Here is a 72,089-nt window from a genome sequence, read left to right on the forward strand (position 1 = left end):
CTTGAGCTATTCGTATTTGTGTGGTCCTCTATCATGTAAATCATCAAGAATCGCGTAATAGCCTTATTTCTCTGGCTACATTTTAAAGTGTTTGCATGGTTCTTTGAAATATTAATTTCAAAATATAAAATGAGTAACATTATTTAAACGCAACATTCAGTGTCCCTGAGGTGGGCTCAATAACCTTTCAAAAAAATAAATAAATAACACTTGACTTACATGTATTTTAAGTACAGCTGCTGGCTTTGTCCCAACACTTCCATTTATTTCTCTTGACTTGCTTCTCAATTCAGGCTCACGGCCAAAGAGAAAAATCGAACCTGCAGGCTAAGTTTTGTTGACGCTGAGGCAAAACAGCCACCAAGTCTAAAAGAGCCAATCTCTCCCAGTTTGGGGATGCTCTGATCGTAACAGTAAACAAAGTATCACGTATAAACTGTGCCCACAAAATGGGAGATCTCTGTAGCCTTAGCTCATGAAAATGCGTTTTAAAAGATTATGCTAAAGTGTTGAGATTATTTTAGTTGTGAAATGTTAACTATATCAGGAGAATAAGGAGCCAGAAAAAAAGAAATCTTGAGCATAGTTTCTTTTTCTGTATATACTTTCCTGACAATCTAAGAGCCATCAGAATATCCCTCATGAAGCCTTATCCGATCTGTTAGCAGATGATGGTGAAGGTGATCAGACTCGTGATTACTTATAGATGTTTTCCTTTGGAGAGGCTGTTGCCCTTGGACTGAATGGCACTAGAAGCATTTCTGCTACCTGGATACAGATTATCTGCTGCAAATCTGTGCCTCCAGGCTGGCTTCCCATTCTTCCCCAACTGCACACTTAGGGAAGGAAACACTCATTTCATGTTAGTTCTAAGTAAACCATACAGAAAGCAAAATCAGACTACAAATTATTTGATACTTATTTGTATCACCCCCTACCTCCCTAATACTGACCTCACTCCATTCCCTGCTTTTTTTTTTTTTTGAGAAAAATATTTGCCTTGCATTATTCTCTTCTAACGTCTGTGGGCTTTTTCCCTCCACTTTCTTTGAAAGACATTGAGCTAAGCTCCTGGAAATTTCAGGAAAAAAAATCAGTGTTGAAACTATAGCCATATCTATAGTAAAAGCAAACATCATTTTCACGTACATCACCCAAAGGGTTAAATGAGAGGCTGCAGTTTATGGGATTAGCACTCTCTCCCCTTTCTTCTTGCCTTTGGTTCTGAGAACCTTAGAAATCAAGGTCACTGGCAGATTGTAAGGGACAAGGTGAAGAGAGACTACTTTTGGGAGTGACCCTTCCCCCTAAGGTGGAAATGTAGGAGCAGGGACAGAAGCTGCTGCAGTTTCATGAGCCAAAGGCTATAAACTTCTAGCCCAAACTTCAAAGGAAAAGAAATCCTGAATGTATGACTATCTTTTAATCGTTGACAAGTCAGTTATTTCACCGCCTCTTTCATGGAAACACCAACATACTAACACATAACTCCATTTTTCAAGCCCTCATTTTCCAATTAAATTGAATCTTCAGGTAACTTCAAAAAACAGTGCTAAAGCAAAGACGCAGTTAGAAAATCTGGATTCGAATGAATTTTGCCAACAATTGTTATGTAACCTGGAATGTCACTTTTAGAAATAAAAGGACATAGTATTTCCAAATGTCAATAGCCACACTTGCATTATGAACACTGTTTCTCCTTGCTTTATGAAATACGTTAATTCTGAAAAATCCTCTGAACATAAAATTTTTACATACCAGGTGGATTTCCTACTGATGACAAACTACCTTCAAAGATGCCTTAACAATCTTTATTTGATTGCTCTCCACTAGTTTTTGTCTTGTTTTGAAGTAAATTCTTCAATGGACTAATGGTTCTACCAGATACTTCGCGTGAATTTCCCAATTTGACTTCGCTAAATTAGATTACTATAAATGAGATGTAGAACATGGTGTATTTTTTACATAGTCTTGTTCTAAATTTTTTCTAGATTGCCATCAGCCTTGTTCCTAAAAGATTTGATTATCTAGACAAAGTAGGAAAAGAGAGAATACATACTACGCATATGTGGAAACTCATTTTCTCTCTGACTCTGCAGAAGAACCTAGTCCTTTCCAGTCATTCACTATAAAGTTCTACAAATAAATGGAGTTTAAGCAAACTTCAGGTAACTCCAAGTAAAAAAAACACTGCAGGTATCTAATTTTCAAAGAACATCTGACAGAAAAATTAGTGTGTTAAAATTTTTGGTGTCACTAAATTAACTTTAAAATTTTAAAATGTGTGGTGTATCTTGGTATTAAAACAAAGGATGCTTTAAACAACTTTATGAAGCCACTTCCAAGGTTTTTTGGTCTTCTACAACTTCTAGTCCTAGAAAAGAACTTACAAGGATATGCAGGACTCACCTTGGCATAGCTGGCTCAGAAATGTGAGACACAATATGGGATTTATAATCCAATGAGGGTTCTGGGGATGTAAGAAAGCATTTGGGACAAAGCAGCAGTAAGGCCTGACTCCAATAAATCTAAAATGTGTTTTAATGTTTGCTATTCATTTTGTAAGTAATTGAAGTCCTGCATAAAATTTCACACAAAGGGGAAATACTTCCAAGTGGTAACTATTTCCTAATGTTAACACGAGACCACCTTTCTTGACCTTAAGGATTAAGAAAATTGATGTTATGTTTATAAAAATGAATCAAAATACCCATAATCATTTTGGCAAAATCTATACCACTTAAATTGTTTTGTAAATAATTTTCATATTGAATATGGCAGGTATGCAACTAAAGGAGATTTCATAACCCTAATTTGTAGAAAATGTTCCATATTATATTTTTTACCTATGTCCTTCTTCAAGTCTGAGTGCTCCAATACATGCTAGTGAAAAAAAAAGATCAAAATTAGCATTAGCACAAGGATTTTCAGTTAACACTACAAATAGAATCACCAGGGGAAAAAAGGCCAAAATAATGGAAACTCAAGTATGTGACTAAATGAGAAACCCTTGAGACATACAAAATCAAACTGTATTACTTACCAAACCTCTACACCATCTCCTGATAAATATCCAGGAAAAAATGTGGGAGATCTAAAATGTATCATACACGGGCAAAGAGAACACTTTAATAGCCCTCCCCCCTAAATAACATAATTCAAAATGAAAAATTTTAAGACAAGACACAAGTCAATTAAGCATAATTACTTTGAAGTCTTTTATAAAATCTCTAAACTTATGAATAAATTCCCAGTTTTCTGAGGATGCTAAAATCCTTTGAAAAAGAATAAAAGCAAAACAAAACAAACAAAAATCACTTAAATAAAGGGGAGGGGGAATCCAACACAGAACATGGGGTAGAGGGAAGTTGAGGTGAAGAGAGAGAAAACACCAAATTAAAACAGAAACAAAACAGGAGCTCTCTACAATACTCTGGCATTCCAGTTTTGAACAAACCAGTTACTGGGTATCTGAATCATAGCTCTACTACAAAATGTTCCTGCATCACGGTATCCTCATCTGTGAGGTTGTGAAGATTAAAGCAGACCACCCAAAAACACTTGGCACAAGTACTTGACATGCAGTAGACACTTAACAAATGCTATTAGCACTAAGCACATATTCACCTAAGTATTTTTTATTGGCTATTATTTTTAATTTTGCAAGAGCAAAAGCAGGGAGGGATCTCCCTGACTGGCTGGAATTTGAGTCCAGATTTTAAGAATGTATCTAATGATAACTAACTTTCAGAACTGCTTTAGGTAAATGCTTTAAAATCTCACAGACCTACACAGAAGGTATCACTCCTCTTCTTGCCTGGCACCAATTACTGCTATTGGTATCAGAAGGAGATGGTAGACAGCGTGCCCTTAACATTTTCAGTGTGTCCGCACGCTAAATGAAGGGTGAACTGAATGTTCAAGATTGCTCCAGGGATAATCAAAGCGACCAGGCTGTACTTGCAAGTACAGAATCACCTTCTTTCCTCTGAAGCTTCTGTATATATACAGAAGCATACATGAATCAATCACAAAATGTGGAAAAGGAAATATTCTATGATGCTGAGGGCAGGGTAAGGGAAGCACACAACAGCAAATTAATTTCTACAAATTCAAACCTTATATTCTAGAATAAACCTTTTGCTCTTTTAAGCCTGTCATTCAACCTCCCCCCCCACAATAAATCTAACATAAGAAAAGGTTTTGTCTCTAGCTCTAAAAAGCTAAGTAAGTATGTAGAGAAAGATAAAAATGAAAGGAAGTGTAATTCTCCTACTTGCTTTATCACAAACTAGCTGCACAACCCTGGCGAAGCCTGTTTTCCCATTGGTAAAATAGGGATACTACTGATACTAACTTAACTTAGGAGTTACTGCGAATAGTAAATAGAAAGCACCTAGGTTCGTGTGTCTGGTACACAGGAACTCAATGAATGGGAGCTATTCCTTGACTAATGTGAGGGGTGTTGGGTTAGGTTTCAAGTCAAAGTCGGAATATCAAGAAGCCTTTCTTTTGCACTTTCCCCAGGAAGAGACAGCTGGAGCACAGATGTCATAAGGAGGCAAGTCTAATGGATTTTATCTAAAGTAGTTTATCACCATGGCTAGAGAAAAACACTCTTATAAAAGCAATCTCACCTGTAGTCCGGATGACTACTGCAATAACATCGTAGTACGTTTACTTTCAGAAAACACAAAAGCATGTGAAAATCTATGTACTCACTTGTGCAATTTTTAGGCCAGGACTGGCCAACTAGGCTGTTTTTCTACTGTTTGGTCTATGTACTCTACCAGAGCAGGCAATCCCTTTGAGTCACTAGGTTCACCTCAAAACCTGACCGCAAACTCTCATAGCCCAATGATTAATTCTGACCCTTCTGCATTTTCTTGCATATTGTTACCCACAGCACCCAGATAACAAGGTTCAATACGTTGTCAAACTGCCATTTAATTAATTCTAAATGCTCCTTGGAGTTCTGGCTGGAGTCTAGAAATCATTTAGCATTATGACAATTTTGATAGTTCTACCATGTATTCCTATTCTTTCATGAATGATAACCCATTTCAATCCAAGTCTCTTAAAGTGGAATAATCTCCAAAATGATTGCTAGGAATAAATTTAAGTGAGGTGGACAAAGGCAGTATAACTTTCCTTAGGCTAACAGTAAAGGTTTAAGTAGAATCACAGTCAGATTAGGAAAGGAATAAAAGGTCTGAAAGGGAAAACAAGAAGTATATGAAAGGCCTCAAATTTCAAGAATTTAGATTTGTTACTATGATGTAATGGGAATGCTGGCATTTGTGAGAATTATGGCAATTGTATAGGACAAAGAGAGTAGTAGGCAAGATTGAGTAGGACAGTTAGGAAGAGGTGAAACAATATAGGACCTGACTTTTAAATCAGAGCAATGCTTCCTCACCTTTCAGTCTTGGACTTGGGGGTCTGTCAAGCAGACTCAACATGATTTTTTTTTCCCTTAATAGAACTAGGTCCAAAAGGGGAGAAGACTATCTTACACCCACTGCTATATTTTTAGTACCTAGAATATTATCTAACATAAAGGTGGCTCTCCCAAATTACCATCTAGATCTGAATGTAAATGCTGTTGTAATTAGTAAAATATAATTCATTTGAGGTACTGCTGAATTCCTAGAATGTTTTAACGCAAGTTTTCCAATTAACTGAAGTATTACAGTATAACTGTTAGTTATGATTGGTCTGATACCTTTTCCTACATCGGTTCCAAGTCATTCTCATAGAAGATTAAGAACTGCCACCCTAGGATAGTAGATTAATGACTAGAGAAATTAAGGAAAAAACATCACAGAAGAATAAGCATGACTTGATTAACAGAAAATCTAATATAAGGAACCATTATGACTGCAACCTGTAAGATCAAGAGGTGCTGCCCGGGCGCCTGGGTGGCTCAGATGGTTAAGCGTCTGCCTTCGGCTCAGGTCATGAACCCAGGGTCCTGGGATCGAGTCCCGCATCAGGCTCCCGGCTCTGCGGGGAGCCTGCTTCTCCCTCTGACCCTCTCCCCTCTCGTGCTGTTTCTCTCTCACTCGCTCTCTAAAAAATAAATCTTTAAAAAAAAAAAAAAAAGAGGTGCTGCCCAAACACATTAATTCTTCTATGGCTAGGTCTGTAAAGCTTTGCTCCCTATGCCGATGCTCCGCCTTTACCCCCGGTGCCAGTACAGGGCAGGAACGTATGTGCTCATTAAGCATCTACTGAATGAACACAAACTGGTAATTATTTTTCAACATTACCAAGTTTCATGTGACTTGGAGGTACGTATGAGAGTGAAAGACTGGGGTGAGAGATATAAAATCCAGCAGTCCTAACAGTGGTTCAAGTTCCTAAAGATGGACAAAAGACACAGGAAGGGGACATTACAGAGGACAAGGAAATTCAGGGAAGTGTGGATCAAACCAAGCCAGCAAAAGCCAGAGAAGTTTTGAGGTCTGTCACAAAAATAACAAGATCAAGGACAGTGATGGCGAGAAAAAAGGCAACTCAAATCACATGAAGGTCACTACTGCCATCCTGGTTTGGACTGAAAAGCAAAAATGATCTGTGATTACAAATCTTCTAGGCAGAACATAGCTGGATGGAGCCCCAAAGCAACCAAGGGCACTTTAGTTCATTAGATGTCTATTTGGAAAGAAGTTGGCCTTAGTGCTAAGTTTAACTAGAGCCAGCCCGACTTTGATGACTACCTTCTATGTCATTAAATAAATCCCAGTTCTGAGATATTGCTGAATTGTTTATTCACCAGCCATGTGCATGTATATATATATACTACACATACATACATAAGCTGTTACTATTAGAGAACAGATTTTTCCAAAGTTAACAGGCAATCAATCAGGATGCCACTGAACTTTGTTTAGGTATACTCACAGGCTTCTTTCTCCAGGAATCAAAGTGAGAGGAAAACTATCAGGACATAAGTTCTGGTTCTGCTCTAGCTTTATTCTACAACCCTAGCGTAGGCAAATCCTGTGAGTTATGAAGTGAAATGGAAACAGTAATGCCCCGGTTCTAGAACGCACACACACAAATGGAAAGAGAACTGCAAGTAATCAGAAAGGTGTTAAAAAAAAAAGGATAATCAACACTACACAAAGCCATGGTTATGTATGCACCCAGCATACTTCATGACCTTCTGGTAGCCACTTCAAAGACATAAAAGAAAGCCAGGGAAGGTACAAAACAGGGCAACTAAGAAGTGTTTACAAAAATAAAGTGGCTTTTACCTTCAAAGAGTAAGAACTCCAATCTGGAAAGAAAGTTAAGACAATAAAATTGAATTCCATGTAAAATCATAATGATTGCAGATAAAATACCAACAAGCTTGGCTCCATTTTATTAAAAGTAATTTAAAACAAATCCTGAACACTCTAACTAGGAGATGTTTAAAACTGGTAAAAGGAAATTTCAAATCACAAGATGTTTGTGGCTTTTGTCACAAGTACAAAAAAAGAGCAGTTTGAAAAATCACACACAGGTTTAAGAAGCATTGTTCGATTAATGGAGGCTACACAGTTAGCATTTATTTCCAAAGGGAAGTTTCACAGCTATTCAGTGGCAATCAGTAGTTTTACTATCACAATACAAAGTAGTTCTTATGCTCTTATTCCTAAAACTAGTTTTTGGCCCCATCTTTAGTTCTGAGCTGGGGAAACCACCAGTCTAACAAACTAGTTAGCAGTATCCCATTTATTCTATATTCCAAAGAAGCCTAATGACATTTACCTGTAAGACAGCAAAGAGCAAGTAAAATCCAGAAGGTACTACAGAGTGGTGGTTAGAATGTAAAGCTCTGCTATCAGCCCCACCTGGGTCCAATACCAGATTGGCTACTTCTGCTTAGGAGGTCTTAGACCAAACTATCTCTGGACCTCCGTTTCCACACTTATACTTTAAGTTCAAATAACTTAAAACAATGACGGCCCTGGAAATATTCAGTATTAGCTCTTCTGCCAAGTTTCTTTTTGACTGAAATTACGAAACATGTTAACTTCAGTTCTCTCTTGCTGAAGTTCCAGCTGGCAGCTACAGGTCTTGGAGAACTTTGTAAAAAGGAATAGGTTCAGGAGTGAAAAATAAGAGGCTGCAAGCTATAAAGGCTGGTAAGCCGGTGGGTTAAACCATATAGTCTTATGAGACATGTAGTCTGGAGTCTTTGTTGAAAAGGAGCCATCATATCTTTTCTTTCTCAAGCACCTCAGCAATCGCTCCTGTCAAGTGTATTAAAGTGTTGTAATACTGTGACAAAAAATGTATTATCAGACACTAGATTAATCAGTTTCAAAAAACAATAATGAAGTATGAAAACAGCTTGACCTCATAAGGAACTTTATGAGTTACAGGAAATGGAGAAAAGTTATTTTTAGTAAATCTACTCCATTTGCACGAAGCAGTATCTGTATGTCTGTTTATCTTCAGGAGGGAAGAAATGTTTCAAAGAACTGTTTATTAGTTCAACCATGAGCAGAGATTTCTCATTTAAAGGTTTAAAGTTTTCAGTAATGGAAAAATAAAAATATAAGGAAACCTACCTTCACATTTGTTCTTTCAAATTCAGAAAGTCACCTCATCTTTATATATTTAATGTTCTTTAATTAAAAATTGAACTGTATAGGTTAAAATTCTTAAAATCAAGTTACTTTGACCATATCCAGTGGGCACTATATTTTTAGTTAGCTAAACAAACAAACGAAAAATGACACAATTTACAAACTTTTCTGCTTTCCAGGAATAACTGAAATCATACACACTATTCATGTATTCCAGTTATGAGCTGAAATAGGAGCACAAAATAGCTTTTAAGTTTCCAGTGGTGTTTCTGGAAGATTTATTTTGATGACTGTCAATACTATTTATAAATCTATTATTGCCTCCTGTAATCTAATCTGAATTCTTTGAAGATAATGATCACGGATTACTAATATTATATTCCTCTTAACACACAGAACACTCAATGGTTGTGAAATGAATGGATCATGAATCAACTATCAATGTATAAACTAAACTTAACATTTTTAATAAATGGCTGACTTTTAGCCAATTATCTAGATCTGGTGAATGATGTACAAGACTGATCCATTTAATATCCCTTCTTAAGCATTAATGGCTTGATGGAGATGTTACTGTACTTTCTGAAAAGAAAAACAAGTTAATTACTTTTATAATACCTTTCAAGGGCAAAATCCAGAATGGAAAATTCTGGTAGTTCCTACTATTATTGAGAGCTCACACTACGGAGAAATAAACTAGCAGCTAGTGTACATATTTTTGCAATCTTCCTTTTAAGGTGAAAAACATGTTACATTAATAAGATTAAAGTTAAGAATTTTCAACACCAGAAGACATGATGATGCCTTAATTTGGGTTTGCTATCTCATTAGAATTATTTAAACTTTTTTTCAAATGTTTACTGAATGAACAAGATCACATAAATTATATATTGAGAATTTACGTTCTGTGTTCAGCTGGTAGACTACAGTTACTCAAACTTCTTTCTTCAAGGCTACTACATCCATCTACAGACACTTAAATATACTCTGCCCTAGACAAAATCTCTGGGTAAATTTTAAGAAGCACATAATTATCGTTGCTTTGACCTATTGTCCAGATTAAAATAAAAACACTAAAATTAATACATAAATGTTGTTTTGAAAAAGCAATTAACACTGACTTTTCAGACACTGGCCAGATCATTATTAATGTAATATTTCACATTATTAATAACCCCCTCCGGCAGACATTTAGTCTACACCAAACAAAACTAACGTTGTGAAAATTTTGTTAAGAACTAGTTTTCTGGGGCGCCTGAGTGGCTCAGTCGTTAAGCATCTGCCTTCAGCTCAGGTCATGATCCCAGTGTCCTGGGATCGAGCCCCGCATTGGGCTCCCTGCTCCATAGGAGGCCTCCTTCTCCCTCTACCAGTCCCTCTGCTTGTGTTCCCTCTCTCGCTATGTCTCTCTCTGTCAAATAAAATAAAAATCTTTAAAAAAAAGAACTAGTTTTCTTAGAACCAAGCCAACTGATCAGTTATAAACTCAAAGAAGTGACTTGAGAACTTAGGCATAGTAAATGAGCTTTTAGGCTCCCCCCCAATATAGTGGAGCCTATGAAAGAAAGGAAAAGGGAAAAGGAAAGGAAAGGAAGGAAAAAGAAAGGAAGAAAGAAGGAAAGAAATAGTACAGACAGAACTCAAGAATAAAAATAAATTTGGATTCTGTGAATAAAATATGTTGAAGTGAAATTTAAAATTTTTAAAGATTAAAATTTTTAAATTTTAAGTCATTTGGAAAGTGGCACCCCTTTCTAAATCAAGTATAATCTTGCCTAGGTGAAAACTGGCTTTCTCAGAGAGCAAAATTCAATGATATTTTGGCCTAAAATTTTATAGATGAATGAAGGATGAAAAAACAAATGACGACTGAAATAGCAACATAACACATACATAAAAAGACACCTCAACAATCCACTTTAATCTAGGACAAAATCATTTTAAATGCAAACCAGGTTGGCTTTATTTTAGGCTTAAAGGGCTTTAAACATCAACTTTCTCGTAAAAGTAAAAATTTTAAAGTAAACATAAAATTTAACATTTAATTCTGAACTCACATTATCAGGCCTATTTCTAAGCCAGTAGTTAAGAGTGTACACTTGTCAGGAAGAAAAGGGGTGGAATCCTAGCTCTGCCACTTCACAGACAGGTGACCCACCAGCTATAGATAACAAATCATATAATCTCGATCTCTGAATTCCTCATATGTAAAGCAGGGACAATACCACCTACCTTAAAGGTTGTATTATTACATAATAATACACAATTGTAAGGCAATTCTTTAGCACGGTGCCTGGTACGTAATACTCACACCATAGTATTACTAACCTACCATTAAAAAAAGCTTGGCTAAGGAAAGGAAACAGCAGAGTATTTGTCTTCCATACTTCATCTGTTTTTATTTTTCAAAATAAAGTTTTAGAGTTGAAAATCAGATATTCTGCTACATTTATCAGGGACTACCTATCTTCTAGCCCCTCTATATAAAAATTTATACATACACCTGCCATTTCTATTCTCCATGGAGCATTTCCCATCTGTTGATCTTAATCCATAGAAGTTGTTTTTTAAGTCACCTTTAGTGATTTTCTTCTTTAATCTGCTTTAGCTTTTCACCACCCACTCAAGGTTTACTTTGATCTAATTAGTGAATGTTAACCATGGTTTTTCTTTCAGAGTTCAAGATTTCAAGAAAAATAAAACCACACAGGTATTTTTTAGTAACCTATCAACTTTCCTTTTCTGAGCTTTCAGAAGTTATTTTATCTTCCATGACTCTTGTAACCTGCTTTCTGATCTAATTCCTAAATAAACATGCCATGACATTTCCTCAGCGACCTGATCTTTTTTGCTTCTTCCTTCCTGTTGCTATTTTCCACCAATTTCCTAAAACTTTAATATTAAAGCCTGTTTTTCTAAACTCATTTCATTTTCTTGAAGATGATACTCCTAACCTTTCTTTTGGATCCTGAACACTATTAATATTTGTGGTGGCCTTTGCCTAAATTTTTAATCTCCAACTAGATCCAACTAGACCAACCAGATCCCGCAAACCACTGCACACATCTATTGCTGATACCTTTTCTACTAAGGTCTACTCTGAATCCCCCAGGGAGTGTGAGATAATCTATCACTCAAAGTATAGTCAGGGACACTGGCATCACCTAGAAGCATGTTAGAAATGCAAATTTTTGCCCCACCTCAAATCCACTGAATTATAATCTGCATTTTTTAAAAATCCCCAGGGATTTCTACCGACATTGAAGTTTGAAAAATATTGTCAAATGATGAATTGTGACCTAAACAGGTTTTAACTAGAAAATTAAAATAATCATCAGAAGTTCTTTCAAAATTATTTTGACAAATGTAACAAATGGTCTCATTTACCTTTTTTTTCACATTTTGGAAAGTCAAACAGAAATGACATTACAACTAACAAACTTGCATTACTCTTCATTATTTAAAAAGAATTTTTAATAACAATATTAATTATTGGTTGTATTTAGACAGATCAAATTTCTCCACACCAACTCTACATAAATACAATTGCTCTGGTGAGGTTCTGCTTCTTAACAGGAAGCATGGGAAGTTTCAATATGACCAGCCAATGCTAAACATGAACCACCTAACCAAAAAAATTTAGTTATATCATAACTTGCCAGAAGTATACCAAAGTTGCTCTGACCACACCAATTCAGCAAAAAACATAAACCTCTTTATAATCAACAGGTTCAAATGAAAACAATATTTTGATCATTATATAAAACACAAAAATTTCAATAGTGATTTAGCTGATAAAAACAGTAATGGCTTTTTAAAACATATGAACTGCTGTCTGATCTACTTAAAAACCTAGACAACTGATATTTGAGTTTTAAAGGATTCTTGGCTGAAGTACTGAAAAGCATAGGCATGCCTTTTGTCTCCAAATTCTATTAAAAAAGGTGCTTGATACAGTATATAAGTTCTTCAATAATGTAGTACTTTCATATTTAAGGAAATACTTTCCCTTTTACATTATCTGAAAACGGAGGTTGAGCTCCTGCCCCCACTCCCAATGTTACTATCCTTGCCAATACTGATCCTCACCCTTTACCCTTGCGGAAAATAATTTTAAAGTGATCAAACCTCATGTTATTTTAAAGGCATGACTTGAGATGTACAATTTTATGACTAATTTAACCTCCTGCTCTCTTAATAAATGGATAGCTGGGCCTAAAAATCACCCTTTGGGAATTTTAAGTAAATAGTTGAATAAAACACTACTCTTGCTTATTAATTTTTTTTGCATATTAGTTTTTGAGGAAATGCCTATAATGGTCTTGAGTTCAGCCACAAATTTCAGGTCTCAGTAAACAGAAATGTGATTTTTTTTTTTCATAGCTACAGGCAGAAAATATTCCCCTATGTGAATATAATACACTCCACTGAAAATATCTAATAAAATCTCATTGTTTCTAAAAACAAACTAAATTAATTCAGGGCTTCAGGTAGAGCCAAAGATACCAACAGAGCCTAAGCTTAAAATGATCATCAAAAGCATCCTGCTCTTATTTTTGGAAAAAACACACCACAAATCAGTAAGCTGCCCCACCCATCCCCAGCTCTGTCAACACCTAAAGGGGCCCAAATTTAGATATTTTTTCCGTTAGAACATTCCTTCTTGTCTCTGTGAATGATCTGTTGATTTTGGACAAAAGGAAAACAACAAATAAAAATCTTTCTGGAAAATACTAACCTAGAGGAATTATTTTGTCTACTCCTTCTTACCTTAAAACAGTAAGGAAAAACAAAAAAACAAAAACAGTAGGGTAATCACTTTTTCTTCCCTATAAGCTCACATTTATTTAAGTCTTCATTCAAAAGAAACAAGGCAGACTATATTGCTATTCCTTCTGAAGAGTTTCTTACTCAATTTGTTTACAGATTAGGTCCCTATCACGTTCCTCCTAGATCTTTTTTGCTATTAATGGTACAGTTTACAGAAAAATGAGCAAATTTCTTCAGGTAAATTTCCATTCTGAGTTGCAGAACTTCTACCTCTTTGACTGATAAAGAACTAAGTACTCAAGGGAAAGAACTCACAAGAAAAAGTATTGTATTAGGGCTCTCCTCAAGAGAATGGGATCAATAATGAAAACAAACGCTTAGGAAGTTTTAAGAAATCACTCTCAATATGGTACTTCTTGTATACTGGAGACATTTCCCAATGATGAATCTAAACCCTCCAACACAGCCTTCCTCAAATATTCCCTCACCACTTCTTCACTTGCTGGCATTTATGTCAAGGAGTCAAGAACACGGGGAATAAAATGCCTACTGAAAGCACTGTACAAGTGTTTCCCTTTGCCCACCTCTGCATGTTTTCTAGGATCATTTCCAAATGGATATGCCACAATTTCATCAGAAAAACTTTACTGGCAACCTTTTATGCCAAAAGCCAACATTCCCATCTTAAACCTGAAGACCCAGCTCTAACCCCCAGTAAAGCTACTTCCTGACACTTTAATAAACCCCCTCAAGTTCAGCTCTTTTATTTTTACTCCTTCCCACTCCTTCACTGTCTTCCTTCAAATCGGTACCCGATACCTAGTACTGAATTTGAAGACAGGAACTCCATTTGACCACAAAAGTCTCAATTACAGAACTACTGAACCTGTTTTGCACAATCGAAACCATCACACCCCACCCAAAATCACCAACACAACATTTTGAACATGTTAGATTTTATTAAAAATATTTAACATTGTACAAATATTCCAATACAGTTATGGTACCTGGACACTGTACCAAAAGCACGATTTTTATTAAACTGCCGATTAAGTGGTCTTGCAAATGTACCTACTTTAATATTCTCATATTACTGTATGCATATAGCAATGTTAATGTTCACAGGAGCTTTCAGCTCAATCATAGAAATGGCCTTACAACATAGTACTAAAGATCTTAGTAGGATTTGTTAAAGTACAATTCTACCTATGTTACTGAACAGGCTACAGAAGTTCCTTTTGCCCAACCATTATAAATGAGAAATCAAGAAAAGCAATGTTCATGGGATCCTGACAAAGTTACTACATAAAATGAAAGCCCCTGTTTGTATTTGAGGAATTTAAGCTGTCCCCCCACCCCACAATGTCTCCTCTCCTGATCCCATGAAATGCATTTTGTTGTCAGTATATCAAAGCCAGTAACCAGACTTTGTGCTGCAAAGATGAACCCGTCAGAATTACTTGAGTGTTCCTACTGCTTACTATCAAGCTTTCCAAAAAGCACATTATTAGTGCAATCTTTATCATCTTTTCTATCACTGGTACAGCATAGAATGTGTCAGAAGAGAAACAAGTACCTCAACAAAATGATGCAATCACTGCAATTCTTAAAGTATAATTTCATTGTAACGACTTACAAGTAGTCTACAACAAAGCTTACAGACAAGATTTCAGGATATTGACTAGCACGGTTAACACCTAAAGAGATTCGGTTAACACCTAAGAGATTCTTCCTAGACTGATACATTCAACCAACAAAGGAGGTATAAGAATATTTAGGAGGTTCGTAACTACCTTTAATCAGTGATTATGTCATATTACAACTATTTTTTTTATATGTTATGGTCAGAAATGCTTAGTTATTAAATTTCCTTGATTTATACTTTACTATCATGGAATCCTCTACTGTGAGAGATTTTAATCTTTTAAATATCATCTAAAAATTGACTAATTCAACCAATACCCACTAATCCCAACAGCTCTCCTGGGTTTCAGACAAAACACAAGTTGTTTATAGATTTATGGTTTTGCTATGTTCAAGGTCTAATATTTAGCTACGTAATGTCCTCTTGACCCAAAGTCGTCGTATCAAATGTATTTTTAAAACAAGCCCTCTCCTGTTTGTGAAATTACTCTAACTTTTAAGTTCCATGTTACAATGTTAAAAATTTTTGGAAGATTTAAAAAATAATTTCTCCTAGTGTTTAAATCCTCCATCCTATCAACACCTTCTACTTTTACTATCAGCGTGCAATAAACGTCTCTTAAGATGCATTATGTGCTAATCTACCCAATAAAAATGCAAACATAAAGAAGTTAGAGGGATTGAAACCACAGTAAAATAAAGCAAATTTACTGTCTAAAAGACTTCAGAATCTATCTTGTAAAGTGTCTATTTCGATCACCTAAAATATACCCTGAGTATTTTATTACTTCATACTTGCAGACTTTTCCTGCTAACTATAATTTGAGAATAAAAAGTATGAAGTAGCTATTATATGTTCCTATTAAGAACTAAATTATTTAATATTAAAGTCTTACCTGTCTACAAGGCCAACGTAAATGCCCACTTATAAAATATGGGCATTCTCCCACACTTAATGTCCCACTACTGATAAAAAAAAAATAGGAAAAAAAAATTTCTTACCAACAATTCCACTGGTTATCGTCCCCAGCGAACCCCACCTAGCAAGTCGACATCATGACATGTCAGGTCAGGGCAGCCTCAACCTCGCTTCCCTGATAGTCAGGTGATAAAAGGAAGGAGTTAAAACAGGAAAAGTACACTTGCAGATTTCTGGATAACATCTGAAAATGGTTAAAAAACAAAAACAAAACAAAACAAAAAACCCAGAGCTTCTGGTAACCTCTAAATAAAAAATACGTAAGTATATATATTTAAAAAGAAAAAAACTATTCTAGAAAGATTAACAGTAACTATTTCAAATTAAGTATTTATATTAATTACCGACCAATACATTAAATATGCAGTATTTTTAAGGCTTGGTGTTTGCATTTCAAAATTCAGAACTAATTCACAAACTTCTAGTGCAAAAGTAAACATGCTTGGTTAGTGGATTTGTCATTCTGAATTCTCTAATCAGTCACCCAATCCACGGGCTTACTGAGAACTAAGTTAACAGAAGCTCCCATTCTTAGAGAAACATAAACACACTTATAAATCCAGTGCACTCTTTCTATAAGGCTTTTTCTTAGCTGCTTACTTAAAAGAGATGCCACACAATAAGGGACAACACTAACATTATCATTTCTTCCACATACTTCAGTTGGTTTTAAGAATACCAGATAATTCAGTGTAACAAAATTCTCTTTGGAAAAATCAAAACTGCAAATTTTAACATATGTAGAAGTCTTTATGATTGACAAATAATAGCCTTATAGCAAGTATTTACTGGAAGGGTTTTGGATTTTACAAATAATACACAATTAATAAAACGTAGGTATGATTATCCAAATGGGCAGGAGGCAAATGATGTAATGAGTTTCCAGAATATTATGTGGCTTTATGCTAGGAATGGAATTTTATGTCCCTTCTTTTGGAATTTAAAATAGAATTTATTTTGACGCATGCTGATCTTTTTAAAAAGAGGGTTCACCTCCTAAGTCAGATTTCAAATGAGAGAAAAATTGCCTACTAACAGAAAGCATTGGGCTTTCTTATGCAGAATAACCCTAGTAACTAAGAAAACTGAAAAACAATTATGCTGAACTCTTTGCTTAAAAAAACTAACTACAGAACCATATTAACTCAATTTCCGTATCAATTGATCAAATAAACTTGGATTTATTAGAAATCTGGCAACTTATTAGAACTTTTTTGCTTTTAAAAAATTAAAACACCGTCATTTAAATACATACATTTAAGCAACTGCTATAAATGAGTGATCAAATAAAAATTAGCATTCCATTATGGGAAAGGGGTGTATTTAGGTCAGTCTTAGGAGGGTACCTACAAAGAAGAGGTTGGCCTCAATATGAAGTAAATATATTTCCCAACACACATTACTGTAGCAGGCTCATAAGTAAAAGCAAATGAATTATTCAGGTTGGGGAACAAAAAAGATGGCATAAGAGCAGGAAATGAAATTTCCCAGAACTCATTAAAAAAAATTCATTAAAATAAAACAGCTAATGAAAATCTAAAATAAAGACATCCTAAATGGACATTTTTCAGGCTTATGTATTAGACTTTTAGATTTATTTCTGTGAAAGTTAAGCTCTGAATCTCTTTTCTCTGAATGCTGCTACAGAGTTTACAAGATACGAACAAGGGAGAAAGCTCTAAAGTGAGACTTAATGTTCAAAAAGTTGTGTTTTTCTGTGAAATAAAATAGCTATAAAAAACTTATAAAGCAATATTAGAGGGCCATCTCTTAGACATATTTTAATAGGTGAGAGTAAAATATTATTTGCAATTAAAGGAAAGGATTTTGACATGGAACCCAAGTTTTAGTCTTATGTTTTTGCTAGGGTTTATATTTTAGGATGGGTAGGGGAAGCACAATCAGTTACTTTTTCAGAATCACTTCTTTACCCATTCCTAATTTTCTCCATTAACTCTGTATCTGGTAACATCTAATTTTAAAGAAATACAAACAAATCAAATTTTACTTGTAGATGCTTTCTTCTTTCCAAGAAAAATCAGGATTTAAGTCTAATTAAGGCTTATAGTTATAGTAACTACAAATTGTATTTTCAAAGTTTAAAAGCAGCATTTAAAGAATGTTTGGTGTCTTTACTTACATACATGGGCATAAGAAAAACAACTGGATCTAAGCTTTACCAAATAGATACCCATGTTAATTTGGAACTACTATACAACAGACTACATATAATTCCTTTATGAGTTTCCAAAAACACAAGAAGAATATTAATAAGGCCTGTTAACTTACTAAACTATATAATAAAGTGTATTTTTAAAGAGAAATGAAATAGAGACTTTCATCAGTAAATATTAATTTTCTTACTTGAAATCAAAAGACAAGCCATGAAACCCAAAATATGATCTAAGCACGCTCATAAGGAATTAACTGGCTTATGATCCTGAGATCTACTACTGCTGTCATAAAAGACACCAAACAGGAATAAAACACAAAATAATGGTGTGCCCATTTTAATTATTCCCTAAATGCCTTATTTTTATAATTTAAAAACATTTTAGACCCACCTAGGAGTAAAACGGAAGGGAAAATTTTATGGTAATTTGAATGTGATCCAGACTTTTCTGCACTGTAAAGTTTGGATTCTTTTGTTCCTCTTATTCTCAAACAAAACTGTCATTACAGTAATTCAGAATTTCTAAAGGAAACAGGGAAATAGATGTTATAACTCCGGCCAACAAAAACTTTAGCCAGGAGGGTAGTAAAAAAATAAAAGGTATTAACAGAAAGTCAGAAGTATGACTAGTGGACATTTTTAAGCCTCTCTTATAAGGCATGAGTGCTTCTTACGTAGCAATAGGAAATTATATTCCTAAACCAGTAACTGAAGTGGTAGTCACGATCACGTATACTACAACTGAAGTTTAGTCCGCAGTGCAATTGACGCCACAGTACTAACATTTTTTCCTGTTATACATTCACTTATCCAGCAAATAAGGTCTCCAGTCAACAAATTATCCTTTATAGAAAGAATGTGGGTCAAAAATAAATTGCAGTCTGCTTCCCCAACCCCATTTTATTTAACGCAAATTATCCAATGCCTGCAAGAATGTTCAAAAGCCTTTGAACCTGTTTTTATAAAAATAAAGGATAAATTTTCAAAATCAGAAGAGACTATGAGAGAACACCAATCAATAAAGTGCTATTTGGAATAAATACTAGAATTTAGACTAATCCTCAGTCTGATAGCCACGATACATATTGGAATAGACAAGAAATTTTGCATGAATTTGATCACTCACATAGGCAGTTATAATTTGAAAACAATATTCCTTGCAAAGGATTACGAATAAAATAATGTTTTAGGACACAATTGAATTTGAAATAGGTAATGTTTTGAATAGATTTTTTAGTTTTATTGAAATCTTACATGAACAAGAAATTGGAAATACAATCACATCAAAGAACAAATTGTCACGGCTTTTGACGTTTAAGCCAAACAAATTTTGTAGGGCAGATTTCAAAAAGGTGTGAAGTTATAACAATTTAAAAACACAGTTAACCTACTTCTAGGAATGCAAAACATACAATCATAGGTTATTTTCAATACAAGAAAACTTAAATTTGTTTGCTTTAATTTCTTAAAACTACTAAGACAAAGCACTAGCTTGTATTTTTATTTACAGCATACTCCATACTCCTGTGTAATCTATCCCAAATCCAAAAAAATGAAACTGTCCAAAACCAAAGGTTCTGCAAAATCATGATTTAACAGTGTGCTCAGCTTGTTTTTGAAGCTAAAATGAAGCCTGAAACGATATAAGCATTGTAACCCCCAGAATAAGGGAACTCTGCAAGCCCAATAATGTCCAAGAGCATTTATGAAAAGAGGAAAAAAAAAATAAAAAGACTTGAGTATATATACAATAGTGATTTCTTCAGCCCAATACAAATGGCAGCAAATTGCTACTTAAAAGATGAAACAGTTAAGCCAATTTTTTTTGAAGAATGTAGATCTAGAGCCAATCGGATCTTGCCAATATCATTTTCAAGCCCTCACTTGTCTATTTCCACTGTTGCCCATAAGTATCCTGATAAAATTCCTGGTTGTCATTATTGTAACCATAGTTACCAGAATAGTCACCACCTTGCTGAAGCGGCTGCTGAGCGATGGGTTGGGAACCCCAGTTCTGTTGGTTGTTGGTCTGACGGCGCTTGGAATCAGGTTGGTTGTACCCATCTGCCTTTCTCTTGCCTCCTACATTGCCCCCACGATTGCCCCGAGATCCACGGGAACCACGGCCTCTCTGCTGTTGTGCAGGACCCCCTCTGCCACCCCTAGAGCCTCTTGGTGGTCCCAAAGGTGCCCCCCTCTGTGAATAGCCAGCTCTACCTCTTGGAGGTGGTGCTCCCCGCCCCCTTGGTGGTGGTGGAGCACCTCGCCCTCCCCTTCCTCCTCCTCTTCCTCTTACTGCATAGCCATCATCATAGCCGTAGTAGGGATCTTCATAGCCTCCACGATAGTCGTGATAATCATAACCATAGTAATCATCATAGTAATCTTCATAGCCATAGTAATCTGGAGGGTAGCCATATCCACCTCTCCCCCCACCACGACCCCGACCTCTAATTGGAGGTGGCATACGAGGAGGAGGGTGATAGTAATAATCTTCATACCTAGCAATGGAAGGAAGGGAGAAAAGAAAAAACAAATTAGCTTACTTCAAGACTATTCCTGAATTTTTATTAAGTTGATCTCTATTACCAACTTATTTTGTTCAGAGATGTATTTACTAAAATGTAGACTCACGCAGTGCTTCTGGAAGCCTGTCTAGCAGCTTGGCGCTCTTTCCTTTTCTTGTCTGGTGGCTTGGCTAAGACTATTTCAATTTCTTCCCCTTCTATTTCCTTGCCATTCATTTCATCCATGGCCTATACAAAATTACAAAAATAAATTTATTTTGCAAGTAAAAATTAATACTTTAAAACATAATTACATAGACATACCTGTGCCAATTAATAAAAAATTTACTTCACAACTATTTTAATTGGCAAAAGATTCTAGCCACAAAGAAAAAAATACAAAGTACTTATTTCCCTCAATCTTACCTTCTTACATGTAAATTATATTGAAAACAAAACTGATGTCCTACTCTTATATTTAAAAAAATAAAAGGGCTTCCAGAGCTGCCCATCACTGCTCCTTAATCCTGAATAACTAACCTCTCTAGGTTGAGCCATACCAAACAAGCAAATCCCCATCTGGGAAAAGTGCCGTAATTAACACAAACTTTTCAGGACTCAAATTTTAAAATAAAAACATGACGTTCAACATGTAAATCTGAAAGTGCTCTTCCATAAAAATCTTAAAAGATCTGAAAGACAAATGAGGTTACTGAATGAGGTTATCAGTGAAACTGAACAAGAACCAAAAAATGCCTAGGTTTCCTCCACAACACTTCACCTAAACATACTTCACCTGAACAGTTAAGAGCAGAGCCCAGAACAGGCGTGGACTAATGAAGACTTGAGTATTCACCTGGAAAGCAGTAATCAAAAGCATCCTATGCTCTAGTTCCTTATCTATGTTGTTCCACCTAACAGCCTCTGCCATACATCCAAGTTCAAGTAACCCAGCAACAAAATATCACACCTCCTTGCCACAGCATTTCTGCTTCCCTACACAAACCTTTTTCTCTCCGGACAAACAGAATAAAATGCTCTATCCATGAAGAACATTCAGAGATTTACAAGCATCTAGACAAAGATTAAATCAGTCCCCTTCTACATGCTAACTGCTCCCCTTTACCACATTAGCTTTTGGCTACTTCACCTAAAGCAACTAAGTAAGTCCACAGAAGCTTCCCAGTTGCTGACTTATTTTGTAATTTCAGAGACTTCTTTGGCAAACCACCCTACCAGTTTTTATACTTTTCAGTTAGAGACAACCAGTTATTTAATAACAACTGAATGAAAAGTATTTAGAAGGTATCAATTAGTTATCTGTGTTTCATACCACTGGCAATTTCAGAAACCAAGCATTAAATTCTGCACTAAGCTGTGAATTTTATAAGCAATGCTGTCTCACTAATTGGCTTTCATCAAAAAGCAAACCAAGAAATTCTAACTAGTCCAAAGATTCTATGAGGCACAGTTTAAAGCAAATATCCTGGGCAGGAAACAGAAAACTGCTTGAATTAGAGGGGGCACCACTTCAACAGACGATGCAGAAAAAGGACCAGGCCTGAGTCACTGAGGATTTTGAACCTACCTCCCCAAATAAAAAACTTTTGTTAGTATTTTGTCTTCTCTCCCCCACTGGGAAAGGTAAGAGGAAAAAGAAACTACAAATTTTACCCATGAAAGATGCTGCTGATCCATTATCAGCAGAAAAGAGCACAGGTATTCAGGTTTTACCCTCTAGCCACCACATGAAAATACTTTTTTCACACTTTTTGTTACTATCATCAAATCGACTATTATATGCAAGAAATATATATCTCTAACAACTACTGAAACCAGCGACACAGTTAATACTATTAGAATTCTGCAATGACTGAAGAAAGGCAAATCTATGAAGGACTAACCACTCTCTCAGAACCCATCTGCTGAATTCAATATGCTGTGCTGTGTGTAAAGTCACGTACACTACTCTGGGTCTTTCACAGGTCCACAAACTAAGGTAAACAAAGTAGTTACAATACGATTCATTACCTCTTTACCATTTACAGCAGCTAATTACTATACCTTGTAATATTTCCAGGGCATCATGCTATCAAATCTTAGGCTTACAAAAACAATACAGAGATTAAAAATAACTTGCCTGAAATCACAAACCCAGTTAGTAATAATCAGGCTTTGAAATATGAAATCTTACCTGTTACACTACTACCACTTCACAGATTATTAAAAGAAAGTTCCAGAGTTCGGGAAAAGCTGAAAACCAATTTTATTTCAGTTTTTAAGGTCATTTTATGTGTTTAGCGAGTTTCAACAAAATTCAAATATCAAGAAGCAAAATTTCAAAATCTCTACCTTAACAGCTGCTCCTCTGTCTTCAAAATGAACAAATGCATAATCTTTCAACTTCTTCACTCGTTCAAGTTTTCCAAATTCAGAAAATGACTTTTCCAGTATTTCTTCTGTCACTGTAGTAGCCAAGTTTCTCACAAATAAAACTTTCACCTAATACAACAAATACACAAAATTGGCAATGGCTACTTAATTTTAGCTGAAGTCTTATGTTAATGTATTTCTTCCTATCCTGACAGCAGGCTTTCCTTCTCAAAAACATTAAATAATAAAGCTGCATCATAGAAAGTATAAAAAATGACAAGAAAATTATTCTGTCAGTTACCAATTTATATAGATTATCGGTTACTTCTCCTGCCCTGTTATTAAAGTAACTAACACTGAGGCGCCTGGGTGGCTCAGTCGGTTAAGTGTCTGCTTTCGGCTCAGGTCATGATCCCAAGGTGCTGGGATTCAGCCCCACATCGGGGTCTCTGCGCAGTGGGGAGCCTGCTTCTCCCTCTCCCTCTGCTGCTTCCCCTGCCTGTGCTCTCTCTCTCTCTCAAATAAATAAATAAAATCTTTAAAAATAAATTCTAAAAAAAATAAATAAGAATAAAGTACCTAACACTGAATAGAACCTTCAAGGAACCAACAGGAAATTACTAAGTTTATTCACAAATTTAACAGGTCCCTAAGTACCAACTGAAACAACATGTTTTGGGGTTTTGCTCCCCGCCGAACTAAGTTAATTCTAAAGTTCATATGAAAAAAATAAACAAGAATAGTCAGGAAAAAAATCAACAAAACTCAGAGGCTAGCCCTACCAGATATAACAAACTATAATGCTTAAATCACTGAAACAGTATAATGTTCACTTGGATAAGAATAAAAGTTGGGGGGTGCCTGGCTGGCTCAGAGGGGCATGTGACTTTTGATCTCAGGGTTGTGAGTTCGAGCCCCACACTGGGTGTAAAGATTACTTAAAAATAAAATCTTAAAAAAAAAAAGTTGGATTCATACCTCAGACTATATACCAGGATAAACTCCAAACAGATCAAAAATTTTAAAAGGGGTGGACAGGGGCAGAGATGGGGAGACTGAAAAATATTAGACGAAAATAAAGGTGGGGCGCCTAGGTGGCTCAGCTGGTTAAGCATCTGCCTTTGGCACAGGCCCTGATCCCAGGATCCTGGGATCGAGTCCGCGTCAGGCTCTCTGCTCAGCGGGGAGTCTGCTTCTCCCTCTCCCTCTGCCTGCCGCTCTCCCTGCTTGTGCTCTCTCTCTGTCAAATAAATAAATAAATAAATAAATAAATAAATAAATAAAATCTTTAAAAAAAAGAAGAAAGAAAATAAAGGTAATTCCTTTACATAACACTGCTCCAAGGAAGGCTTTGTGATTTAAAAAGAGTGATAAAATTTAACTACTAGAAATAAATGGCTTTCACAAGGCAAAAAGTGCCGGAAGTGGAGCCAAAAGACAAATGACTTCTATCACAAAGAGTTTATCTATATTTTTTTAATATCAGAGCTCCAGAAAATAAGAAAAAGCTTAATGGAAAACTGAATAGAAAGATATGCAAAATTCATGAATACCGGGCTCATACAAAGAAACACAAATGGTCCTTCAACATATTAAAAACTTAAACCCAAATCATTATGGCTTTGAGATATATCATTTACCAAACGGGCAAAATCCAAAAATATGATCATACACTATTTTGACAAGGATGAGGAAAGTGGGCCTCTTGCACTTTGCTGGTGGGAGGGTAAATCGGTACAGGGGGAATATGGCAATATCTTAATAATTACAGATGCATGTACTCTGTGGCCCACAATTCTATCTCTGAGAATCTATCCTACAGATATATCTGTACTTTTATCAACTGACAAGATACAAGCTAATTCACCACAGTATTGTAGTAATAAAAGATCAGAAACAACCCAGTGCCCAGCCAGTTGAATATAGTATAGTATATCTACACAAGGGAACATTATATAGCCATAAAAATGAGGAAATGCTCTAAGAGCGGATATGAAGAGACTGCCAAGATAAACTGTTGGTAAGACATTTCCCCCTTTTCTACATCTCTGAAATAGGGATCCAATTTACAGTCAATGTGACATGCAAGCGCTATGTCATTTAATTGGCAACATTAAATAATTTCTTAGTGGTACACATAACAACAGTATACTACCTTAGAGCTAATGAACTAGGACAGTGAATAAAGCAAATATAGATTAGTGAATGCAGTAGGTTACCTGTAACCATCACGTAAAAAGTCAGGAAAGTAAGAATAAATACTCGTATTTGCCCGTATCTGGTCTACTAAAACTGGGAGTGTACTGGGGACGAGGGAATGCAGGAGATGGAGCTAGGTCCAAGTGGGACTTCTTTGTCTATACCTTTCTACGTAATTTTGATTTTTGAACTAAGAAACTATATTACCTATTCAAAGAAAAAAATTAACACACCCACTGAATAAATTATTACCTCAGATAAAGGGGTATGTGAATAAAAATTATTTGGGGGCAGGTATTAATTCAAGACCGGGAAAATCTAACACTGTCCACCTCCACCTTCTTTATCTTTGCAGTCTTGTCACAGAGGTCAAACTCTACGTTATGCAGCCCTCAGTTGGTTTACTGTTTTTTTAAACTCAACACAGATCTATTTTTTTTTGAGATGAAACCAAACACACTACATAAAAATTACTTGTTGAAGTTTGTTTAAAATATTCAATAGGAAAAAGTCCCTTTAAGAAAGATACATGTAGGGACGCCTGGGTGGCTCAGATGGTTAAGCATCCACGTTCGGCTCAGGTCATGATCCCAGGGTCCTGGATCGGGCCCCACATCAGGCTCCTGGCTCAGCGAGGAGCCTGCTTCTCCTTCTCCCTCTGCCTCTCTCCCTGCTCATGCTTTCTCTCTCTCTCTCTGTATGTGTGTCTCAAATGAATAAATAAAATCTTAAAAAAAAAAAAAAAAAAGATACATGTATGCTCTTAGGTTTTGGTTGATTATAAAACTGACCCAACTTGGCAAAAAATCTTCAATGGATTACAACACTGATAATGTTAACAGCAGAAGGGTAGAACTCTAACCCACCCTCCAATTCAGAAAATAATAAAGGAATTAGTATTAGTCAATCAAATTTATTCAATCAGTATTACTCAAGTTTACAGAGGCCTCCTTTCCATTCTGAAAGTTGTTTATGATCTAGGAAGAATAGTTCTTAGAATAAAATGTTGAGGTTTTCTAATCCTATAAAAGTTTAGGATGCATTTCAATCTGAAAGGTTACAAGAGGTATGTGAAAAGTGTCGAAACAAATCACCAGTATACTACACTTTAGATTTTCCGGGGATTTTATTTGCCATTTATAATGTGTAATATATTTATACTGCTATTTTAAACATGTTTTTACAGAAAAAGCAATACAAACTCTATTGTTTCTACAAGGCAGTTCGAAATTTTAAGGGTTCTTAACAGATTTACCCAACTCCAAGAGGACATCCAAGTTCAATAGGTTTGCCCAAAGTCAAAATTGTATTAGAAAAAACAAATGGAATTAAAATCAAGTTAGTAAAAAATAAAAATAAAAAAAATCAGAGCTATTTAAATTCCCAGTCCCTTTCCTTAACACAAATCTATTCAAGGAACATGAGAAAAAGACACTGAGCAGCACATCTGAGAGCCTCTCTGGTTCATTCTCAGTGATCTTCTCTAAACTGAAGATGTCTCTGCCTACAAAACTCGATCACACTCCAAACTAATTAGAGTGAAGAGCACCTGCTCAGAACCTGGAATAAAAAGCTTCAGAGAAAGACTTCTCAGTCTAGGAGAATTCAACCACCAATTTATAGTCATCACAGAGTTGCTGCCTCACCAAGAAGGGAAGGGACACACCAAAATACTCAAAAATTCACTAAAAACAGCAGAGATGCAACTCTGATGAGTCCCTTCAATTCCAGGAATCACCCAAAGGAAAGCCTAACAATGAGGACTCATGGCACCATCATTTACCAGGCAGAGATCAAGGCAATGCAAACATAAGGCTTAGGAGGAAAGTGAGGGCCTGCCACAGGACATGCCATACATATTTTGCCAATATCACATAATAGCAAACATGATAACCCTTTGCCTTTCTTCATGGAGACGACAGTCTAAGGGAACTTAATCATGAATTTAAAAAAGAAACAAAAAAGAAAAAGAAAAATCAGTTATAAATCTAAATAAATTATCAATGGCCATGTAATAAAAGTCATAGTATGGTCAATGAAGATTACAATTCATAATCTCCAAAAAACATTACTTCTGTCTTTATTCAACAAGACCCTTTTTTTAAACTTCTGTATCCCTCCTAGTGCCTAGCACTAAACAAATTCTCAGTGTATATGGAAATACTTAAGGAATTTCACTTCAGTTCCTTTTGCACATTTAATCTCCAGGAAAAGGGATGATTAATAGAAATTTCTAGATACCGGGGCGCCTGGGTGGCTCAGTTGGTTGGGCGACTGCCTTCGGCTCGGGTCGTGATCCTGGAGTCCCGGGATCGAGTCCCGCATCGGGCTCCCTGCTCAGCGGGGAGTCTGCTTCTCCCTCTGACCCTCCCCCCTCTCATGCTCTCTCTCTCTCATTCTCTCTCTCACATAAATAAATAAAATCTTTAAAAAAAAAAAAAAAGAAAGAAATTTCTAGATACCAAGACAGACTACTAAGTTTGGTATTAAAGCAGATCCTAGAATTAAGATCAAGAGCTATAATCTGTATTTATCATAAAACTTTTAAAAGTTGAGCTTTACTCTGAGTACAAAATTTAAATAATAATCTCACCCCCATCCCAAGCAACTGCATTTACCTTAGCCATGACTTCTGGATCTGGTTCTTCCACAGGGTCAGCCCATTCAACTGTAACTACATTTCCCCATACTTTTACTTTTCCACTCATCAGCCGGCGTCTGGCTTGTGCTGCTGACTTGTGATCCTCATATTCAAGGAAGCAGAACCCCCGATTCTTCTTTTTGTCATCGGGTTGATGATAGAGAATAACGTCCACCAAACCCTCTGTTAAACCAACAGCCAGATATATAAGCCAAAAGCATCCACCACACATCTAGCGATTAGGCAGACCTAAATCCATTTGCCGAAGAGCAAAAAATATTGAAGAAGCCTCAAAATGATTCCCTAATTACCTAGTAGACAATTAAATCAGCATTGTTAGATATGGATTGTGAAACAATATTTTACGTTTCTTTTTAATTTTGGGGGGGTCCTGAGGGTACAGCCATAAACAACAGGTCCAGTTACTGTATTCTGATGTATAACATTCTACCATGTTTTAGAGTGTTTGATACAACATGACCTTGTAATTTATAAAAACATTACCAAGGAATTTAAAAATCAAATTATTAATATTAATTGAAAAGAACTTACATTCAACCAAGTAATCATGACCAAAAATCATCCTTGGATCTAAATTAAAAGTTACTGTTTTTACCAAGAATGAAAATGATTGCTGGGGCACCTGGGTGGCTCAGTTGGTTAAGCGTCTGCCTTCAGCTCAGGCCATGGTCCCGAGGTCCTGGGATCGAGCCCCACGTCGAGCTCCCCGCTCAGCAGGGAGTCTGCTTCTCTCTCTCCCTCTTCCTCTGCCCCCCACCCCCAGCTCATGCTGACTCTCTCGTGCTCTCTCTCTCAAATAAATAAATAAAATCTTTAAAAAAAAAAGAAAATGATTGCTAAATATTGGTGTCCCCCTGGTCTTAGTCCTGTGTTCTCATCTTTCCACACATGTTCTTTCTAGGCAGTATCAGCTAGTTTGTATTTTTAAAAGCTATCTATATCCTTAAGAATGCTTACATTTTATTTCTAGTCCAGACTTAAAGACATTTCAAATTTAGCCATGTCCAAAATTGCAGTTACCGCTCCCCAAATCTGTCTTCGCTACTTCCCTAATAAACAGTACCATCTCCTGGTTCTCAAGCCAGAAACTGAAGACTCATTCTTGATTTCTTCCTTTACTTTCTTTCCTTTATTCCCCTACCCAATTCAGAGCCCATCTACTTCTTTCCACCTTCACAGCTATTACCCTAGTCCAATCTTCTATCCAAATTACTGTGATAGCCTCAACTAATTGATTAGCTTCTATTCTGAAGCCCCTCTAAACCATTATCCATATGGCAGTAGAGATAATATTCTGTAAACATGAAAGACATTACTCCCTGCTTGAGATCTTTAAACACCTTCTCATTCTACAAAAATTAAATCTAAACTCCTTACAAGGTCCACAAAAGCCTTGCCTACTTCATCTAATTCTACAGTAATTTTAACAACACTGGCCTTTTCTCAGTTCCTGTAATACACCAAGTTCTTTCTTGCCTCAGAGACTTAGCATGTGTTGCTCTCTTGGAATGCACATCCCTCTGCTCTTTGTTATGCTACATCCTCCTCATTCTTCAGGTCTTGCTTGAAATGTCATCTTATCAGAAAAGGCTTCCATAACCATCAAAAGAGGGATAATAGCTATTCTCTAGCTAGTATCCTTTATTTCCCTCTTCTTAGGGCTCACCACAATGTGTAAATATTTCTTTAACTTTTTTTTGTCTTATCTCCTTTCCCAGAATGTAAGCTCTACAAGGGCAGAAAATAGATCTTATTCACCATTGTATCCCAGCACATAACACAATGCCACCACTTTAACAGGCACTGGATAAACACCTGCTGAAGGAATGAATAAACGGGTAAGAAGTCAGAAAGGAGCGGATAGGTAATAAAGTGATGAGGTCAAAGAACTGCACCATCTGGAGCCTGTGACCAACACAACTGTGATGGATAGTGGCAGTGGTTACAAAGCAGAACGCTAGAAATCAAGATTTTGGAGTGGGCAGAATTTCTGGCAGCAAGATCCAGAATGTGATCTGGATGTGGGGGAGCTGAAGTAAAGAACTGGAGATGAGGTGGTCATAAAAGTAGGAGGCTAGGGGACTGGACAGTCATCCATGTACATACATGTTAAAGGTACTACAAGTAAGTCAATTTAGGACAGAAGAGAAAGACTATGAGCCAAAAGCAATCTTCAATTAATGAAAGACTGAATCCAGAAAGGCAATAGATGACAGCATCAAGGAAGGAGAAAGGGCAGTTTATCTGGAGGACAAAAACATGGCTTTTATGAGGGGAAGTAATGGGTCTAAATCAGTGTTTTTTAGACCATAACTAGAATGAGTATATCTCTACCCACATTAAAAAAAAATGAAATGGGGCGCCTGGGTGGCTCAGTTCGTTAAGCGACTGCCTTTGGCTCAGGTCATGATCCTGGAGTCCCTGGATCGAGTCCCGCGTCGGGCTCCCTGCTCGGCAGGGAGTCTGCTTCTCCCTCTGACCCTAACCCCTCTCATGTGCTCTCTCTCAAATAAATAAATTCTTTTTTAAAAAAATAAATAAATAAAATGAAATGGAACAGGAAAGATCACACTAAATCATGTAAAATAAGTGAAAGTACAGTTCTGTTAAATTTTGTTTCAGTTATAAATGTATACAGACCTGTGATGTAAAATGTACTTCTCAATCAACTCCATGGATTTAGAATTGGAAATTTTGAAAAATCTGATCTAGACAAGGCAACAGGAAGGAGGAGGAGAAGAACTCTCACCCTCTTGGCCCTAAAACATGCTGAATGTTGGCAAGCCTTCACTGGAGGGCTACAAGGCAAAGACTCTGGGAAAAGCTAAGGATCAATTAAGGCACAGAAGTAAGGGGACATTCCAAGAAATTAAAGATATAAGGGAACATGCTTAAACCAAACCGCTGTAAAGCAGAAAGGAGGCAATGCAGACACTGAAGATTTAAATTTTTAGATTAATATACACTTCCTTTTTTTGTACTTATAAACTAGTACCACATATTTCCCAAAACTAACTTCTACTAAATACATTTTTGTTTTACCTGTGACTTTACTGAATTCTTCCAGAATGTTTTCCTTGGTCTTATTCTTCGGAATTGATCCAACAAAAAGCCTGTTGTTTGCCACAGAAATGCACACTCCAAGGTGTTTACCAGGGCGAATTTCATAGCTGTCACACTGCAAGGAAGAAAAGAACCAGATACCCCACAACCATCCCAAACTCAGGACAACTGATCTCAACCTAAAAAATTCAACAATATAAGGTCAAACACTTCCTGCTTCACAAACTCACCGAGTTCCCTCATGTTTACCATTATAAAAATGTGTATTTTAAAACTTGTTACGGTCTCTCACCTTAGTTTGGTTTTGTTAACTTTCACTGCTCTTCTGGATATAAATGACTCAGTTATTCACTTTATTTTTAAAAACACCTTATGCCATATTTCAATGTTATCTATCTGAAAAATTTTCCAGAGAATTTCAGAAAAAGTACCCAAGACTGATCATTCAGGATTCTTGGAGATAAAATTAGAGGCACATAAGCCAAAAGCAAAATAACAATAGTCAACAACTATGTGTAATCAATAAAAAGAAATTCAGAAGAATTTCACATTCTACACAAAACACAGTACTCTGAACGTATACATGAAAAGTTTCAAACTGCACATCAAACACAATACCTTCAAAATTATATGAAATGACAGGAAATTAAAAAGGCTTTATTTAAATCACTATGGTGATAGTTTCCTTGATAAACTTGAGCTTGTTAGACTTTCACATTACTTACCCATTAGCTTACTAAAAGATATGTGATTATTAAAAAATAAAAATCTCCATACATTGCCAAAAATGAGGAAATAAGGATTTGAAAATTTCTCAGGAGGGCGCCTGGGTGGCTCAGTCGGTTAAGCAACTGCCCTCGGCTCAGGTCATGATCCCAGGGTCCTGGGATCGAGTCCCGCATCGGGCTCCCTGCTCTGCGGGGAGCCTGCTTCTCCCTCTCCCACTCCCCCCGCTTGTGTTCCCTCTCTCGCTGTGTCTCTCTCTGTCAAATAAATAAATAAAATCTTAAAAAAAAAAAAAAAGAAAGAAAAAGAAAATTTCTCAGGAAAAGCAAGTTGGAAGGAAAAGTTCTTAATAAAAACTAAAATCTGGGTCAAGCTAGAAGTGGAACTAATTTAGAAGTGATTAATGAAACCAAAAGCCCTGGTGAAAGGACACCCATTCTAGAAGGACAGGAACTAGACAAAGTGAAGCTTTTAAATGTCTGGCAAGAGTATGCAAACACAACGACACGGTTATTTTAAGTTACTGAGATAGTTGTACCAACACAGGCATGAAGGCATCTCCTTTGCAGAACTCGTTACGACTCCTACCGCTACTAGCAGCAGTACTACTGTGCCACTAAGCACAAAGGGTGAAAGGAAACTACTAGATGACAGAAGACGGGCTATAAAATAGTAAAAAAGGAGAGAAAGACTGAAGGCAGAGAAGACTGAAGGGCCTGAAAACAAAATATAGAAAAGAACAGGCATATACTTAGAAAATAAACAAAAAGGTTGTAACAAAAAGAAGAGTCTCAATCATTTCCTGAATTGTGTCCTAAAAGTCACTGTCACCCAGTTATGTTCCCCAGAAACCATCCCAGCCTTCATTACACTTTTAAGAATCTTGTCCTAAAGTTTAACAGTAACAATTCACACCTTTTTTGCCTAAAATCCAAAGAGAGAACTGCAGAAGCCAAATATTCAAATGAAACTTTAGATACTAACCAATCTAATAAATAACTTAATAGAATTATGGAAGAATTTCTCTAACACATTATTTCTTGGGTATTTTCATTCCGTTTTACTTTTATAATCAGAAAAAATAGAGCAAAGGTCACATATCAACTTTACCAACATCTAACCATGCAAAGAAAAAAACTAAAGAAAATGAAACAATGTTAACTGCAAACATTTTTAACTGAGGTGATTTGCCACTAGACAGTGGTATTTGTTTATCACATACCAGTTTAACAGCCTCCTGTGCAGCTTCCTTTCCACAGAAGGTGATAAATGCATACCCTCTGTTCTGACCAGACAGTGGATCCATCATAAGACGTAGATCCCAAATGGGACCAGCCTTTTCAAAAAGGGGTACCAACTCATCCTCATATAAATCTCTTGGTATTTTACCTACAAAGACCTGAAATAAAATCTCTGTATTAGAACCCCAATGTAAGCATTTTAGAGCCATAAAGCCTAACAACCTTTCTTCTAAGGGGCTACGGGCACAAAGATAAGGAGGAATGAGGACAATTTGAATCTTTAGGAGTTAACCCTAATGTTTATTATAATGACCTTAGGGTCATTAACACAGAACAATATTCTATACTGAAAAATGGAAAATGATTAAGAGTGTGCAAAATCTGTACAAACTCTAAATTTTTTATTTTTATAGTTTCACAAAAACACAGAATAAAGGATACATGTATGTATCTTTGGGAAATATGATATCTGCATTTTTATAAAAACAATAATTGAATAAAGACTGTAGTGGTCTTCCTCAAGTTTTCTCGATTCTAGGGGTGCCTGGGTGGCACAATCAGTTAAGTGTCTGACTCCTGATTTTGGCTCAGGTCATGATCTCAGGGTCGTGAGATTGAACCCTGTGGCAGGTTCCATGCTCAGCATGGAGCATGCTTAAGTTTCTCTTGCCCTCTGCCCCTCTGCCCTGCGTGTGTTCTCTCTCTCTTCCTCAAATATATAAATCTTAAAAAAAGTAATTACTAAAAAAAATTATGTAGTAAGGATTAAATATACAATAAATTAAAACCAAACAATCAAAAACCTTCTCAGTATTTAATATCAGACCACAATTTCTTCAAGCTTCCACCACATCGGCAACATTAAAGACAATCTTTTACGTTAAAACATTTGCAATCCACATGCAGTCTTTTATTTAAAGATTTATTTATTTGAGAGGGAGAGAATCTCAAGCAGACTCCCCACTGAGTAGGGAGCCAGACACAGGGCTCGATCTCACGACCCTCAGATCATGACCTGAGCCAAAACCAAGAGTCGGACACTTAACTGACCGAGCCACCCAGGCGTCCCGACACGCAGCCTTAAAGAATTAAGTCAGTGTCTGCATTTGAGATGAATTTTTTTTTTTAAGATTTCATTTATTTATTTGTTAGAGAGAGAGAGTGGGATCAAGCAGGGGGAGCAGCAGGCAGAGGGAGAAGCAGGCTCCCTGCTGAGCAAGGAGCCCAATGCGGGGCTCAATCCCAGGACCCTGAGATCGTGACCTGAGCCGAAGTCAGACACTTAACGACTGAGCCACCCAAGCGTCCCTAGAGATGAATTTTCTACTGAAACTCATCTACATCAACATTTCATATTCTGAAAAATGACCTGATTAATGAAACAGCAATCCAAAAGATGGCCAAATTATTACTGGATATTACGTTTCTGACGTTAAATTAAGCTCTGTAACTGTGCTAAGACAATCCTTTTCAAAATAGTTAGATTTACCTTCACTGCTGTCTGGTAAAACTCCTTTTGAATCCCTAGCATAATTTTCACATAACAGCTATTCAATCCTTCCGTCTCTAGTCTCCAATCCTCATTCACTAAGTCATTCCAAGGAGATCACGTGTGAAAGGCAGTGGTTTCCTCATATTCTTTCCTCTCAGCCTTAAATACATTCTCAGAATCTATTTCTATTTCTTTATACCGCAGAAAAAGAGATTTATTTCCTTTCCAAGGTTAACTCCTTAACCTTAGTAATAACAAAGCCCATTTCTTCACACCACCTTCTCCTGGAAATAATTGCAAACTTTCATTTCTTCGACTCTCCAGTTTTGCTAAGTACATCCTTCCAAACATGTCACATCTCCCATAACAAAACAAAACACAAACAAGAAATATTTACCCATTTATCTTTCCTTTCACTTTCAAATGCTTTGAACACATGGCCATGTCTTTTATTTCACTCATGCAGTTATTCAACCCATCTACCATATCCTTAGTACCGTGCAGCTACAAAGTATAAGACATCTAAGGCATCATCTGTGCAATATCCCTACAGAACCGTATTTCTAACAAAAACTCACTCTGGAGAGCCTTTGGCATCTATGCTCTCTCTTTAACTACAACACTGGCTTCTTCCACTAACACTAAGCTGCATACCCAAATGTCACTAATGGACTTCAAATGACTAAATTCAAGTCTTTTTTTCCTCAGTCTCATCTTGCCTTCTCGGTAAGCAACAACATTGGTGATGCTGCCTCCTACAAATTCTCTTCCCTTCAATTTTTACAATCCTCCACTAGCCTGGTCTTTTTACCTTTAATTATTTCCCTATCCTTTCCATGGTGATTCTCCTACTCACCTAATAACAGTCTGCATGTTTCCCAAAGTTATGGCTCTATCTCATCTTCCCTGTATTTCCTTCACTTCCAAAGATCATATCCATTCCCCAAGTCTATATCTATTTAGTCATCTCTCGCATCTCCATCCTAAGACCTAATTTTATAATTCCAACTGCATTTGGAAGCATTTCCTCTTGGTTGTCCTAATTTTACCTCAAATCATCAATAAATAGCAATGTCATTTTTTTGTTTTTTTGAATATAGATGCATATATAGATATGAATGACTGTGTATGTGAATAGTACTAATAGTGATGTATCAATGCATGAAAAAACTGTTATAATTTTATTTTTTCTTTATTTCCTGAGTATTCTACCATAGATGTAATAGATTTGTAACAAATGTTTCTTTTTTCCAAAAATCAAAATAAGTAAAACCCACCCTTGTCAACCAGTTCCTTTGATTTTCCTCATTTCTCTTGGGTAACATAATTTCCACTGCTCCCTCCACCCCCCAAGATCACCAAGGAAATAATACTTTCATAAACTTAAATCTCAGCTATTTTGAATCCCTCCCATTCCTATCCATATCCAATTAATCTTCTAAGTATCAGCCTGAAGTTGTTCCAATAAATAATACCTAGCCTACATAGCAACTGACTTCCAACCTACTCATAGAACTTGTCCAAACTTTTCATGAGACATGGAATTCCATATACCTCGAACTCATATGCTATGTATTTTTCTAAGTTCTAGAGATACAGTGAATACCACAAACAAGGTCTAAGCATTCATGAGGCTTATATACTATTGATAGAGACAAAAGTTAAAAAAAATAAATACGATTTCAAGAGGTATTAAAGGCTAAGAAAAATAAAAGCAAGGAAAGGGAATAAATGAGGAGGAAGAGGCTGTATTTTAGTTAGGAGGGTCTCCCTAAAGAGGTAAATTTGAACTGAGATCTAAGGTAGAAAATTAAGTAAAAATCTGAGGAAAGAGCACCCCAAGGTAAAGAACAACTAGGAAAAGATGGGAATACACTTGATGTATCTGATGGAACAGCAAACAGGACAGTGACTGGAAGAAAAGACCCACATAGGAGACAGTGTTGGGAAAGAGAGAAGAGGGGCCAGATTAAGTTAAACCATGTTAGGAGTTTCCATCTTATTCCAAATGTGTTGGGAAGATATCAGAGGGTTCTGAGCAGACAAGTGACTAGGTATGACATGTTCTAACAGGCTGGCAAATAGGTAGAAGATGGACTGTATTGAGAAACAGGCTGCCCAGTCAGGTTCACAAGGCCATCTAGGCAAGGGATGACAGCGTCATGAAGTAATGGGTTGATAGCTTGAAGGTAGGGAGAATGTGAGAAATCGTTAAGTTTTAAGTTATATTGGGTTCAGATCTACATTTTAGTTACTTTGAGCAACTTAATTAGTGAGTTTCAGTATCTTCATCTGGGAATAACATCATCCAAAGGGTTCAATGTCCATGTGAGCAGAGAGCCCAAATCTTGTTCCTCATTTTATTCCCAACTTGAACACAGTGCCTGAAACATAATAGCTGCTTATCTTTGATTAATGTTCAAAAGATCATCTACCTCATGCTGTTAACTTAACACTAGATCCCATCCCTTCTCTTCCACTCAAGGACACATGGTCCAGCAACAATTTGATCATTAGCACACAAGTGATTCTAATTTCTCACTTAAAAAAAATGTTTTTAAGGGGCCCCTGGATGGCTCTGTCAGTTGGGCACTGGACTTAAAATTTATTTTTTTAAGATTTTATTTATTTATTTGACAGAGAGACACAGCGAGAAAGGAACACAAGCAGAGGGAGTGGGAGAGGGAGAAGCAGGCTTCCCGCTGAGCAGAAAGCCAGATGCAGGGCTCGATCCCAGGACCCTGGGATCATGACCTAAGCCGAAGGCAGACACTTAATGACTGAGCCACCCAGGCGCCCCTAGACTTAAAATTTAAATGAAAACAAAAATATATCTTGACTATGACACACCTTCCAGTTATTATCCCATTTCTCTACTCTTTTTAGCAAAATTGCTCAAAAGAGCTGTATGTACTTCGTATCTCAAATCCCTTGCCTCCCACTCTCTTGAATCCTCTCCAAATATGGCTTTCACCACCATTCTTGTCAAAGTCACTGATGACATCCATGTTGCCAGATTCAAATGTCAATTCACGGTCCTCTCTTACTTGGAAAGTTTGTTGTAACCAACCACCTTCCTTCTGTGAAAACTCCGTATTGACTGGACTTCTAGGATACCACACCCCTGATTTTTCTCTTACCTCATTGGTTCTTTCTGCTCAGTTCCCTTTGCTAGTTCCTTCTCATCTCTCCAATCTGTAAATGTAGAGGGCTGCAGGGATCAGATTTTAGACCTTTAGTCTATCTACACACACTTCCTTGGTGATCACATCCAAAACTCATGGTTTTTAAATACCAAGTAGATGCTTATGCCTCCCACATTTATAATCTCCAGCCAAAACTCTTCCCTGAACTCCAGGCTTATAGAAGTAACTGCTCATTCAACAGCTCCACTTAGAGGTCTAAGAGACATCTAATTCTTAACATGTCCAGAACTGAATTACGATCTTTCAATCCTGCTAATCTGCCCTTCTCTACAGCATTCTTCATTTCAATAAATGGCAACTCCAACCTTCTAGCTACTCAGGTCATCCGCCTTGAAGTCATCCTTGGCTCCTTCCTCTCATACCCCCATATCCAACTCATCAATAAATCCTGTTAGATGTGCCTTCAAAATATCCAGAATCTGACCACTTCTCACTAGCCTCAGCTTATCAATCCTATAAACGAACATTCATAACAGGGCACAGCGCTAAAAAAACTACGGATAAAAGATGTCCTGAGACAAAATAAATATACAAGGATAATCGGTATTCGTTTTGAAATGTATTTTTTGGTGTGGCTAAGCTCTCTGGCCCAGTCGGACAGTGTTTTTGTACTTGAGGGTATTTGTATTTGAACACTTAAAAACTGTTCTGGGAAGCAAATTCTGCTTCATACTACTTCCATTAACATAATGCAATGGTGCTTCATAATTACATTATTCACTATCCCTATTTCTTCCATACCCATTATAAAAACACATAAAGCAAAGAGCACATAAAGTGGCACTGTGAAAATACACCTGACACACAGCTAAGTGAGGAAGCTAAGTGCCAGGTTATTACACTACTTATGTAACATTTGTGCCTGTATTTTTAGAACAGACAGGTTTGCCTCATTAAGCAAACCTAACGTGAAAAACCTGTATTTTCAGAAAAAGTAATGTAATGATTGTTTAATCACTTTACATACAGGATTCATAAGAGCCAAGTTCCTTGTATACTCCAAAGTATTATTTGAATGTTAGAAGTCCAACTTACAGATTTTCCATAAGAATACTGTTTTACTTTAGAAGAAACATCAACAAATCTGTGGTCAACAAAGTCCCCAATATGATAATCCCTGGGATTCAAGAAGAAACAGGCTAAAAATACTGATTTACTGAGAAGCCGGAGATGGCTTCATTTCAAGATCAGTTTAACCCAGGACATATAAGTAACTTAAAAAGGCTAAAAATAAACAGCATTCAAAACTAAGCATGATTCCTTTAAAAGTTTCTAAGCTCAATTTTTAATTAACTAAAATGAAATAAAACTTCTCCTTTTATGAATTCGTTGGTCCCTGAGCCATTCTGGCTCCGTATGAACTGTGTGGAGTAAGCCCGCAGGCATACATGCAGGTGAACCTCCCCGCCCCCGCCCCCGCCCCTATTAGACCCACAGAATCTAATGAATACCGTAACAACCAGTTCTTTCTTTACTCACTAAGCATCAAGGCTTGAAAAAGTTTTGGCTGTCTACTATCTAACCATCAAATACTTCAACAGTAATAGAGAAAGCCCTTTGAGGCTCTGGAAGGAAGAGTTAACAGGCAGTGCAACGTAGTCTTTTGAGCATCTACTAGGGCTCTTCCCTTATCCAGCTCCTATTTGCTACTTTGCAAACACAGCAGCTTTTCCTCATACGTAAGTCCGTTCAGGTACTACTAAGTCATATACTTTTACATCTCTGTTAAATACACAGGTTCTCTAACACTTCCATTAGTTAAAATACCAAAGAATTAAATTTCAATCTACCATTTCCTTTGAATTCCTCTACAAAACACCAGTGCTGTGCTCTTTAAAAAGATAAGTGCTTATTATATTGGAAACAAATAAAAACAGAGGCTGCTTCCCCAAACAGTTTTACAATGCCAGCTGAAGAATACAAAGATACTACAAGCAGACTAGACCTGAGGGCCCAGACACACTAAAAAATACACTTCAAAATTAATACCTAGCTTTCTTATATATTTCTTATCTCAGGACAATGCTTAGAAACAATGCAAAGGAGTGCTCCTTTATAGGATTAATTTACAGTAGATTTTACCAAGATGAAACCTCGGTCTTCTGGTAACTTTAATATTGTCAGACTCAGGCACGGACCCTCACTTCAACTTCCTCAATCAAGACCTAAAATTTTTTAATGACTGTAGTGAAATATAAAAGAACAACTTAAACCTCACAGCATCAAAAATGACACCAACTAAAACCAATTTATTTATTAAATCAGCAACCCAATATATTAAAAACCTGTTTTTCTGATTTTTTAAAAACTAATTTTAGGGGCACCTAGGCGGCTCAGTTGGTCAAGCGTCCCACTCTTGGTTTTGGCTCAGGTCATGATCTCATGGGTCGGGAAGTCGGCTTGAAGATTCTCTCCCTCTGCCCCTCCCCCACATGCTCTGGCTTTAAAATAAGTAAATCTTTAAAAAAAAAACAAAACAATACTTTAATTTTTAACAAATATAGGCCAAATCTCATGGAATTTAACTTTATGGGAAGAATCCAAACCTTTACACTAAGATTTTGTTGTAACGAACTGCTTGACAGGAGTGGCTTAGGCTCATATAGGGATTTCATGGCAAAGTTATTTGCTGTATGCGACGGTATCTAATATATAAGAAAATGCATCTTTCTCCTAAAGACACAATGCAATGTAAGAGAATATGCATATTTTATAATTAGGATACCAACTTTGTTTCTAATTGGATACTCAAAATAGTTTATCCTCTTAAATTGTTTAAATGCTTTCAGCGAAATGTGAAGAGTACTAACAAACTCCTTTCTTACCTATATAAAACAAGTCTCCATTAATGAGCTCAATAAAACCAATCTAATGGGCTAAAAAAGTTCATTTTTATAATTATGAAATAGATACAACCAACTAATTTGATACTAGGCTATACTGGGCATTGGAAAGAACATTAACAATATTATACAGAGTTAATTTTTATTCCTAAGGATTTTATAACTAAAGAAACAAGACTAAGATGAATGTAGTAACTGATAAATACTAATGAGGGTATCACATGCTGAATGGTATACTACAGATAACTTTTTCAAACATACATATTTCCCTCTTGAAGGTGTTGCAGGCTGCCTCTAAATAAGAAGTGAAAGAGTAATTATATTTATTTATTTTATATGAGGGTTTTAGGTAAGAAAATTTAAAACCATTCAGAAAAAAAATACCTATGACGTAGCAGTTCAAGTAAGACAGTTGAACTATATTTCTATATTGTTAAAAAGTTAACAAATGTAAATGTAGATTTGAAAGGGTTCACAATCTAACTAGAACATTAAAAATGAAGGACGGCTTGAGGCACCTGGCTGGCTCAGTCAGTAGAGTGCAACTCCTGATCTCAGGGTTGTGAGTATGAGCCCCACGTTGGTACAGAGATTACTTAAAAGTAAAAAATCTTTTTTTTTTCTAACGATTTTATTTATTTGGGAGAGAGTGAGCGAGTGCACAAGCAGGGGGAGCAGCAGGGAGAGGGAGAGGGAGAGGGAGAAGCAGGCTCCCCACTGAGCAGGGAGCCCAACGTGGGGCTCGATCCCAGGACCCTGAGATCATGACCTGAGCCGAAGGCAGACGCTTAACCGACTGAACCACCCAGGCGCCCCATTAATAAATAATCTTAAAAAGAAAAAAGACCAAACTACTACTCACTTGTACACTATGTTTCAATGACATTTGCTCCTATAACAAACTTAGATGGCTCACAGTCCAATTCTAACTCTACAATAATTATGCAACATGAAATAATTTATAGTTTTTTTAAGAGACTCAAAACAATAATACATAGCTGATTTAGGTTATCATGAAAAATAAAAATGCTTAGAGTCCCTTTTAATACCACTAAATATTAAGAAATAGAATATTAACTATAATAATGCTTGAAGGAAGTTCAGGGCACAAAGACCAATGAATGTAAACTCTATTCTATACAGAGAATACACTGGAATTACTTCTGATATAAATCTAAAAAGTTAGTTAACTGGTGACATCTTATTTCACAAACTAGAAATAATAATCTTTTCTTTTGGCTACCTGAAAGACACCAGAAAGAAAAGACCTTGCTGTACACTTATATTTTGGCACACAGTTTTTACCATTTAAAGGATCAGAACTGGTGGGGCGCCTGGGTGGTGCAGTGGGTTAAGAGCCCAACTCTTGGTTTTGGCTCAGGTCATAATCTCAGGGTTGTGACATCAAGCCCTCCATCAGGCTCCGCACTAGCACGGGAGTCTGCTTGGGACTTTCCCTCTCTCTACCTACCCACCCCCCATGCGTGCATGTGAGCGTGCACTCTCTCTCTAAAATAAATAAATCTTAAAATAAATGAATAAATAAAGGATAAGAATTGTCTAACACAAAGGTATATGAAGAAACCTTTATGAAGGCACAGATGGAGCAGAAATTGCTTCTTTGTTCAATGACAGACCAATGTACCCGATCGACCTTTTATCTGATCCTACATCCTTTCCTTGTGTGACTCACTCCCATCAATAAATCTCTCAGCAAATATTGAGTACCTTTTATGTGGTGGGAGGAGGATCAAGGAGGGACGAGGGTCAAGGAGGGAGGACAAGAGCTGTTCAGAATTACTGACATAAAACAAAAACAGAACAGAGCAACTGTTTCTTTTTAGGAACCTCAACCCAAGCACCTAAAATGGTGTGTTGCTGGTTGCATGATTTTAGCAACCAGTTCCAAGAACTCTACATTCCTTTACAGAGTGTTTGGATATCTACTAGTCACATGGTTCTCCTTGCTTAGGACTATAGTAAAATACAAATGGATATCCTAAGAAAATAATTATAGCTACACTTTAAAAAGAATCAACTACTCTTCCCCATCATACAATAGACAGAATAATTTACAAACTGGAAAGATTTCAGCAAACAGCCGAAGAACACTTACTTCTGTTCCAATTCCGGGTTGTACACCAGAGTACACACTGTCTGGTGGAGGACCACCATACTTCCTCTGTCCTGTGGTTACATCCAGAGTATAGCCAGTCCTCTCAAGCAATGCCTAAAGATAATTATACATCTGTTTATACTTGAATATTATATCACACATCAGTATATTATCTTTTCCAAAAGATACCCCAACATCCTAGGCTATGTATCTTAGGTAAAATAATGTCAAAATTCCCACTGGTATCACTCACATGTGTTGCTCCCACTTCATTTTACTGCTCCTTTCCATACATTTAATGGAAAGAATTGTAGACAAATTAAATCTCTAAGCACACAATTTTTTGATATGAATGAGAACAGAAAAACGGGGCAGATTATTACAAATGTGACATAAGCTGACCCCAGGCTACCTATTCATATTTCTATACTGCAGTAGTCCTCGTTTTGCATTCTCCTCTACTTCAATGAGAGCTTTCCTTAACTTGTTCCCTTTACATACCAGCTACCTACCTGTGATTCTTTTCAAATAAAATGTTCTCTAATCAGAAGTCCTACCTCCTTCATGCAGCTTCTCTCATTCACTATTCCTCACATCTTCCTGTGACTTTCTATTAGTCAAGTAATTTAACCTTTATTTTGTTTAATCCTTTTGTTTTGTACTTCTGCTAGATCATAAGCTCTATAAGAACCAGACCATTTCTCATACAACACAAACTCAAAATATTTGGCAATTACCAAATGAGTATACTCAGGTTTCAAAAGACAAAACCTTACGTTTCCTGACTACCAACCTTCTTCACAACATTATATTAGGTATTAAAGAGGGACTGTGGAAAAGAAGGTAATGTTCTTGCCCTTAAGGGTTTGTATTTATATGAGAGGCCAACAGCGCAGACAAAATGGAAAAAAAAATGCAATCTACCTAAAAAGGGGAGAATTTTACACTTCATGTTTTAAAAATCAGATGGTCCCCAACTTGCGATGACTCAACTTACGATTTTTCGACTTCAGGATGGTATGAAAGTGATACGCATTCAGTAGAAACCACACTTCAAATTTTAATTTTTGATCTTTTCCAGGGCTAGCAATATGCAGGACAATACTCTCATGACGCTGGGCTGCATCAGGGAGGCTCAGCTCCCAGTCAACCACTCAATCACAAGGGTAAACAACCAATACACTTACAACCATTCTGGATCCATACCAATCACTGTTTTTCACTGTCAGTACTGAACTCTGTAAATTACACGAGACATCCAACACTTCGCTATAAAATGTGCTTTGTGTTAGAGGTGATTTTACCCATCTATAGGCTAATATATGTTTTCTAAGCACATTTAAGGTAGACTAGGCTATAATGTTTGGCAGGTTAAGTGTCATTAGGTATACTTTCGACTAAGGATATTTTCATCAATGTCCAGATAAACCCATCCTAAGTTGATGAAGATCTATACACAATGTCAAAACAACAAGAGATTTTAGACATCATCAAGTTTAGTGGCTTCAAAAGTATTGCTGGAGGAACCCTGGGATTCCAGAGTTACCTTAGGGTCTCTATTTTTCTACCTTTGACTCAAAAAGAGCTGCTCTAATTTTAAGCACAGAAATACCTGTAATATATAATATACATACAAAAAATGTATTACATATTTAAACATTACTTGTCTAATATGTAATATACACATATCACATATACAATATATACTTATCAAAAGCAAATATCCACTTTTGGGGAAATTAACACAGGCCTATTCAATACACACTAGTAAGTTTATGTCAAATGGAATTTTCACGTATTTATTTTAAAAATACAAGAATAGGTTATGCCATTTTACAGATGAGGGAAAAGGGTACAAAGGAGCTCTATGTAAACTATTATACGACAGGAACTACAAGTTCTACTTCGTCTAAAACAAAACTGTACAAACAACTTCATTAAATATTTCAATTTGAGAAGTCTATCACTGTGGCAAAACATCAATATCCCCTTAACTAAGGAATGAGGTTCACTAGTCTTTCACCAAAAGCCCTATATTTATCTTGCAGAGTAGTTTATCTAAACAATAATAATAGTAATTGGTGCTAGTTACACAGTTCTTGCCACATTCCAGGCATTATTCTAAGCACTTGACATATCTTAATTCCTTTAATCCTCATAACTCTATGGGAATAGGTACTATTACTAAGCCCAGTTTACAAATAATGAAACTGAGATAAACAGAAATTCAGGAGTAAAGCAGTTATAAAACACCTCTTCGCCAAAAAAAAAAAAAGAGAGAGAGAGAGAAAGTGCTTATTTAGAAAGAAACCAAACCAAGAGACATGACTTGAGTCAATCTGAAAAGCTATTATCAGAAGCATCAATAAACATGTATCATTCACAGCCAGAACAAGTAATGAGGCAAGGGTCTGAATTAGGGTTTTTCACCAAACATACAACTGAATGTTTGCCCCCCAAATTCTTGTGTAATTTACCTTAAATTATCTCATTCCTAAACACTAGCTTAAAAAAAAAAGTGGAACAATGAAAACTGTTTCTAGGAAATATGAAAAGAAACATTCAATCTCATCATTAAACTTATTACCATTACAAAGACCCGAGTCAAGTTTTACCTTGATCTTTGCTTCATCAGGCCCCTTTGTGGACTCTTGCACCTTGCTCCCTTGTTTCTCCCTTTGCCTGTAGGTCTTCATAACTCCACATAAAAATGCACTCTTGTTCTAGAACAGACAAGTAATTCAATGAAAAGGAATCACCAGGAATCATCGAAGGGTCAAATATGTAATTAATTTACAATTTCAAAAGACCAGAATTTTAACAAAATATTTACTCATTTATTCACTCAACAAATACTTGCTGAGTGGTTACTATGTGCCAGAGACTGGAGCAGACCACAATAAGACAGCCAAGACCTCAGGGAGCTTACCTTCCACACTGGCAAAACAGTCTTCCATTTGTTGATATTCAAATGCATCTGGACTATCTTTGCCAGACATTCCAAAACTATTCCTCCTACCTACATTATTTTCCTCCAAGATAATAAAACAGGATCAGATAACCCAAAAATGTTTAAAATCTGAGTAACCTAAACCCATAAAAGCCTAGTAATAACAATCAGCAAACCCTGACTTTGATTTTGAGTTTTTAAAGTAACTTACTGCAAAGAAGTGGAGAGAGATTTTACTTTACAGTTGTGTTTCTGAGAACTCTGCCAGAAAAGGTCTTTTTTTTTTTTTAATAGAAGCAGAGGTAGTCACAAAAAACATCACTTCTCTTCAAAAAAAAAAAGTAATGGTAAAGTAATTTCTCATCATCAGTTGTTCAAAGGCATTTCTAGTTAATGGCCTTACCTGAACATGTGATAAGTCACTTTCCTTGAACTGCTGTAGTACAGACAGAGCTCCTTCTTCATTAAATTCCCTGAGAGCATCAATTGCTCTTTCATCAAGATCGACATAAGCTACCAATCCTAAAAATTAAATTGAGAAGGGGTAATGTTATTGCAACAAAAGGGATAACCTAACTGTGCTATCAATGTTTAATCAAGAATTGTTATATTCAGTACTATTACTAACAAACTACATTTTCATTTAATATGCATATAGGAAGCTATACAAATACTACACAAAAAGGTCAAGAGTACAAATATGAAAATAAAAGATAAAATGTCAAACATGAATTTCAATCCCTATAAACATGAATTTCAATCCCCACATCCCACAAAAACCCCACAAAAATCCTAGCCCCACTTCCCCTCCCCTCCTTAAGGCTTGGAAATTAAATCTGATGTACAGAGTGTACTACAGATTAAGCATTAATATAACAAATTCTGATTCATGTTAGAGTGGTAAGCATACACTGTATTCCCCAAGGATCAATCTTCAAATTATATGGACTGTTGTAGTTGTTGCTAACCACAAGAGGTGGGAGAAAAAAAAGAGAAACCATTTTTACTAACTAATTCTTTCCACTCTCCAAAAGGTATCAAAGGCTTTTCCTCCTTAGCACCAAAGAGAAAATGAAATGCATTTGTTTATCTGAGCATCTACTTTGCTGCAATCAGAATGTGGAAAGGCATAATTTTAAACTCTTCTACAAATGCAAGTGCAGCTTGATTAATCAATTCTGAAAGTCATATTTTAAGGCATTTTTTTGTTCTGATGTGTCAAGCTGAGGTTTAAAAGATGCTGTGGCATTCACAACATTGTCAATAGTGACTATTTTTTTCAAATGGCATTAAGGACTTTACTATGGACGTACAAGTAAACTATACAGAAAATATTTGCACTGCATTCTATACATATAGTATATTAACTGCACACAGAACATCTACTCAGTTTGAAATGTAATTTCTTAAGTCTGTTAAGTTTGTGTTGTATTTCTCACTCTATAAGGAATATATTTCAGAATTGATCCAATGTAAAATGGAAATATTTGGCAGATTAAAACCCCAAGTCCATATGAATTAACATCAAAAGTGACTCCATTTTGATAAAGCAAAAAAGAACTTTATTCCATACAGTAAATATATTTTACATAATGCCATTTGTAAAGTTACTTTAAGAAAATGTTGCCATGTTTATTTTAAAAGCTCAAAATGAGCATGACTAAATATTTGGAGTTTCCTTACTTCAAAATTCCATTACCACCACCCAAAGCCACAACTCAGGACACCCATCGATCCATTCTGTCGATCCAACCCTACACCCAAACCATCAGCCTCTTATCAATAACAAAACACTCTACAAGAGAGCATCTCTGAGCAAATCACTGCCAATTCTCTATGGCAGAATGTCACAGGAAGTTCCCGAGGACTGATTTTCAAATGGAACCATCACCCAGGAGTCATTTTTAGGAAGTCATTTTAACGTCTAAAATTATCCTAAGCGTCTCAGATTTGAAAAAAAAATTTAAGGACAAAAAAACAGATATTTGTTACTACAGTACTTAAGACACATTTGTGAGACAATTCAATTCTCTCTCCCAGAATCTGGATAGGCACACAAAACACAGAGGAAGAAAGTTTCCATCTATGGCCCCAAAGGGGGAGGACACATTTATTTATGAACAACACTCCCTAAGGGTAAATATTTCTCTCCCTCTTTAAAACTTCAAACCGCTTACAACCGACCATATTAAGATATTCAAATTTGCTTAAGCACTTATCCATGGGACTTCTAGATTTTTTTAAAAAGCAGCTGTTACAAACCGAACACTTCCAGATTACTGAGAGATGTGGATTTTTGTCTATTAGAAACTAGACAGGCCACAAACTCTCAAGGAGTCTGACATTTATTATCGTTTCAGACAATACAGTCTAACCAGTCCTCTTATTATGCCACCTAATCAGACCTAAGCTAATTTAACAATCACTTTAAGAAGCTAAAAGTAGAAAAGTAAAAGCAAAATGATGACTGATTTAGATTAAGAAAAAAATGTAAAATTTGGTATGCTGAAACATACATTTTAATTGGTGGTAAATCTAAGACAAATTGATGTACTGTTCTGAAACAACTAAGACTGCATATTCAACACTAAGAAGGCTTCAAAATAATGAAATAAGAATATCAAAGTCAAACCCAATATGCCCTCAATGAAGGGAAAGTAACAAACATTCAGCTCTACATAGATCAGAAACAATAAGTATTATTTAACCTTAAAAAAAATCTATAAAATTCAAAGTGGTTTGCCCTCACTTTCATAACCAGTCAGAAACAAGAAATGCATATTATACCTGTCTGAAATATTTCATCAAGTCTTTCTGCCACCTTCTGTGGGAGGCCTGCCTCTATCAGTGTCTTGTAGTGTTCTGTGTGAGTTACACTGGAAGTATCCATTGGTTCTTCCTCTTCTTTTAACTGTACCGCATTACCATTCACCTGATTAGCCATTTTATTATGCTGCTGGAAAAAATTCAGGAGCTATATTACATTAAGCCAGAAATAACTAGTTTGTAGGACAATGCATGATTTATCTAAACTAATTTGTATACATGCTGCTAATAAACTCTATCAAAATAATATTATATGCCTTTTTGTGATGTATCTGACCTAAATTTGCAACAATAATCCTGTAAAACCATAGGAAATGTACATGGAAGCATTAGATCTTTAAGGAACTTCATGTACACAGGGTTAAAAAAAAAAGGCTTGAATTTACTGAAGGCAGAATTGCTGATTAACAAAAGCAGCTGTTGTGTCCTGACAAGCATATCAACAAATCACCACAAAATCCTAAAAAGCCCATCAGCTCTCAATTCTTACACAGTTTTTAAAAGTTTGATTTAGAAACAGAATGAACACCCACAGACCACTTAATCAAGGTTTAAGGACTTTCAAATTTTCCTAGTTCTGCTTCAAATCTAGGATAGGTGTGAGATAAATGCACTGCTGTCTCTACTTCAACATGCTGGTAGTTTGGGTTTTCTCCGCCTCACTTAAAAAAAAAAAAAAACACAACTTGACATTAATTTTTGTTCTAAAATTAATTTGCTATTCCCATTCACAGATTTAAAAGAAAAAATGACCAAGTTTAAAAGCTAAACGATTGTTTTAAGTCCACGTAAAATACGAAGTGAGCTACAATTGAGGGTGCGTCTTTAAAAAAAAAAAAATCATGAGTATATATTGAATTTTTCATATCAGTAAAATAAAGCTGCAAAAACATATCGAAGAATAGACAGCTAACTTCTTCCAAATAGTTTCAACAAACATTACCCAATGAGGGTAAACTTAGGTCAGATGTCCCAGATTAACCTACCCAAATTATTTTGTATGTTCAACCTGTATGTAACACTGAAATGGACCAACTCCCTGAAGAGAGAGATTAGATAATAAAACCATACAAGGCCAGTCTCTATACTGCCTCAAAAGACAGGGAATTAAAGTGCACTTGTCTGTGGTGAATGTGATGAAGATAATAAGCAGCAGAATAAAGACACTGCAACAAATACTGAAATAGAGGACATGAAGGTGGATCTCAAGAAGAAGCCTACTTTTCTTGATGAACCTCAAGGTACCTAATCAGCTATAAAGAAAATACAAGCTTCCTAAAAAGCACTAAAACCCGCAAGATAACCACACTTCCAGATTGCTTACAACCACTGTGCAAATGCACCAGGTGCAGTTTTCTGACCTAAAACAACTTCTTTTCATTTCAAAGTCCACTGATATTTGGCTGAAGTTAATGAAAAAGAAAGACCAAGGGGAACGAGGTAATAGAGAGCAGGAAGAGAGGAAAATGCAGAAAGGGTTATTCTGAAAATAAGATAAGTATCATGACTTCTTATGATTACAAAACATTAAGACCTGATAGCCCACCAAGGTCTACACAGACGCAGACTCTCGTTAAACTTTGGGTGGAGAAATGTTTCTCAAGGCAAGCCTCAAATTCTGATGAATTGGCAAAAACGAAAACATTCAAACTGGCACACTTTTCATCAAGAAACTACTTACAGTGTAAGATGAATACGTTTACTGATTAATACAACCTATTTCTATAAAGATGCACTCTAAAGTCCAAAATCTCTATAGTTCTGTTTTCCCATGCTCCCCCACCCCCAAATACAACCATAAGATCATAAGAACTCAAAAGTTCTCAGTATCACAAGACCCTTAACAGTATTGCACCTGGGAATACTATTAGTCACAGAAAGAAAGCAAATTTTTAACAGGAAAGTTCAATGAACATCTGCTAAGGTGGTATTTTTTTTTTTAAGTATGTGTAAAGCAAAAAGACAAGTTGTGTATTAAGCACAAGACAGAAATATTTATGACTACCATCTCATTGCAAAGGCTCTCCTACAAGTTGATTCTAAAATTGGTTGATATTGTCAAAAAGTTTGTAAACTTTAACAAAAAAAAGTAAAATAATTAGATTCCAGAAAATAAAACCTTTCAGATCAAGGAAAACCTCTCTCTTCGAGCCAAATACAGTGTGCTCATTTTTAAAAAAGTCTTTTATGTCATATGAGACCGTTTAAAACTTGTGTCAATTCAACACAATGCCACACAGCCAAACCATATTTCTGGATGCAGCAAATACACTGTGACTGGAGTCATTTGATCTAAGCATTTTTGCAAAAAGTAGACATTTAAATAAGATTTTAAAGGGCTGCTGGGAGATTTGGGAAGTCAGCACTAGCCCCTCCCTGACTTTTTCTGAACATCTCTGTGCAAATTCTTCATATTAAGAGACGGGCTTTAAAAGAACCAACGAAATGAAAACTAACGGGTATCTCAGGGGTTAGGAGTGTCAAAGCCCTTATCCTACGACTGACTCATGAGACATAAATTCAGCCTCTTGAGGACAGCAAAAATCCAGTGTGAAAGGACTGAACCTTTCAAGAACCCCTTGGCCTTAAGTTTTACATTTTGGCAACACGGTTACTACCGTATAAGAAAAAGAATCGCCTTTCCAATTTAGTGCGCCTAAGACATTCTTAGAATTATGTATCTCAGGCGCCGCTTGAAGCCTAAGTTTCATGGCCTCTAGTAGTCATTTTTTCCTTCAAATCTCGGCTCGCAGCATGCAGAGTGGGGGAGGGGAGGGAGGCTTCCTACACAAATCGGCCCTCGGGCTCCAGCTCGCACAAAAGTTTTCTCCCGGCTCAGGTAACCCCGGGTTTGCATCCCGCCCTCTGCCCACCCCACCCCCTCATGCCCGTCCCGTTCAGCAACACATCCCACTCGTGGCTAGGCCGGCCGAGACGACAGCGAAGCGGCTCCAGAGGAGAGAAGCGAAGGGGGCCGCGGGCGTCTGAGGCCGCGGGCCGGGCCGGCCGCGTGGAGCAGCGGGCGGAGGCGGGAAAAACACGGCAGTCCCCGGCAGGCCGCGCGGACGGTGCCCGGCGGGCAGGACCGCGGACCGGGGGCTGGAGGGGCGGGGGGAGGATGAGCAAGGGCGAGGAGGTGCCTCGGCGGGGCTAGGCCCTCCGCTGCGCGGCCGGACGAGGCCGAAGCCGCCCCCAGCCCATCCCCACCCCCACCCTGGGGCCTCTGAGCGAAAACGAAACTGGGGCCAAGGCGCCGAGCCCGGGATGGGCCCGGTCGGGTCGGATCGGGGCTCCCGGCCCCTCCCCCCGCGGGCCGGCGCGAGACTCACCAGGGCAGAGCTGGGGCCGCCGGCCGGGCCCGTGAGAATCAGCGCGAGGCGCTTTGAAAACGACTAGAAATGGCGCGCGCGCCACCCCCTCCCCCCCTCATGGACAGAGATGCGATCCCGGCAGCACGCGGGGTTTCCCGGAACTGCTTCCAGGGACTCCGAGCGGCCGGGCAATCACCTCGCGCGGCGGCCTGAAAGGCGGCTCGGGCGTCCAATAGTAGCGAAGAGAAGCGGCTCACGCTGGACGACAAGGGAGCCAATCGATGAAGCCGTCGGCTGAGCCAATGAGGGAACTCAGCGCCGCCGGCTGGGGCGCCTCCGGGGCGGGGGCAGGAACACAAAGGGGTCTGTGGTGGAGCCCCGGGTAGAGGCGAGGCTGCGGGGCACCAGGCCTTGAGTGGCCGAGGCTCTTCGCCCCTCGTCCGCCGCCCATACGAGACCGAAAAGCTAGGTCTCACGCCGCGTGGCTGCCTCCGGAACCCCGCCCCCCCCACGGCCCGCACCGGCCTCGCTCCTCCGCGGCCCTCCCGCCCCTTCGCCGGCGCCGCAGCGTTCCTAATCCCCTCTCGCGCCGGCGCTGCCGCCGCCGCCGGCGTTCGCCCCAGACACGCCCACCGCCACGCGGTCGGGCCTCCTTCTGGGTCATCTTTTGGGTTCGGGTTGGAACACGTTTTAAGACTGATTTGGCTGGCCGTCTGGATGGAGAATTTAACGGAGAAAGTCATCTCTTGGGAAGATCGGAAAACTGCCCCCTGGCTCCCTGCTACACATCGTTGGGGCAGCTCAGAACGTGAGGGAAATCGCAAAAGTTGGCACCATTCAAGAGCACTGTTAACTCAAAAATGCTAGAGCAGGGACCTTTTCCCACAGAGTTTGAAGCTACTTTTTATGAAGAAGTAAGGCAGATCTATGCATCTGCGAAGCCAAAAGAGCCGTGCAGGGAAAAGGGCTAAGTCCCAAAGGAGGCGAATTCCTGTTATTCCTAAACCGATTTTTCATCCTCCACCCTTACTGGTTTGTTTCCTGTCCTTGCCTTAGTCCAAACCTCTCTCCTCCCACAATCTTCCCAGCTCACTTCTGTAGAGCCAGCTCTTCCCTACCCCAACATCCAATGCCCTACCCCTCTTAGGGACTGGAGAAGGTCAAGCAGTGGTCTACAGAATTTCCAGATAACACTGGAGGATCATTTAAGTTTCCCAGAACCTATCAGCCCAAAATTAATTATTAAAAAGGTACTATGGGGGCACCTGCATGGCGCAGTTGGTTAGGCATCTTGGTGTGGGCTCAGGTGGTGATCTAGGTGGTGGGATAGAACCCTGCCTTGGGCTCTGCGCTCAGCGGGGAGTCTGCTTGAGATGCTCTCTCTTACTCTCCCTCTGCCCCTCCTGTTCCTGCTCTCGCTCTCTCTTTCTCAAATAAATAAATGAATCTTTAAAAAAAATACAACCTACTATGTGCCCAGTACTGAGCTGAATGTCTCAATGGATCCAAGTTTTGTATCACAGGTTGTGAAACTTACACAAATGCTGGGATCTTTTCGAGAAAATATAAAATGATAAATACAACTTGAGGAACAGAATCTTAGAAGGGCATGGTAAAAGTGAGAGACCTCAAGCCTTAAACTTTATTAGCCTCTAGCTCAAGGGTTCTTAACATTTTTAGTGCTATTTGGTAAGGGCTATGGATCTCTTCTAGATTTTAAAATAAAATAGCATTACAAAAGAAACTTTATATTGAAATACAACTAGGAAATATATATATAATTTTGGCAGAGAGAACAAGCAGGGGGAGGCAGGCAGAGGGAGAAGCAGCCCCCCCCCCCCACCAGGGGCAAGGAGCCCGATATGAGGCTTGATACCAGGACCCCTTGGTTAACAACCTGAGCCACCCAGGTGCCCCAGGAAATATATATATATATATATTTAAAGATTTTATTTATTCATTTGAGAGAGAGATTTAGAGAACGAGTGGGAGGGGAGGCAGAGGGAGAAGCAGGCTCCCCACTGAGCAGGGAGCCAGAGCGGGACTTGATCCCAGGACCCTGGGATCATGACCTGAGCCAAAGGCAGACGCTTAACTGACTGAGCCACCCAGCCACCCAGGCACCCTAGGAAATATATTTTAAGAACAAATTTGTGATATAAATCTGTTTTTCTTTAAGACATTAAATATCAAGATCTTGCAGCAGGTCAAATAACTACTGAAAGTTTAAAGCGGTGATGAGAAGATCTTCAAGAAGTCCATGATAACTATAATGTGATATGAAAATGCCTTTAATTTCTATTGGTGACAGAATGAAAAGTACTGCTAATTCTACTGTGGTTTGTTGCTTGCATTCACAATGGGGGAAAATGCTAAGTTTCAGTTGGACATTTCCTGAAAATAAAGATGTTATTTGGCGGGTGGGCACCTCAGTGGCTCAGTTAAGCCTCTGACTTTGGCTCAGGTCATGATCTTGGGGTCCTGGAATGGAGCCCTGCCTCAGACTCCTGGCTCAGCAGAGAGTCTGCTTCTCCCTCTCCCTCTGCCCCTCCCCCTGCTTATGCGCATGAGCACTCTCTCTCTCAAATATACAAATAAAATCTTTTAAAAAAATGTTGCTTTTTTCCATCCAACTTGAAGGACCATGTACTTTCATCCGGAGACTCTTTTAAATCCACTGACCACAGGATTAGAAACCCTGGGCTGGATACCATAATTAAAGTGATTCCATCACCCAATATTTTCTGGGATGACATTTCAAGTATTTTGGATATAGTCCTCAGAAGTATACTCCACCTTTTCAAACCATTTATCATGATTTTTTATATTATGGAAAATATGGTCATTGGAGCTTTGCATTTCCAAAAAAAAAATGTGTGTGTGTGTGTGTGAATTTGATATTCCACAAATATGTATCATGTGCCCTCTGCAGACAAATCACTGTGTTAAAAGTAGGGAATAGGGGTGCCTGGGTGGCTCAGTTGTTAAGCGTCTGCCTTCGGCTCGGGTCATGATTCCGGGGTCCTGGGATCAAGCCCCGCATCAGGCTCCCTGCTCGGCGGGAAGCCTGCTTCTCCCTCTCCCACTCCCCCTGCTTGTGTTCCCTCTCTCGCTGTCTATCTCTCTGTCAAAATAAATAAATAAATAAAAATCTAAAAAAAAAGTAGGGAATATAAAATGAATGAAACAGTCTCTGTCCTCTAAGAGTTTACATTCAAGCTAAAAACTCAGACCAAATATATAAATAAACATAATAAAAATGAGCTGTTAGGGGGCGCCTGGGTGCCTCAGTTGACTAAGCGACTGCCTTTGGCTCAGGTCATGATCCTGGAGTCCCAGGATGGAGTCCCACATCGGGTTCCCTGCTTAGCAGGGAGTCTGCTTCTCCCTCTGACCCTCCCCCCTCTTGTGCTCTCTCTCTCTCTGTCTGTCTCTCATATAAATAAATAAAATGTTAAAAAAAAAAAAAAGAGCTGTTAGGGAGCATTCCAGCTATATCTCTAATCTTTTGAGATTAGGTAACAGTGCAGCCAGGACATTTTACAATCCTTACCTGTCACAGACCAAACCTGGGGTCTGAGCTGATATGTTAATGGACATGCTTTTGCTCTTTAAAAACCATTACAGGGCAGCAGAATATTCAAATTGAGGCTTTGACTTTTACTACTTACAACCTGAAGTTAGCAGAGAATTTTTAATATTATCAACCCTTCTTACTGGATCCATAGATCAATCTTCATCATGCTTTTCCCTTTTATAACATTTAGTCTATCCTTCAGACTTCGAACATGATGACAATTCAACCTCTTCGAAGTGCCTTCACTTGCCACTAACCCAGCCACAGTTCAAAGGCACAGGCAGGGGAAAAGAATAGAAAGAAACAATATAGAAAGGAAGAAAGAGGAGAGAAAAATGGAAAACAAATACCACGTGAAGCATGTGTGGAAAGGATATCGCCAACCAACCCTTGCTAACATTAGATGCCACGAGTCCTCTACTCAGCTTTACTTGAAAATTTCAAACTTCATTTTCTTCATCAAACTTTACATTTTTTTATTATTTTAAGGTGCTTTCTAACACTGTGGTGCTCCAATCATACTGACCAGAGATGAAGACTGTTTTTCATTTACACTTCCTAAGATTAGGCTTCTTTTAAAAAAGAATGTGCCAGGGGTGCCTGGGTGGGTCAGTTGGTTAAGCATCCGACTCTTGATTTCGGCTCAGGTCAGGATCTCAGGGTCATGAGATTGAGCCCTGCTCTCTCTAAAATAAATAAATTAATCTTTAAAAAAAGAGAGAGGGGGGTGCCTGGGTGGCTCAGTCGTTAAGTGTCTGCCTTCGGCTCAGTCATGATCCCAGGGTCCTGGGATTGAGCCCTGCATTGAGCTCCCTACTCTGCAGGAAGCCTGCTTCTCCCTCTCCCATTCCCCCTGCTTGTGTTCCGTCTCTCGCTGTGTCTCTCTCTGTCAAATAAATAAAATCTTTGAAAATAAAATAAAGGAATAAAAAAAGGGGGGGCACATGAGTGGCTCTGTCGGTTAAGCGTCTGCCTTCGGCTCAGGTCATGATCCCAGGGTGCTGGGATCGAGTCCTGCATCGGGCTCCCTGCTCAGCGGGAAGCCTGCTTCTCCCTCTGCCTGCAACTCTCAGTGCTCACGTGCTCTCTCTCTCTCTCTCTCAAATAAATAAATAAAATCTTTTTAAAAAATAAAATAAAAAGAGAGAGAGAGAAAAATAATGCGTCATATGGCTGACTTACAATAGCTTTAGTCAATTTACCCAAGACCTTCTTTCATGCCTCCTTTTTGATTATTTTTGTAGCATTTTTTTTCTTTTGAAGATTATCCTTGCACTGGCCTGTTGAAGTCTCTTCTAATTCTCAAATTCATCAAAGCCACTTTAAAATGGAAAGCTTATCTCCATCTTAGCAGCAAGACATTTTACTGTGAGTTGAGCTCCTACTGTATATTGGGTGTTTTACATACACTGCAAACACTACTATCCTTAAATGAAACCTTAAAGATAAGTAATATTTTCCCACTTCATTGAGGAAACAAGTCTCAGAGAGGTTAAAACATTTGCTCAAAGCCACACAGCTGAAACCAAGACTAAAACACAGCTCCATGTGACTACAAAAGCTACCTCGCCATGCTACTTTTCAATTAAAGTCTCAGCATCGACAGCTTCTTCGCTTGTAGAGGTACATATTTTTACCAGTCAAAAAATCATCAGTGTCAATCTGATAAGTCAGAAGATACTATTTAGAGTCCCAAACAAATCATAATATAATGACATTTTCCTTATGTGTTTTGCACATTGGTTTCACAATGCAATTGGAACTTGTTCTGAGAAATGACAGTATCTAAGAACACAGCTGTGGCCTCACAAGGTCTCAACGTTAGGAACCAACAGTCCTTTGGGTAGGTTTGTTAGAAAAGAAAATGACTCATGAAGATTGTACCTATATGGACTTCATAATACTAGTTAACATTTGTTAAGCACTTACAGGTTATCTCATTAAGTGCTTGTAGGCAAGTACCAAAATGTATCCTCTTCCTTTTGCGGATGAGGAAACTAAGGCTCATGCTAGAGCTGAGACCCAAACTCTGATGTAACGCCAAATTCTAGTCTCTCTTTTTTTAAGTAGGCTCCATACCCAGTGTGGAGCCATGTGGGGCTTGAGCTCACGACCCTGAGATCAAGACCTGAGCTGAGATCAAGAGTCGGATGCTTAATTGACTGAACCACCAGGCACCAACAAATTCTAGTCTCTTAATCATTATGCTACACAGTCAGAAGAGACAAATCAAAACCAGTAAAGTTGAACCTCCATCTTTTTAAGCCTTCATATTCCCAAACCTTATGTTGGAAGTCTCTGATTTTGAAGTTCTTTTTGTCCTTATTACTTTTTTTCATAGGTTCTCTCTTCTCCTTGGGTTCTGTTGAGGGAATATGGAAAAATTGAAAAAAGTGAGCTCTCCTTTCCAATCCCCCAGTCAAACCCAAAAAAGCAAGAATCAACTTTCAAGTCTAATTAGGATTATTAGATCCAATTTAAGAGCAATGAACACTTGGTCTCATGGAAGAATTTAACACTCAGCAACAAGATTCCCTGGCAATTCACCACCAGAAACTTGATGCAATCTACCCATTGACACTGAACTCTGTAGCCATTTTTAAAAATTTTTTTAAAAGATTTTATTTATTTATTTGAGAGTCAGAGAGCATGAGAGGGAGGAGGGTCAGAGGGAGAAGCAGACCCCCGGCTGAGCAGGGAGCCCGACATGGGACTCGATCCCAGGACTCCAGGATCATGACCTGAGCTGAAGGCAGTCGCCTAACCAACTGAGCCACCCAGGCGCCCCTCTGTAGCCATTTAGAGAGAGAGGCACAGGCAGCAGCAGCACCTGCCTCCCAAAGTCCAGAAATCAAATTCTATGAGACTGTTGAACATAACATTTGAGTTCTAATTATTTTGAGGCTTCCCTGTAGGCAGACAGAAGAGCTCTATCTGCAAATCTTTTATGGAAGTGTTACTATAAGCTTTTAACCCAAATCAGGGGACTTCAAAGAATTCTAAGAATTATTACCCATATTCAAATATACAAGTTAAATACATTGTTAGCCAAATCAGATTCAACAGGGATCGTGAATCCTGCTGCTTCAGTGTAACTTACTTATGTCTTGCTTTTAAAACCCAATAAAACAGTAAGAATTGATTATAAATAGACTATGTGTATATAACTAAATTCTCATTACCCTTAAATTGAAATATCCATTAGAAGAGGGCAAGAACTCTCTATCATTAATAATAAAAAGGCTGTAATACCTTCCACTCACAGTTTTTCCATTTACAAAGAGTTTCAAACACAGTATTTCACTAGACATCCTGCTGTCTGGACATCTTGAAATGTGCCCCATCTTTGGCCCTGTGACTCTCCTCTCCTGATTTTCTGGGTTCTGTAATACTTCCTTCTAGGTCCCCTCTCCTGCCCATCATTATCTACTGGTGTTCCCAGGATTTCATCCTTGATGCTGTTCTCATGCTTTATGAGGGCCACCCATTCACATGCATGGTTTACACTATCATCTCCATGCTAGCTCTTCCCGTTTCTTTATCTACAGCCCCGCTTTTGGTCCTGGGCTCTGGACTTGTATTTTCAACTACTTGCTGGGCATATGAATATATATATATATATGTTAAGTTTGGATGTAACAGTTTCTTCAAACTCAACACCTAGTCTCTAAAGATGGTTTTTCTCTCCCACCTTTTGCCCCCTTCCTCAATGAGCTCCACCCCCACCAACCTGGTGGTTGTTCCTCCAGCATGCCAAACACGGCCTCACTACCTTACATTTGCTCTTCAGTAAATGAAGTATTTAGAACATTTCCCCCAGATATCCTGATGACTCATTCAGGGCTCTGCTCTAACGTCACCTTTTTAGAGGGGGCTTTCCTTGACCACTCTCTCTAAAATAGTAGCCTCCTTCACTCTCTTTCCCTTACTTCTGTTTTTCTTGTTATCATCTGATGTTATATATGTCTTTGTTTATTGTCCATCTCCCCCCCACACACCAGAATATAAGTTCTACAAGGGCAGAGTCTTCATCTCATTCAGTCTTATGCCAGGTACATAAACTGGCGCTCAGCAAATTTTTTTTTTTTAAGATTTTATTTATTTGACAGAGAGAGACACAGCGAGAGGGGGAACACAAGCAGGGGGAGTGGGAGAGGGAGAAGCAGGCTTCCCGTGGAGCAGGGAGCCCGATGCAGGGCTCAATCCCAGGACCCTGGGACCATGACCTGAGCCGAAGGCAGACGCTTAATGACTGAGCCACCCAGGCGTCCCTCAGCAAATTTTTCTTAAATGACTTAATTTGTAATCTCGATACCCATCCCAGACTCCTCCTCTTTTGTGTGTGGCTCCATTCATAGCATACTCATCCATTCAACAAATCACTTACCTCAGAAACCTGGATTTCATAGGTTCTGACTCCTCACAAGTCACTCACGGAAATAACATTTTTTAAGTAACCTTTACATCCAACACAGGTCCCGAACTCACAACCCCAAGATCAAGAGTTGCATGCTCTACTGTCTGAGCCAGCCAGGCGCCCCCCAATTTTTTTTAAAATTTTATTTATTTTAGTAATGTCTACACCCAATGTGGGGCTCAAACTCATGACCTGGGGCTCAAGAGTCACGTGCTCTTCCCACTCAGCCAGCCAGATGCCTTGGAAATTTTTGATGGCACACCTGGAGCCAGGACTGGAAAAGAGTACAAACAGAGACCTGCCCCCTTCTTTTCCCACTCTGTCTCGGTCCCGTTCTAGGAGGGCCCTAATGTCCACGTGTGTGAGGCTACCCAACCTGCAGGTATAAGTCTATCCTCCCAAACCTAGGCCTGGGGGTATACACATGAAGTTTGATTTGCCCTCAAGAAAACAACCTGGGGAAGAAGCTTGGAAGTGGGCTATTTGGGCAAAGAATTCCAAGGTCCTAGATACTTGGAGTTTGTGAACTAGAGAAGTGGGGAGGGGTATGAGCTCTAGATGGGCATGTCCCCTTAGCCCCATGAGGAAATGTGCAAGTGGAGGAGATCCAGATCAGGGCCTTTAAAGAGCAGGGCTCAGGGGGGTGGTCCTGTTGTCCTGGTCCAATGGCAGTACTACCTAGGCTAAAACCCAAACTCCACTAGAGTGGATGTAACTAAACAAGAATGAAGTCCAGAAAGCATGCTTCTGCCTTCCCTTGCTAAAAACCAAAGATTTAAGTGCTATGATTCAAGAGCTATCAATGTGGAGATCCAGAGAAGGAAACCTTGGTTAAAAATCCTATTAGAAAAGGAACATCAAAATTTAAAACCGGTTCTTTGAAAGACACTATTAAGAGAATGAAAAGACAAGCCAAAGACTGGGAGAAATATTTGCAAATCATATGTCTGATAAAGGACTTGTATCCAAAACATATAAAGAATTCTCAAAACTCGGGGCACCTGGGTGGCTCAGATGGTTGAGCGTCTGCCTTCGGCTCAGGTCATGATCCCAGAGTCCTGGGATCGAGTCCCGCATCAGGCTCCCTGCTCCGCGGGAAGTCTGCTTCTCCCTCTGCCTCTCTCTCTCTGTCTCTCATGAATAAATAAAATAAAATCTTTTAAAAAAAAGAACTCTCAAAACTCAATAAAAGCAAATGTTGGCAAAACTTTCATTAGATTCTCAAAGGGATCTGGATTCTCCCTGTAAAAAATTAATCACCATTGGTTTATGTGTTCTGCTTGGAGAATTCAGAGATTGACCAAATACCAAACTTAGAGCAGGGAGCTTAAAATCCTACTCATGCTCCCTGTATTGACAGCCTGCCATGCAACACAACTCCAAAGTTGCCATAAAAAGTCTATTCCTAGATAACCCTCCAAAGATGACAATGTCTCATTAAACACAGGAACCATCAGGGGTGGGTGTCTTTATGATCCCCAGCTTTATCTGGGGGAGGGGAGAGGCGTCATCTTAGATGGGTCACATCACCTTGGGGAGCCTTTGTCCTCTTGCATAAGGCCCCACCAGCTATGCAATGACAGAATTTCTACAGTTCTTTCTTTCTTTTTTTAAAAAGCAAGTGTGTATTTTTTTTTTAAAGATTTTATTTATTTATTTGACAGAGAGAGACACAGCGAGAGAGGGAACATAAGCAGGGGAGGTGGGAGAGGGAGAAGCAGGCTTCCCGCCGAGCAGGGAGCCCGATGCGGGGCTTGATCCCAGGACTCTGGGATCATGACCTGAGCCGAAGGCAGATGCTTAACGACTGAGCCACCCAGGCGCCCCTACAGTTCTTTCGTGAGTAGCTTGTGTGATGACAAATCAGAACTGAAGCCACTGGCCTTGCTGAGGGGAAGTTTACACATACTCTCCTCTCATCCAACAAGTATCTGTTGCCTGCCTACTCTATACCTGAAGTCAAACATTTGCTAGCGGCTGAAGATACAATGGTGAGCAAGATACAATTACTTCTTCAAGGGTAACAAAGTCTAATGGAGGAGACAAAAAAGTAAACAGGCAATGATGAAACAGGGATAAAGTGCTTTGATTGGAATAAACCCATGGAACACTGACAAGGAACATCTGATCCAGTCTTGTGGGATCGGGAAAGGGTTCCTAGAACAAGTGAGGTATGAGACCTGAAGAATGAGGAGGAGTTGGCCAGAAGAGTGGAGAGAAAGAGATGCAGCCTGGAGAGTGTAGATAGTGCAGAGAACTGAAACTGAGGGCAGCGGAGGACAGCAGAGGCCAGAGCAGGGATGACCTCCTCAAAAATTACACCAAAGGAGTTTCACTGTATGCCGCTGGCAGGGGGAGGCATGAGAAGGTTTTACACGGAACAGTGGCAAGAAAAGATTTGCCCTTCAGAAAGATCTAGCTCTAGCAAGGCAGAATTAGACCTAAGGGGGTTGAAAATAGCAAAGAGACTGGGGGTGCCTGGGTGGCTCAGTCAATTAAATGTCTGACTCTTGACCTTGGCTCAGATCATGATCTCAGGGTTGTGAGACTGAGCCTCGAGTCGGGCTCCCTGAGCTGGGCATGGAGCCTGCTTAAGCTTCTCTCTCTCCCTCTTTTTTTTTTTTTTTAAAGATTTTTTATTTATTTATTTGAGAGGCAGAGACTGAGAGAGAGAGCACATGAGAGGGGGGAGGGTTGGGAGGGTCAGAGGGAGAAGCAGACTCCCTGCCGAGCAGGGAGCCCGATGCGGGACTCGATCCAGGGACTCCAGGATCATGACCTGAGCTGAAGGCAGTCGCTTAACCAACTGAGCCACCCAGGCGCCCCTCTCTCTCCCTCTCTTAAAAAAAAAATGAAAAGGGCTCCTGGGTGGCTCAGTCGGTTGAACATCTGCTTTCAGCTCAGGTCATGATCCCGGGGTCCTAGGATCGAGTCCCACGTCGGGCTCCCTGCTCAGTGGGGAGTTTGCTTCTCCCTCTGCCCCTCCCCCTGCTTGTGCGTGCTCTGTCTTGCAAAAATAAAAAAAATCTTAAAAAAAAATGAAAACTCATTAGGAGGTGGTTTCGGTAAGCAAGATGTGGGATGTCTAGCTGGCTCAGTCAGAGGAGCTTGCAACTCTTGATCTTTACACCCAAGTTGGGTGTAAAGATTACTTAAAAATATGATCTTTAGGGGCCCCTGGGTGGCTCAGTTGGTTAAGCACCAACTCAATTTCAGCTCAGGTCATGATCTCAGGTCCTGGGACGGAGCCTGCATTGGGCTCTGTGCTCAGCAGGCAGTCTGCTTCAGGATTCTCTCTCTCCCTCTGCTCCACCCCCAGCTTGCTCACTGTCTCTCTTAAATAAATCTTTAAAAATAAAATCTTAGGGGCGCCTGGGTGGCTCAGTTGGTTAAGCGACTGCCTTCGGCTCAGGTCATGATCCTGGAGTCCCGGGATCGAGTCCCGCATCGGGCTCCCTGCTCGGCGGGGAGTCTGCTTCTCCCTCTGACCCTCCCCCCTCTCATGTGCTCTCTCCCTTTCATTCTCTCTGTCTCAAATAAATAAATAAAATCTTTAAAAAAAAAAAATAAAAAAAAAATAAAATAAAATCTTAAAAAAAAGATTTTTATTTATTTGAGAGAGAGGGCAGAGTGAGAGAGAGTACAGCTGGGGGGAGGAACAAGAGAAGCAGACTCCCCGCTGAGCAGGGAGCCCGACATGGGGCTGGACTGCAGGACCATGACCCGAGCTGAAGGCAGATGCCCAACTGACTGAGCCACCCAGGCAGCCCCCCCAAATAAAATCTTTAAAAGTATTTGCAATGACAGATGGAGCTAGAGTGTATTAATGCTAAGTGAAATAAGTCAGAGAAAGATAAATACCATATGATCCATGATCTCACTCATATGTGGAATTTAAGACAGAAAACAGATGAACATGTGGGAAGGGGGAAAAGAAAAAAAAGGAGAGAGGGAAACAAGCCATAGGAGGCTCTTAAGGATAGCAAACAGACAAGGTTGTTGGAGGGAGGTGGGCAGGGGATGGGTTAAATGGGGGATGGCTATTAAGGAGGGCATTTGTTGCAATGAGCACTGGGGGTTGTATGTAAGTGATGAATCACTGAATTCTACCCCAGAAACCAATATTGTCCTGTATGTTAACTAAGGAAAATTTAAAGGACACTGCAAGCAAGGTGTGGCCTGGTGATGGTCTGAATAACTGCAGCTAATATTTCGAGCCACTAATATTTCGAGCCCATTATCTCACTTATATCTCTGCAACTCTATGAGGTAGATATAATTACCCCCATTTTATGGATGGGAAATCCAACAGGAAAATTAATTAACTTGCCCAGGGTCACATGGTAAGTGGTGAGAGAGCAAGTAGAGAAAGCAAGGTTGGTCATGTCTGAATGAATATTCCACTAGTATTTATTGGTTTGGGGAGGATGCCAAAAGGAGCAGGAGCTGGTGAGTATGATAAGCACGTTTCTAGCTTGGATAACTAGGCAGTGACTGAGTTAAGAAATACAGGAGGGGTGCCTGGGTGGTTCAGTCAGTTAAGCATTCTACTCTTAGTTTCGGCTCAGGTTGTGATCTCAAGGTGAGATCGAGCCTCATGTCCCCGCTCCCTGCTCAGCAGGGAGTCTGCTAGAAGAGTTTCTCCCTCTCTCTGCCCCTCCCCCCCCATGCATGCCCTCTCTCTCTAAAATGGATAAATCTAAAAGAAAGAAAGGAAAGAAAGAAAAAAAAGAGAAAAGAAAGAGAAAGAAAGAAAGAAAGAAAGAAAGAAAGAAAGAAAGAAAAAGAAAGAAAGAAAGAAAGAAAGAAAGAAAGAAATACAGGAGAAGCAGCTGGGAGGTGGCGAAAGAAAGTGGTAAGGTCAGTTTGGGGTTTGATTTTAAGGTGCCTGGGTAATTTCCAAATGGAGGTGTCTACATGCCAGCTAGGTGCAGGGGCTGTTGTGAAACTCAAAGTGAGATTTTGAGGTTATCAGCCTCAATCTCTCCCAGAAGGAAAAACAAAACCGGAGGAGCTGAAAATGATACAAACTTTGAACATGAAACATTTAGGAAAACAGATTTAAAAATGGGATTAACTATGAAACAATTTTAGGTCAAGACAAGGTAATTTTCTTCTATTAAGTTTCACTCCTCAGTTGTTTTTCACTAATGACCTTTTATCTTCAAGTCTCCCATAGATAAGCGCTAGCCCACGATACCGTAGAGATGGGTATCTAACCAATGCTTCAAAAAGTCCATTTCTCCCAGGGCATAGGAACTCCTTTTCAAATAATACCAACTTTTGAAACAGTAGGGAACCACTTAACAAATTATCATTTCAGTGCATTCATCGGTATCCTAGTGGCCTGGAAGCAAAGCCCTAAACTAGCCTCTTAGAGAACAGATCACACAGAAGGAAATCTGTTCCATTATAATAATGGCAAAGTATTAACATATCAAATACCTTTAGAGCGGAGGCTCCAGGTGAGCCCACGTTTTCCTTTAACTTTTCCTTCCAGGAATAAAAATAGTTGTACATGTAGAGGGAAAAATAGAATTTTAAAAATTTTTTGATAAAATCTCTTTTCCAAGTTTTGTCTATAGGGTTACAACTTTTCTTCCATATTTGTATTTTTCCCCAATTTAAAGCACTTCTACTCCCTCCCTCTGCCTAGACTGGCTCTCCCTTTAAAGAAAGGTTTCTTAAGACAAAATTGCTTGTAAGTAATTTGAAAATTGTGGCCACACCCTACTAATACATAATCACTGCCTTAGGCAAACTCTAACTCTGTCATGAATAGAGAGCCTTTGACTGTTTCTAAGAGGTATCTGTTCTGGGATCCCAATACTGGTTCAGTAGAAATTGTTTTAGCGTTCTCAACAGATACCCAAAAATATCTCCTTAAAGCAACAAGGCCTCCTCTCATTTCTGCTTTTGGATGTGTTTGTTTTTTCCTTCTCCAAAGCTAATGAGGCACTCATAACCAAATATTTCCATGCTGTTTTGCCACCAGCCCAATCTTCATAGGAAACTATCCAGATTTTTGCATCTTCCCCAAATATGGCAATATCCAGAGGGCTCACCTATGTGTGAAAACAATGTACTCCCAAATTTCCACAAGAACATCTGTACAAATGCATTAATGTAAAGACAATCGTGCCCCATTTTAATGAATCTGATGAAATGCCATTTTAAGAATCGGTGCTGGATTACTAAAATAATTCTCAGTGTTTTGATTTTTAAAAATTATACTTTTAATTACAGAATATTGTTAGACTACAGATGTAGATAGACACTAGCATAACTGTGACCAATACCATACAAAAAACTGCTCTACACACTTATTGTTCACTCACTCTCCACAACCATAGAAAACAGGCACAAAGTGTCCAGGGTATGTGCAGAAGCAGCCAGAGACCTGGGAGCAGAAGACATGCAAAAAGCGTTAGCAAGGAGAGTCTGATGCATAGGTTCTACACAAAGCTCAACACAGCAGATGGGCAGCAATTAGGAAAAAGAGAGGCAACAGCTGGTCTGGCCCTTGCCCTTTTAACTTCCCAGCTGGAGTGTATGCATGTGGAGAGATGGCTGGGGCACTTAGAAGCCTCTTCTTGAGCCATTCACCTCTAAGAAGCCAAAGGCAGCAGCAGGAACAGGTTGGGGTGGGGCAGGAGGGTAGGGAAGAAAAAAGGAGTGATACACACTTGGGTCGTGAGGATGCTGTCTTCTGTGGCCACTCCAAAGCTGATGCCCATTGTGGCCCACAGAAACAACAGGAGAACTCTGATATTCATTAAAACCATTAGCAACACTGATACAGGAAAAGACATATTCGAGTTTAGTCATCAAGAACATGTTAAGTCATTCAACAATTAAAATATGAATACCCACAGTCGGCTAGATTTTGTATAGAACACCAAACATGCTCCCTGCCCAAGTTTGTATTTCAATAGGAGTGGCAACATAATAAAGAGACCTCCTTGACTGAGTGGTGTTTCATTTTGTTACTTTCAAGGCTGTGTCGCTGCAAAGGATGCAGTCCCACACAGCTGTGGGTCCTAATGACTCATTTTAGTAGATTACCCGAGAAACCACTGGCTCCTTTAACACACCAAGTCCCAAAGAGCTATGGCAGAAGTATTTTTCAAATGTTACAACACTCACAATAAAGCACAGTAGAAAGAACTTGGGGGCACGCTCAAAAATATATATTCCTTACTCTAGTCCCCTCACACTGCCACCCCCAAATGCCTGGGTAAGCATCAACATCTGGGGTATTTCTTAATTCCTATGGTGGGCTGGGATAAGGAGAACTGACACTAACAGGCTTAAATTGGGTCAACTCTCATTTTAACCACATGTATCTGTAGACTGAGAGGATGGAAATACATTCCTATCTAGGTTTATTAATTCCTTGTGACTAGCCCAAAGAGAAGACAATTCAGTCTGAGAACAGGACAATCACCCTCTCTGTCCAGTCATTATCTCCCATAATTGACTGATACACATAAACAAGTGCTTAGTTCTGTACAAAGATCTTACAGGAGAGTGCACACTACAGCACTAGGGTTTAAATATTTTCCTTAGAAAAAAATGAAAACAAAAGGACATTTCTCACATTGGAGTTGTCTGTAGTTCTGTCACATGATCAACATCACCCAAGAACATGCTAATTCTGTGTGAATTCAGTTTCTGCTACTGAAAAATTACAGGAATACACGTTTTACTGTACATTACGCATGCCCTTATGCAAGCCAAGATAAACACTGGGATGTGGCCCTTATCAAATTCTACATTTAGCAGTATACAGAGAATTGATCTTAAAGGGTAGAGGGGGAAGAACACAGAAAGGACCGGTGGTGTTTCTTGCAGAGGAATTCTGTGTTTCCTTCCCTGAAGTGGTCAATCCCACTTGCTTCTTACACTCCACCATCAGTATGGTCCTAGCTTTCCTTGAAGATATTTTCCCTACAATGATCCCCAAAGAAAATGAATACATTTTGATTAATGGCAGTAACAACAGTGGGCATCTCTTGCTAAAGTCACTACCACTGATAAGTCCTTGGTCCCCAAACCTGTGTCTCATTTTTCCCTTCAAGCTGTATCTTCAGTTAGCTTTTGCAAAGATGCAAGCTTTAATAAAGTTAAATTAGAAACAATGAGGAAAAAAAGTTTTGATCATTGCCTTCATTGTGCAGAATCCTGCTCTCAGAAAGATGGAAAGATATAAATGCATGAGCAGCTCAAGGAAAAAGCCTTTTGAAGGGGAAGATGTGTGTGCCCAACTACTATGGAGAGTGAATAGGTGTGGCAATTCAGGCAGTCTCTGGTTGTCTTTTTCCGAAGCAGCTGTGACCACCCTATTACAGTCCAACATTTCCCCTAGCATAGTTCTTTGGGCCAAGGATGAGAGAAATAAGTTTTAAAGATTTACTCCATTTCCAGGCCTGAGTATTTACCAGCATTTATCCCCTGGTCTTCAGATTCCCAGTTATTTGTGGGGCTGATTTTGATGAAGTACTTCATTAATATCAACTGAATAAAAATCACTACTTTCGAGGAGGGGATAACATTCCCAGAGTTGTGGGTCAGAACTGCAAATGGCTTATCTTCTTTGATGTTTTAAACCATGGCCCACAAAGAAATTCAGTATGGTAAAAGAAGCTCAGTCTTGAGAGAGCTCTTTGATATCAAATAAAATTGTACCTTCAAATGAATCATTTCTTGTAATTACAGGACCTAGTCAGTGTGAACTCTCTTATGTTTAATAAGAGCTGAGCTCCGGCTGAAACTCTTCTCACATTCGGTACATTCATAAGGCTTCTCTCCCGTATGAACTCTTTGATGTGTGATGAGGTTGGAGCTCTGAGTGAAACCTTTTCCACACTGTACACATTCATAGGGCTTCTCTCCTGTGTGGGTTCTCTGGTGTTTAATTAGATCTGACCTTTCACCAAAGCTTCGCCAACACTCGTTGCACTCATAGGGCTTCTCTCCAGTGTGAATTTTCTGGTGTGTGATGAGATGAGAGCTCCGGCTGAAGCTTTTCCCACAAGCATTACATTCGTATGGCTTTTCCCCGGTGTGGGTTCTCTGGTGCTGAACCAAATGCGAGATGCGGCTGAAATTCTCCCCACATTCATTACAGTGGTACGGCTTTTCTCCTGTGTGGGCTCTGCGATGGCGCACTAGGTCAGAATTCTGACTGAAATTCTTCCCACACTCATCACACTTGTAGGGCCTCTCCCCCGTATGGACTCGATAGTGTTTGATGAGATCAGATCTCTCACTGAAGCCTCGTCCACATTCATTACACTCATAAGGCTTCTCACCTGTGTGGGTCCTCTGGTGCTGAGCTAGGTGAGAGCTCCGGCTGAAGCTTTTCCCACACTCCTCACACTCATAGGGCTTTTCTCCACTGTGTGTCCTTTGGTGCTGGATTAGGTGAGACAGCCGGCAGAAACTTTTCCCACACTCGTTACATTTGTGAGGCTTTTCTCCAGTGTGGATTGTCTGGTGCTGAATGAGGTGAGAGCTTCTTCCAAAACTTTTCCCGCACTCATTACAGTCATAGGGCCTTTCCCCAGTGTGTGTTCTTTGATGCTGAATAAGGTGTGAGCTTCGACTGAAGCCCTTTCCACATTCATAACACTTATAGGGTCTGTCTCCAGTGTGGGTTTTCTGATGTCGATTAAGGTCTGAGATCTGACTGAAGGCCTTTCCACAATGAGAGCATATATGGTATCGGATGCCTGTGTGGACTTCCTTGTGAACAAGCAGATCAGTGACTTGTTGAAGAGGATAGCTTACCCATTCTTCTGCTGTTAAATCTCCCCACTGTCTTTCTGGTCTATCCCCGCTTTCAAAGGCCTCTTCATTTTCAGGATTTTCCTCAGTATTCTCAACAGGTCTTTCAGAGGCAGTCCCAAATTCTACATCTTCGCTAATCTCTTGCTTTGGATTCACCTCGTTCTCACTCCTAATCTCAAAATCTGTAATAAAGGGTAAATAATAATAATAATACTGGCAAATACACACAAAAAAATTATCTACTGTGTACCAGGCATTGTGCTAAGTACTTTACCCGAATTACCTCAACCACCCCGAAACTCGGGCATTATGATGATTTCTGTGAATCATTCTTTTTTTTTTTTTTTTTTAAAGATTTTATTTATTTATTGGCGAGAGAGAATGAGAGACAGAGAGCACGAGCGGGAAGAAGGTCAGAGGGAGAAGCAGACCCCCTGCTGAGCAGAGAGCCCGATGCGGGACTCGATCCTGGAGTCCCAGGATCATGACCTGAGCCGAAGGCAGTCGCTTAACCAACTGAGCCACCCAGGCGCCCTCTGTGAATCATTCTATGAATGATTTAAATGATTTAAATCCAAGACCCAGAGAAGTGGGACACCTGGGTGGGTCAGTCAGTTAAATGTCTGCCTTTAGCTCAGATCATGATCCCAGGGTTCTGGGATCAAGTCCCACATCAGGCTCCTTGCTCAGCGGGGAGCCTGCCTCTCCCTCTGCCTGCTGCTTCCCCTGCTTGATCACGCACTCTCTCTGACAAATAAATAAATAAAATCTTTATTTTTATTTTTTAAGATTTTATTTATTTATTTGACAGAGAGAGACACAGTGAGAGGGAACACAAGCAGGGGGAGTGGGAGAGGGAGAAGCAGGCTTCCCATGGAGCAGGGAGCTCGATGCGGGGCTTGATCCCAGGACCCTGGGATCATGACCTGAGCCAAAGGCAGACGCTTAATGACTGAACCACCCAAGCGCCCCATAAATAAAATCTTTAAAAAAAAAAAAAAAAAGACCCAGAGAAGTGACTTGTGCAGGCTCATAGAGTAGAAAATGGTGGAGCCGAGATTTAAATCCAGGTCTGTCTGATGATAGTTCGTGCTCTGTACCACTACAGTTTATAGTTCTTTATGAAAATTGTATATATTCCTGGTGTTTTGAAAGAAAAGAGCCAGAAACAGAAAGTATAAGAGACTCTATTTTAGAATCTCTAAAAGCCAAGGATCTAGATATTTTATGTGTGATTGTGTTGCATGTTATGTTCTTACCATTATATACTAGTTACTATATACTAGTTACTAAGAATCTATCTTATGTTCTTACCATTATATACTAGTTACATTATATACTAGTTACTAAGAATCTACTGGGTTATTATGAAAAAAACAAACTTTTGTCTAGCTATATCATGTCTTAGTTGACAGGAAAGGTGACTGCCAAACGTTACTTGTTACTTTCCAGTGGCCTTTTAATATGAATAGAGGAAGGAAGGTTGGAGGATGCAAAAACAATGCTAGGCTCAGAACATACCTGACGTTAACTAAATACAGTCTTCAAATGAAAATGAAAATATACAACCACTTTCTGCAAGAAACTTTCTACCAGACACTGTATTTTCCAAGTTGTATTCTCAGCATACTCTTCAACAAAAAGTTACCAGGTATGCTGGGAGAAAAGGGTCCATGAATAAATTCATTTGGTAAATGGTGCATCCAACATCTTCTTAGAATTCACATGACATTTAACACATTAAAGGTTCTGAAGAGTCTGAGGTAAAGAAACCTCGTAAATATTATTAACCCAGTCCCAAGTTTATTTGGGAAAGGAACTTGTTTTGTGTGTGTGTGTGTGTGTGTGTGTGTGTGTTCTTCCATGCTTCCATCCTTCTAACAAGTGCTCCTTGGGCTGGACCATAGCCATATAAATTTACATTTCTTTAAGATTCTCACTTCCTGCTTTTGCTGGATTAAGTGGAATACTGGGATTAGAGACTGCAATACATGTAGGTAAATAACTTCATTTCTAGTTACTTTTCTAAAGGAAAGACCCAAGAATCTTGAAACATCAGGAGGAGCCCAAGTTTAAAAGGAAACCCCTCATAGTTGCCTTTTGTTCTGGAAAAGGCTACAGAAATAAAGATTTCCAAAAAAGAATTAGTCCTAATGAGTGGCAGATGACCTAGTGAACCATACACAGTTGCTAACTTCTGTCAAGTCTGACCAGAGGATGAAGTGAGTCAAAAGACCGTTCAGCTCAAGAATATACTGTTTATTATAGTTACACCCAGACCAAAGGATAGCTAAGAGAAGACAGGTTTGCAGACCATCAAAAAAATTAGCTTTCCTTCTTAATAGCATCTGTGATCTCATTTAGTTCATGATTCTCCCGAGCAACATTTGACACACTCAAAACCTACGATCGACTCTGAAACACCTCTAGACAAGTACCTGCTCCAGATAAATAAAGGACCTCAGGCAAAGCCAGGGCTCTGAAGCCAAAACAAACACAAAAATGCGGCTTTTTGCCCTCCCATGAACCTGGGTCAGAACCCCCCTCATCTTCCAGTAAAACCACCATTTACAGGGGCATTTACATCCTGGCACGCACCATTATGTCAGACCTGTTTGGTCAGTGATCTGTACAAAC

The 72,089-nt window shown here is 38.6% G+C and overlaps 2 protein-coding genes across 6 annotated transcripts in view; both read right to left on the bottom strand.

Moving 5' to 3' along the window:
• Positions 1–19,838: 19,838 nt before the first annotated feature.
• HNRNPR (heterogeneous nuclear ribonucleoprotein R) lies at positions 19,839–51,790 on the bottom strand. 5 transcript variants are annotated; one of them, XM_021684113.1, is made up of 11 exons: positions 51,685–51,790; positions 48,317–48,482; positions 45,933–46,051; positions 45,195–45,302; positions 42,580–42,693; positions 32,904–33,080; positions 30,935–31,070; positions 27,849–28,054; positions 23,011–23,160; positions 20,786–20,907; positions 19,839–20,652 (listed from the first exon to the last, which is right to left on the bottom strand). In XM_021684113.1, the coding sequence occupies exons 2-11, from the start codon at positions 48,471–48,473 to the stop codon at positions 20,040–20,042; spliced, it is 1,902 nt and encodes a 633-aa protein (XP_021539788.1). In that variant the 5' UTR covers positions 48,474–48,482; positions 51,685–51,790; the 3' UTR covers positions 19,839–20,039. The 5 variants fall into 5 exon arrangements, with proteins under 5 accessions (XP_021539788.1, XP_021539787.1, XP_021539791.1 ...); XM_021684112.1 differs by having other exon boundaries at positions 27,849–28,063; positions 48,317–48,485; XM_021684116.2 differs by lacking the exon at positions 48,317–48,482.
• Positions 51,791–65,883: 14,093 nt separating this feature from the next.
• ZNF436 (zinc finger protein 436) overlaps positions 65,884–72,089 on the bottom strand; it is a 7,401-nt gene continuing 1,195 nt past the window's right edge. Inside the window, exon 3 of the mRNA XM_021683539.1 lies at positions 65,884–69,634. Within this exon, the coding sequence (XP_021539214.1) occupies positions 68,382–69,634 (1,253 nt within the window). The 3' untranslated portion in view covers positions 65,884–68,381. The remainder of the gene's footprint in view (positions 69,635–72,089) is intronic.

The sequence above is a fragment of the Neomonachus schauinslandi genome, chromosome 4 (genome assembly GCF_002201575.2).
Source record: "Neomonachus schauinslandi chromosome 4, ASM220157v2, whole genome shotgun sequence".
Taxonomy (NCBI): domain Eukaryota; kingdom Metazoa; phylum Chordata; class Mammalia; order Carnivora; family Phocidae; genus Neomonachus; species Neomonachus schauinslandi.

What these genes read in the sequence shown, in the direction of transcription:
- HNRNPR (XM_021684112.1), bottom strand. Translation starts at nt 48,473, where the DNA reads ATGGCTAATCAGGTGAATGGTAATGCGGTACAGTTAAAAGAAGAGGAA. An exon ending in CTGATGAAGCAAAGATCAAG is followed by an intron (nt 42,694 to 45,194) that starts GTAAAACTTGAC and finishes AATTATCTTTAG; the next exon opens with GCATTGCTTGAGAGGACTGG. An exon ending in CACAGGAGGCTGTTAAACTG is followed by an intron (nt 31,071 to 32,903) that starts GTATGTGATAAA and finishes TCTTCCTTGCAG; the next exon opens with TGTGACAGCTATGAAATTCG.